At 39.1% G+C, this 72,089-nt stretch overlaps 2 protein-coding genes across 2 annotated transcripts; one reads left to right on the top strand and one right to left on the bottom strand.

The window, feature by feature from the left end:
* Positions 1-20,441: 20,441 nt before the first annotated feature.
* klf12b (Kruppel-like factor 12b) lies at positions 20,442-60,919 on the top strand. Its single transcript, XM_042001092.1, is given in 7 exon segments — positions 20,442-20,486; positions 20,488-20,551; positions 36,249-36,331; positions 43,258-43,804; positions 46,850-46,985; positions 54,823-54,980; positions 56,684-60,919. Coding segments are annotated over 7 exon segments (1,200 nt in total). The 5' UTR covers positions 20,442-20,456; the 3' UTR covers positions 56,866-60,919.
* Positions 60,920-62,679: 1,760 nt separating this feature from the next.
* Positions 62,680-66,946, bottom strand: klf5b (Kruppel-like factor 5b). The gene is made up of 4 exons (XM_042002750.1): positions 66,620-66,946; positions 65,049-65,946; positions 64,872-64,931; positions 62,680-64,508 (listed from the first exon to the last, which is right to left on the bottom strand). Exons 1-4 carry the CDS (start codon positions 66,797-66,799, stop codon positions 64,330-64,332), a joined length of 1,317 nt encoding a protein of 438 aa, XP_041858684.1. The 5' UTR covers positions 66,800-66,946; the 3' UTR covers positions 62,680-64,329.
* Between the last annotated feature and the right edge of the window lie 5,143 nt (positions 66,947-72,089).

Genomic DNA, 72,089 nt, shown 5'->3' with positions numbered 1-72,089 from the left:
TCTGCCAGACCTTTACTTTACCCTCCCACCTATTGCTCTCCTCCTCCCTGAAACCAGCTCCTTGGAAACCAGTCGCAGCGTCTCTCCAAGAAAGGTAGACAGTCTCTCTGTGGTGCCACAGCAACCTATTGCAACATCAGACACTGAGACATGCTACATTATTAAGCAGAAACAGCAAACAGGAGTTGTCGAGGAAGGAATAGTGGACAGGAGAAGAGAATGAGAGGGATTGGTTTGCAAATACTAAACTGCAGGTTGTTGCAGTGTAATCTTCGGAGAGAAAACTGCACTTCCAGCTTTGATTTTACCAGACATGCATGACCATACAGATTAGCAGAGAGTAAGACATAGGGCCTACAATATGCATGCAGAGTGAGCATGTAAGAGAGTGTGAGAGAAATTTTTGAGCGGTTACATTCAGCCAAATCCACGGGGGGATCAATAAGGAACATCTGGGTCTGGGGTGGACAGGGCGGCTTTTGTTTGCAGGCAGCATATTGGCCTGACACCTCACCCAGATTCTCACTGGGTTTCCACACTGGATGGATGGGGGTGGGGGGTGAGTTGGGGGTGGGGTGGTGGGTTGGGGGTGGGGGGGGTGGGGGGCTAAATTTGACTGTTCCATGGCCAATAATATATTACCAGGAGTGTTCCAACCATTGTATTTGTGAGTGAATAATTTGTATTTTTACACAGAAATAACCAACTTTATTTTCAAAGAAATTATATAAGCAGCCTTTCAAAAGTACCATTTGTTTCAAAACAACATGTTTAAGTTATCACATGTAAAATTAAATAATGTTTAATTTTAGTCAAAAAGTGAAAGGTTGTATGGGAGCCTGTGTGATTGTAACTGAGCATTTGATATAAGTAAAAAGTAACACCACTTGGTTAACAGTTTGTGCACATTCACTTAGCACAATGTCTGCAGATTGCCCTGCTTATGCCAGCCACACGAAACAAACTGAAATAGGTATGTTTTTTCACTTGTCTAAAACAAAGTAGTGTCTAGACCCAACTTTAGAAACTGATATGACATTTCCCAAGGCTGTTTGACGTGTTGTCCCAGTGACATGACATAAACCACAACCCACAAATAGCAAAACGCATAAAACTTAGCACTATAACTTATTTTACCTTTTAAGTATATTGTTTCCAATTCCAGTCCTATGTATTTTTTAACTGGCAACCTTAAACAAGAGAGAACAAAGTAGAAAAGGGAGGAATTATGAGTGAAAAAGAAAAATATTGTGTGAAATGGGTTTCAAAATGGGAGTTTGCAGACTTAACACTTCCAACCAACTCCCCTTCCTTTTACTGTGGCCAAAGTAACAGTAAAATGCAGTACGTGTGAAAACGGCTATACTGAACATGAACATGCACTATCATTTAAAAATACACAAAATGTTTCCAACATTAATGCAGTGAGGTAATATACATATATTGCAAAGTGAGATCTAAGTTATTTTGTAAGTTAGTATGGTAGAACAAAATCAATTTGACATGATTTGTAATTTTTTTTCCTTCTTTTTATTAAAACAGTATATCAAGGATGTCATAGGACACTATTGGCATACTTGTGATGATTGTTTATTGCATTGACATAAATACAATAGGTACTTGGACATATTTGTGGTATCAACAAATAAATGGGGAGAAACCTACAAACGAGTAGGAAAAAAGGGTACAAAGCAGCAAATGTCATTAGTATGCACACTTGCTCACCATGAATTCTCTGGACAGTTACCTGCTGTCCTCACACACTCTCATTCAGACATTGCCTGGAGTTTGAACAAGGAAGCTGACTGGGTAAACTCTCCACAAAGGCCAGTTTGTCTTATGGAAACATTGTTGTTCTCACACACAGCCCCTGAGGATAGTGGCTTGAAAATTTTAGAGCTGCAGTACGTGTGAAAACAGCTATACTGATGCTCGTCTGCTATGTTCCCAGGTTCATCATATGACTTTGGAGAGGCACCATGGAAACATTTTATGATTAACAGCTTAGACTAATAGAGATGTTATTTGTTGATATTTAGTTATAATCAGAAGTCCTTGACAAACAGAAATACTCTCTTCAAGAGAGATAGTGAAGGTGGGAGAGGCTCTTGGTGATAATGCAAAATGGAAAGTTAAAGGGTCACCAGAGGTTTTGCAGCTCTTCAAGGAAGGACTATGAATGGATGCACCAAAACTCCTGATAGTGTCCGGGTGTCAAGAAATTTTAGCTAAAACCCCACATCTGCACTGCCATACCACACCACACCATATCCCTTTCTTTATAAAGGAAATTCAAAACAGTAACAAGGCCAACCACAGCACAGTAAAAAGAAATGCCAAGAATCTAAAATAAATAAAATACCAAACTAAAAGCATTTATCATATATTTTCATACAAAACAAATCCATCATTTAAGATTCTACAATACTCACTGACCAGCTAAAACTTTAAAACCACAAGCCTGATCCCCCTCACAGTGTCATATGTTTAGGAATGGACTTCATAGATGTCTGATGGTTTCCTGTGACATCATGCATCAAGAGAGCAGATCTTTTTTAATCCATTAAGTTCTTTGTGGGGCTTCCATCAATGAGTTTTTTTTACACATTTTCAAAATATGAGAAATTTTAGTGCAAGTCAACATCCTGCATTCATTCTCATGCCCCTTTAATTGCTCCTGAAAAGTTTTCTGCCATTAGAGAATATTGTTACCATAAAGGAAGTGAAAGAGGTCTGCAACAGTAGATATTGTGTTAAAGTATCATTCCCACGAGTGCCAGTAACATGTTATGCTCACAGCATTACAGTGCCTGTGTCAACTTGCCTAGCTGCCATCTAAATCAAGGGTAAGTGAAGCCCTCATTTGTTCTACTTCTAATATGTCAAGCAGAAGAAATTTAATTTCATTTGCTACTAATGCTTTTTGACAATAACTATGAGAATGCCAATGTTATTTACGTCACCTGTTTATGAGTTTAAGGTTTGTCTTGTCTTTACAGTAATGGAAAAGGATCTGGCTGCACCACCATTGCATTCTGGTACAGAGTTCAAAAAGCACTCTGGCTTATTTGTATTTCTTTAAACCATGGTTGTGTTGGGTGACAATGAACCCTGGATGCAGCTACCTCTAATAGTGAAGGTGGGAATACAATTTGTTTGGTAAATGTAGTGGGTAAACATGCAAGAACGTCCATGCAGATGTGGTAAACAATTGCAATTCAATTCAAAAATTGCCCAGAAGACTAAGGTGCTCTACCTTATTGTAAAAGTAGTCTAATTTAATCCTAACAGTTCAATTATGACTGCTGGAGTTAAAAAATTAGTTTATAGTTGGATCATAGAAAAAAAGGGGGGAAAAAAGTAAAATTAGGCAAATATGCATTTCATGCTTAATTTTATTTTTAACCAAAAACAGGGGTGCACATTTCACTAATGGTCTGAACAAAAATAATAGAAATGCTGAGATTTATTTCCTGCATTAACAAGAAGATTCATACAGTATCATTGACTTTGACGAGCTATAAAGCTCTGGAGACTCAGTGACAAAAGGAAAAACCTCATCCATTCTTCATCCGGTGGCTGAGTCTCAGCTAAACCCACACCATGTTCCTGGAGATGAATACTCTCTCCTCAGACTGTTCAGCACTTTAAACAGCAAGAAAATACATAGATGTCAAAATTGAGAGAGAGTGAAGGAGCACAAATAAAGGCTGGGGACTGAGATTTGAAATGGAAAAAAGTGGAGGAGATGAGAGAGGCTGAAGTGGATAGAAAAAAACAGCTAGAGAAAGAGTTGAAGGAAGGTTTAGTCAGAGAGGGGGGGCCAGAGTGAAAGGGGAGAAGAGGAGAGGTAATGAGGCCAGTGACTGGCTTTACACCTCGTCTCTGTGGAAACTAATTGGGAGAGAGCTGGAGGGCACTAATTTGAGCACTCTGCTGGGTAAATGTAGTGCACCGAACTATGAAGGGTAAATCAATGTACTACCTCTCAACACACCTCGCTTTCTTTCTTTCTCCACCTTGTACCCCCTCACCCCTCCCACATTATTGTTTCCTAATAAAAATTCTATTGACTTCTACAGTGCTTGTGGGCATAAAGGCATTGACCTGGGTAGATATCATGCCTGCTGATGAGGTACAGCACACCAGAGAGGAGTTCAGCTAGATAGATGGGGGAAAAAATTACTGATTCATTAGGAGACCAATTTCTGTTCACTCCAACTAGTATCGTGTGGTGTCGACTTGCAGCGTTGTTCCTGCTAAGATTGACCTGAAGATACATTTTCCTTCTATGGTGGCTGAAAATCAGTGGGAGGCTTTGAACAAAATTTAGCACTGCTACTTGGAAAGTATTATTTGCAGCATGTGTGTGTTCTCTCCCAGGGAGGGATGGTTGCTGGTGGGAGAAAAGGAAACAGAATGTATAGTTACCCCCTGTAGTGAGTGCAAGGGTGGCTGAACAAGGGGACAGATTTGGGAGGTTTTAAGGGGAGTTATCCTCACCCTTAGGCTGTGGAATATTACAAACTTTTCAGCATGGCATAAGAGAAAAGCCCTTCGATGTAGGCGAAGCAATGTGCTTTATTAGATGTAGGAGTTTCCACGCTTGTGCCGTTATTTATGTTGCTTTGTTTATTGAAAATACAGAACCAAAAGGCCAAAAACAAGTTGCTGCTTTCGAGAGAGATTGTACAAAAGCAAATGATTAGGTTTTTGCCTGGCTCCACCTTTCACTGTGGAACTTGGAGGATGCTGATCTGCTCTGTTCAGCACCATCTGCCCCCCCCTCTCCGCGACAGTGCCTTGCAGCTCGGCCCCCTGGGAAATAGCTGTGGATAAGTTATTCAATTAGAGGGGCATTATTGGACCGCTCTCTCAGAGGACAGAGCTGATGATGCTGTGATTATACTGCTCTGCATTCCTTTATGGCTCGGCACCCTCTCTCTGTGTATGTGTGTTTGTGTGTACAGAGACCTCCATACACACTTCTGTGTTAGAGTTTCTCAGCATATGTGTGGCTGCAAATCAACAAATAATGTTTGTAGGGTGAATGGTTGTGGAGAGGAGGTGGGGGGGTTAAAAATAGGGAGTCTATCAGAGATGCTCGAGTGATTTCAAATGAGGCCATTTCGATTTGAATTGAAATATAGATACAGAGACATTCATACAACACACATGGGCTGACCATGGAGCATCTCAGAGAGGATGGAGACTAGTACTTTCTGGTAGACCAATCAGTGTCAGATTGAGTCAACTTTGACAGTTTTTCAACTATTGCACATGTACAGTAGTGTCTCCACACACCGACTTGCCAACATGAGCTATCATTACTATTTGAGAATGAGTTTTCAGTTTCATGCTGGACTCAGGTGACTTCTTTTGTCTTTAGAAAATGAAACAATTCTGCTTGAGACAAAGATATAGAAAGAGAGCCATCTCAGAGGCACACAGGCCAGCCCCACACCCAAGTCCAAACATGTTAACTCTCAGCAGACCAGTGAGGTGGTCTTTAAAGTGCTGCCATGATGGGTTTGCCCTATCTGTCCAGTGCAGACCCACAGATGCCCTCCCGAGGGGACAGGCTAGAGGGGAGCAGGGCAGTGGGCCTTGAGCCTCATCTGCTCTGCCCAGAATACAAATAGGTCAGTGTGTGGTTGGAGAGGAGGGCTACAGGGAGGAACACACACATGCTCACACATACACACTGACCATGAACAAGAAGGGGTCCTGCCAACTGAATTCCTTCATTGGCCATGATGGGAAGGGCCATCTGGTATCAATGTGGGGAAGTCAAGCAAGCCTGTGAATGTGCACACATTCGTATTCACAGCCACACACACACACACACACATCAGTCATGAGTTTGTTTTATCTACAGTAAATTCATGGCAGAACCTGAACATCATGTCAGCAACTTCTGAGTCACCAATACAAAATATTGAATACTGCAGTGGTCTCCCAACACTAACAGTAATGTGGACAGATACATTTAGCATGAAACTTTTTGTTGCTTTGATCATGCAGACCTCATTTCCTTGTCATGATGATGCAGTTTTTTTTCTGCAGCTTTACTTGTGTTTCTTTTTCAATAAGAAAATTGTAATAAATAAATAAATAACAAATATAACTATTTAAACATAAATAAATAGAATAAACAAATAACAGTAAAAAAGTCAAAATTGCAGCGTTTAGAGACAAAAACTAGTATTGCAAATAGGAACCATAACAGAAATGATATTTAAAGATATATTTTCTTGTTATTGTTAGTAAGTACTCTCTATCAATATGTTGAGACATTTTCCAATGAGAAAAACTCCCAAAGCACAAACCTGGAGCTAGTTTCCTTTACAAGGATTCTTAATCCCCAGAGATCTTATATCCAAACAACCCCAGAGAGTTTTTAATCCCTGATATGACCCTGTGTGTATGACTGCACTTTAATTAAATTTTCGCAGCCCTGTGCTCAATCTCTTCGATTTGTCCTGTTTAGGAAATTCCTGGAGGTAGGAAAAACTTTAGCCAGTTTAAAAATAGACATTGTTTAGCTGTGATGTAATCCCATGGCTGTATTCTGAAGTTTTTATTTCTGCTGTCGGTTCAGGCTCAACATATTGCCGAAAAGGGAAACTGATTTATTTTGGCTTAATATCAAAACTCTGGCCTGATGAGAGAAGTCTTGCACAGAGTAAATCAAGTAGAAAATAAGCAGGGTTGAATTATTTTCAAAAGCCAGAATGCTATTAAGCCAGAGCAGACCAGTGGCAACAGCTCATGAAAAGAAAACATTTCTGGGTTTTCCATCATACAAATTCTTGTTCTTAACATCAGCACCTCTTCCTAGGTACATAAACTTTTCAAAGAAAACCAACAGCTTTACGTTAGCCTGCTGCAGAATCCTTGTGCTTTACAATAAGTTCACACTTCCTGCAGTATAACGTATCAGCCAAAGGGTAATGGAGGTCTGGATAAACACAACTGCTCAAGTACTTGGTGCTGATTTTTCAGGCACAAAACTATAAGTTATAGAGATGGATCTGAAATGAATCTTCAAAATCGCAGCAAGCTTGGAACAAGGAATTGATTTGTCTGCCAGACATTTACATCCTCTCTTCAAGACGCTAGTGCTGAAACTATCACAACTTTTGCCCTCCTTCTTGCTCTTGCATTACATACATGAATTCTGTACCATGGCTCGCAAGTATCTCAAGCATCCTTGTCTCCACCTACCACAGTCTTATGTCTGGAAAAAAATTATCTGTCGTGTGGCAATCTGCCTCTTTTTGATTAACACCCCCATTCTATATCCTTAGCATGCCCCCGCCTCACCTCTCTTTCTTCTTCCTTCTCTCTTTATGCACATCCATCTCTATGATTATTTAAACGGGTGCCAGAAAAACACTGTGACCCGTCTAATTTGGGCTGTGAGAGAGCGCAGAGAGGAGAGAGGGGCCCTGCGATTCTCCACACTCCTTTTTACCGAGCGGGGAAGCGACGGGTGAGAGAGAAACTGTTGCCATGGCTACCTGCTGGCAGCTTCTGTCCTTGTGTTTGGAGAGCACTGGCTGTTCCCTCTCTACCGAACGCCTGGCAGGGAGAAGAGGGGAAGGAGGTAATGGGGAAAGAGGTGAGGGGAGTAAGGAGGTGAGGTGGGAGGGGTCCAGCTGCCAAAAGGGAACAACGCAAGGTCTCTCTGACACAAAACCAAAGGGCAGCTGGCTGGGAAAAGAGCAATAAAAGAGTCACTGAGGACTCTGGTGGCTGATCAGCCTCTGCTGCACACAAACACACATATACACGTATACACTAGGGTTGATGACAGGCTTGACAGCGGTGGGGGATGTGGGGGAGTGGCAGTGGATAATTGCTTTGGTCCTACCATACAATTCAGGTGTCTCCACTGCTGCATGAGGGGCCAAATCTCTTAAGAAACACATTAAAAATGAATCTGGGAGTCTCTTCAATTCAGAACAAACCAGGAGGCTGATACTGTCATCAACATACATTTACAGTTCTGATTCAAAGTTGATACTTGGGGAATTTGTTGACCAAATATATTTTGACTGCAACCTTAACATTTCTTGCTGAAAGTCTGGTGTGCACAGAAGTGAGTCAGCTTCAGCATTACAGGCCCCACCCTGGGTCCTAGCCACCCAGTAAGACGATCCAGGTAATGGATAGCAGTGGAATGGACATAATACGGAGCTAGCAGTTTGAAAACACACCAGTCTCCTTGTTACTTTCCTAGCTACTCTTTCATTCTCCTGTCCTCAGGAGGTAAAGTTACTTTGTCAATAATCCAAACTGTTTCTCTTTCTTTGCAGCTTTGCTTTTGACGTAAGTCTGCAGAGTGCGCGGCTGCGTACTAAAATCAACTACTCTAGTGTAGTGGTGTTAGAGTGCATTCTATGGGTGAATGTGTGTGAGAGCTTTGTGGTTGCTATTAGACACAGTGTGCTCAGGCCCCGGTGGCCATGCTGCTGAAGCGTCCCCCTCCCTGCCCTCCCCTCGTCCACCCCCCTCGCCACCTCCACCCCCACCCACCCACTGGCAGGCAGCTGACCTTGGCAGGGCCTGACAGAGAACTGGCCTGGAGGGGGATCCACGGAGCTCCACGCCAGCCCACTGAGCCAACCCACTCAGTCTGTGCAGGTGTACAAACGCCTGGACAAACACAGGCACACAAACAGCGATCACACACATGCATGCATGCATAACCAGCAGACCAGGAAAGGCCCCCGAGCTAGCAGATGTCCTAACACTCCATTTCTCTGTGTTCCTCTGGACTTCTTATAATTTTTCCTGTTTTATTGTCAATTAGATTTTTTTTTTCTATACTCATTTAATTTATCTATGGTAGCTCTGAGTCATAACAAACAGAACAACTAAACCCAAAAACCAACCAACATTACACTCACACTCAACATGTCACAGAACACTGCAGTAAACAGAAAACATGACAGGCCTTTTCTTTGAGGCAGGATTTGTGGCTTAGAGTGGTAACTTTAGATTTAACTTTGGGCTTTCAGTGCCATGAGGGTCGCTCTTTACCGGGGTACATCACCATGGTAACTTACGCTGCAAAGCTAACCAGATCCAGAGCAGGATGTGTTCAACATAACAAAACAAAACAAAAAAAAGTGGAAATATTCTCTTTCTCAAATCTCTGTTGAATTGGAGTCCGTATAACCCCCCTGGTCTTTCCCAACAAGTCTCTTTGCAGTTTGAAAAATATCACATTTTGAACAAATAGATAGAAAGATGCATGTAATATATTGCACAGGAATTTGCAAGCTCTTCTGACTCACTGGTGTAAACTGTTTTTATGTGATTGTGTGTTACAGTATATTAGCATAGTAAGACCATCAGCTGAAATAACAAATCAAAGACACTTGCTCAGGAAAACACCTGAAATGTATTAGTGAATACAGATCTGGTAATATAGTCAGCTCTACTTGATGTGTCAGTTATAGTGATGAGTTTAATTCCTTTAGTGGGTAATTATTTCTTTCCAGTCTTTGGCAGTAGCAAATGTGCTGCTTCCAGTCTATATACTTGTTAAAGTTGGTTCTTTGTGCCAAATACTACAGCTCCAAGCTTCAAATGCATGTTTGTGATTGGTCATCGTGTCCCAAAACTGCCTCTTTCACATGAACGTTTTCATAGTAAGAGCATTGATATGATGCTGCTTAGCGTGATCTTGATTCTTGATTGTTGTGCTTTTTTGAAGCAAAATAAACAAGAAATGCTGTTTTTCAACCTGCATTTTCTCACTGAGTTGTAAGTTTTTTTTGACACAGTGTGCCTTTCCCTTTGTTACTGTGTTGTTTTCCTGTTCTGTTGTGTTTGTACTTGTTTTGTTACTGTTTAGGAACTGTGTTCATTCATGAACACTGAAGAATCTACAGAATTTGGTGCTGGCTTCATTCATATTTGTTCAACATGTTCTGACAACTGGGTCAAGTTAGAACTCACAGAAAGCAACACATGAGCAGATGAGGTTCCCTCATCCTTATTATTTGTTTTTTTGTTAATATTAATACTGCAGTATCAATGGATATTGAAAGACAACACAGCCCCCTACAAGCATCTTCTCCACTTATGAATGTATGTGAAGTATTACACTCAAGTATTTGTAAGCACAAGATCAAATAGGATTTTTCTGCATGTTTTTTTTTTTCTGTCATTTCAGTGAACCAATCAGTGCTGCATTTCAGAAAGCAGTGCTTGGAAAAATTCATTACTCAATGGCAGATATACATGAATAAATAGATATATACATGCATGTATGAATTAATAACTTACACCTCATTCTTTATCAGTGTTAATTGTTTTGTCATTCATTCATGCTTTTAACCAATGCATCTGGGAGCTTGGAAAAACGTACAACATGTTACAACATGAACCCCCAGTCAGCCACACACAGAGGGTAATGTATGTCTTCCGGATCTATAAACAATGCATTCACTTTCATGTATTTGAAAGCTGTCGGTGTCATTCACAGAGGAAATTCAGCAATCTGTTGAAACAAATCAACAAAATTACATGGAATTATCTCAGAGACACAGAGGATTACATCATATGAGACAAGGCCCCTCATTACCAGCCCGAGATCATAACAAATATATTAGAGCACCAGGGCCATCCTTGATCTCTTAATTTAAGTCATGTGAGTTATATGTGCAATTTTCAGGGTGTAAAAAGAGAGGTTTACATTCTTTATCAATTACTGTATAGAGATAAAAGATTCCTGTTATATTTGCTTTGTAGGCAGTAAATTAATTAGCTGGCGAGGTCATAGAAAATCAGGATCAAATGGAAACAAGGCATACTTTAAAAAGTACATAAGGATTTAATTATTCAGTATGGTGCAAGAAACTAATGATCAATGTAGTGACATGAAACAACTGTGATGCATAATATTATCTGAGGCAATAAAAAGAAGGTGTTCACCACTGATTTGATCTATGATTTTACTCCCAGATGAAAAGCAGTCACTTTTTACAAACACACACACCCACAATTCACATGTATTCCACTTATTTTTCACCAAAACGTATCTGTTATTTTACACTCATATTACTTATGTTTACTATGGAGAGTCATGTGTGTACAGCTTATGCAGTACAATTCTATAACATCATAACTCATAATTTATTTGTAAATCATTTGAAATCAAATATGCAGCTATCGGTGTGATGCAGACTGTAAAAGCTTCTGTGCAAATTTTTTAATGAAAAATATTTACACGTGCCTAAAGTTGTTGTTTTTGTTCTCTCTGAAAGAAAAAGAAGAATAATAATGAAAAAAAAAAGAATTTTCAACCACCTATCTAGTACAAACATGCATATAACATGGATGATTTTTTTTTATACCTGATTATTCCCTTAGATGTGTGGATATTATTTTTCTATTACTGTAACAAATGTGAAGTGGTCATCTTTAACCTTTTAAATTGCAGTGGAGCCAAGAGTTGCCTCTGGCCATTCTTGAAGACCATTAACTGTTCCTCCGTTTTTCAGCTTTCGACACACAAAAAAGCACAAGGATATGCTAATCTAGACTGCCCTCTGCCTTAAAACAACCTTATGGTTAATTTTTTCCAAAACAATCCAAGTTAACATTAAAAAAAATATGCAACCTAGCGACTGTGAGAGCATTATAATGTAAAAACTTCAAATAGGATACGCAGAATATATTTTAGTCCCAAACATGATGTTTTTTAGCCTAATCAAGTAGATTGGTGGATAGATTTCTCTATACAAACTGATATTTAAAAAGAAAGAGTGTGTGGTCTTCAGATCATGCATAGATTTGTTTTGACACCAGCAAACAGTAACCTTGATATGAAGTGGAAATGAAAAAAGAGGCGTTAAACTTTAACATGAAAATACACAAGTCAGTATACGGTCCATGTTATACATGAATCTGTCTGCACATAAAGCAGGAGTTGCTCCACTGTAGTCATGATGTGTCAGCCAATGGATGTTTAGTCTTTGGTTTATAATCCCACCAAATCTTTTTTGTTGTTGTTTTTTTTTTTTTTTTTTTACCTCTGCAGGATCTTTTGATTTGACCTGAACTGAACAGAACTTGTTACTTTTTTAACTCTGTTTGTCTGTTTGTGATTCAAGAACTCAGACCAAGAACAACAGCAACAATAAAAACAGATTTCCTTGTTATTCTTTTTTTTTACATAAAAAAAGATAAAAGAAAACAGTTTTCTTTTTTTTTACTTGTTGAGTTAATTCATTTTATATTCACTATAACTACACGTTTTAGGTACTTTTGCTTTCATCATATCCATTTAGCTCTCTATGCAAATGTAAAATATCTGTATTACTATTTTCTAAATTCTCCCTTTTTGGTACTCACATTGTAATGTCCCATAACATCATCAATTGCACCCACAGAAGCACAGAAGCTTGAGCTTCTTGTTAAAGGAACTCAACAGCTCAGACACCTTATTAGAACTTCTCAAACACATCTTTAAAACATTCGCATATAGAAAATGTACAACGTTTGCCTCAGATCTGGGCCATTTGTTCAGACTTCCAGCAGTTGTCTGTGATCTTGTAAAATTGTCATTATGTTACTGTCAAAACCCAAACAGTGACAAAAGTGTTGCGTAAAGTTCTGTCATATTATTGACTGAATGACACCATGCAAGTAACATATAAAGTCTAAATTAGCATCCCATGGTTAAAAGAACTGCACATAACTGCATCATCCATCCCCTTCCTTCCTTCTTAAAAAGGACTTTGACGTTTGTCGAAACACCAATCAGTCGTATTTCTTTCTTGCCACCTTTAGGCAGGGTCATTTCTAAGATAACCCCATAGATCATGTTTAGGATATGAGCAAAGAACCACTTAAGAATTTTGATTTCAGGGCCTGTTGTGCTATTCACATAGACTACACTTTAAAAATGGCCAATTTTTTTGACATACTAATTTACTCAAAGAAAAATAGTGACATTAGTGACTTTTTTATTTTTTTACTGATTGAGCAAGTGCTGCAGGAAACATGACAGCACACTGAGAAACTACAAAGGATGTTTCTCTAAAAAACCATTGTGAAATGTGCAGTGTTAATATTGCCTTCAAAACTCCATAATTTGTAGTCTGCTATTCCCTGAACTTAAAAAAAATGTTTTATGCATGACAGGCTGAAAAAAGGACAAAAGTGCAGAGAAGACGCCATTGTACCACCCAGAATTCAGTGTGGGGTATAGAAAACTTTGACTTGTTATGCTGAGGAGAGTGTCTCATTTTGTGTTGACTTCATTTTTGTGTTGTGCATTCACAAAAATGACATAGTAAGTCTGTACGGTGGATAAAGAGAAGCTCCAGGGATGAGCACATTATTGCCTACAAGTCTGGGCTTTCTGACTAAATGAATATATATTTCTTTCTATCCCATTTTCAAGGTTTAATTCTTCTGTTTGAGTTTTCTCATGGCCTTGTTTTGTATGTCATTTTTTAATCACTTTTATTACTTTTTTTTCATATAATTTTCCTGAGAAATGTGTGAAAATGAATTATTTTACAACATGTGCTGTAATTCTAAAGGAAAATAAATGATAGAAAAGAAAAAGGAAAGCAAGAAATATAATGTATTTTTGGCCAGACTCACTAACTTAGCCTGCAATAACAGAATATCCTGTGTTTGTTGATCATTTTTTCTTCTCTCCTCCTTCTTTTTCCCTCGCTCTCTCTCCTGACTGAGCTGTAACAGGTTGTGTTTAGACTCTCTGATCCCTACTTCCTCATCAGGTGTGACTTTTCCAGGAGTCCAGAGTGTGAAGTTCAGTGTGAGACAACGGGAGGGAACATCACTCTCAGCTTTTCAAAATATGCGTGCAAATGTTTTTCAGCCCTCTGTTGCATGGTGAGATGCCCGCCCCCTCAGTGAGGACATTTTGTAGTGTGTGACTAAATGATGAATGGTGTTACAATAATTTGATGAGATTGGGTCAGATGATGCAAGGGAGAGGAGTGTTATGATAATGCTCTTCTTGATGTCTTACAGCTTATTATGCTGCTCCACAAACGATCCCCCAGACACCCACGCCTTCTTTGAACTGCTCCCACCCCAGGGTGGCACATTAGCAACCTGTCTGTGGCTGGCGTAGCCTTGGGAGATGTGCTTGTGTCTCAGGTGTTAAATAAGCCCTGCTGGGACTGAAGGATAGAGGTCTGACTGAAGCACCCAACCCCCGTTCAGATCCTTCCTTTTGCCGTACACCCGCTCCACCATGTCCCTCAGACATCTCCCATCACCCTCTTTCATACCCTCTTTTTCAGTCCACACTCCTCTCTCCTGCACCTCGTTCGAAGCGTTTGTTTGCACCCCATTCTGTGTGCCCTGCTTCAGCAAAAGCCAGGCTCCTGGGGCACCAGTTACGCAGCGAGGATTTCATGTGAAAGAACTCCTAAGGATGTCATTATAAGGATCATCACTGGGTCTTATGAATGTTAATGCATGTTCCATCACACAAACACACAGCCTTCAAAGCGACTAATATCCAAACAGCCCTCTCATCAAGGAAATCTAAATTTTTCCCAGAGATTGGTAATGTCACATTAATCTGTAAATGACCATTCTTTTATATCTGCTTTAACATGTAAAAACATGTCAGTCATTTGAAGTGCCTGTGTTTTAATACAGTTACATAGTCATTTATTCTCTACGGGTATAATGAGATGGGAATATGTCAAATTAGGCAGTGCAGAATAAAAACACATTCAGGGTGTTGCAACAATGTTTTTCATTTTTTTCTGATCTGATTTAAAGAGGCCTGAGTGTATTATGTGATTTTTTTTTTCTTGGATATTATGGTTGATGAAATAAAAGTAAAATTACCTTGATCTGCTTCATTATGAAAAAATAATGAAGCACTCCAATTTCATCCATATTCAATAAAAAAAAGGCGAAAATGACCTCTCACTTAAAATGACATTGTTATATAATTTTTAAAAAATCCATTCAAGCTGATACTAGAATAATATCTAAAATCACTGCCCTGATGAATCCCTTCATCAACGTGCTTAAAAACACCTTTAAAGCAACATCCACATCCCACACAGCTCAGCAGGTCCTTAGCACTTATGTACCATTGCAATTTACATTACAGATATTATATCTTTCTTTTATTCATCCTTCCATTCATTCAACCAACCTTTCTAGCCAATGAGCACCTTTAGCCCCTCCCAGCCAGGCAGCCATAATTTTCACCCTCAGACAATAACCTTGCCATCCCTTTAGCCACTCTATTCAGCCTTAATAATCTAGCCTTTTTATTCTCTCCATCCGTATCCTTCCATCCTCTCATCTCCACCCAGCCATATTATCCTCCATTGATTGCAAACAGAAGACTTACAGTATCTGAAGTGAAACAGAATGAATATTAAGTGGGTGGCAGTTGGACCAGGCTCACTGTACTATAGTATTGTAATCCTTCTCCTCTCTGTCCTCTCTTGCGCTCTCCATCATCTCTGGCTTTTTCAATCCACTCCACCATAACGCTGGCACCATGTAAAGTGGTACGAGCACCATCAGCCATGCAGATGAGTTTCCTTCCTTTACGTTAATTAGAGCTCCCAGGGGAGTGGGTCTGAGCTGCAAGAGTGTCAGCCCCTCATACCACACAGTTACCTTTCATTAAGCCTGGCAACACCAGGAGGAGAACTGCCATGACCACAGTGGCCCCAGAATTACACAGAGGACTATTTCAAAACTGTCATTATGTTTTCAAAAGCTGGGCAGTTATACAGCAGGTAGAAATGTGAGGAGCAGAAAGCACAGTTCCAAAGAGACGAAGGACTTTGTGTTCAAGCTGCTCTCACAAATGGGTCGTGTGATTTCTTACGAAAAATAATGCTCAGATATTCATACACATCCTACAAAATCTTGAGCCCATTAGGGCAATGATGAATCAATGGTGACGCTCTGATGTGTTGTCTGTCAAAGTTTTCTCGTTCTGAAACAACAAAACAGGCAGAAAATGCAGAAAAATGTGTTTAATATGCATATAATAATTTGACAGATTTAACTATGGTACACTATTAAAGTTTTGCTCTCTAATAATGGAATTTTTTTTGTGTGTTAAGGTTGTGGGGGATTTTTAATGTCATCAGATCACTGACCACTGACTCTTGGATTGTTTCATTTATGTCATTTTATTCTCCTATTAGCAATACACCACTGATATTGCAACCTAATGTATGTATTATCCTGTTCTTAGAATAATATTTATTTGTGTCGCTCTTATCAGTTCTTATTGTTTATAAGTTTATTTAATCTTGTTTTTACTTTTTAACTCCAGTGTTTTTCTCCTGGGGATCCTCCAAACCGGTAGCTCTACATGCTCTGTCTGTGGGGTTGTTGCCATGGTGACTACATTTGTCTGGGTGGCTGGGGGTCCTGCACTGCAGCCCTGTGGCTGTGGTGTGGACTCCTGCCTGCCCAGACCTGGGTGGTTCCTGTGGTGACGTCCTCTGCGGTCATGAGTGGGCTGGCTTCTGCTGTGATGGGGTGGGGGTGTACATGTGCTTTGTATATGTGTGTGTGTGCGATTGTGTGTAAAAGAGACTACTATGGGGTGTGTTTTAATTTTTCTGTTATATACTCTAGTGTGTGTAGGCTCTTAAATTTTGTTTTTAAATTATTTTGAATGTTATGCACAACATTATGTGCATTTGCTACGTATTTCCAGCAACACGAGTGATCACACCTGTGCAGCACATTCTGTTCTAGAGCATGAAGGTTGTGAGAAAAAAAGTTACAATTTCTTGGTAATCTTTAAAAGTTTTGCTATTTAATAGCATAATTTTTTGTGTGTGTATGTCATTTCACCACTAATATCCATCATTCCACCCATTATCTTTCGCTTATCCTGGGACTTATCCTGGGAATAGCAGCCAAAACAAAGGAGCACAGACTTTCTCCAGCCACTTCTTCCAGCTTGTCCAGGGGTATCCTGAGTCATCTGAGAAACATAGCCCCTCCAGCTTGTCCAAAGTCTTCCCTGGACCCTCCTCTTAGTGGGATGTGCCCGGAACATCTTATCAGGGAAGTATCCAGAAGGCATACTTATTCGATGTTGCCACCCTTGCCCTCCAACACTAAAGTATGTTTAAAAACCTTTACAGTCATAATCAGTAAGACACATTATGCCACATTGGGATTTACATGAAAGTTTCCCTGCTCCAGGCTCTTCTGGGAGATTTTTTTTCTTTCTCCTCTTCCTATTGGCTGCTTTTGGTGTAATTCGAGGTGTCATGTGAAAGCTGTAATACATTTGGGGGATTTGGTTTGTCTAGCTGTCTGTTGGTTGCCAACACAACTCAGAGTTATGGACAGATTTCAATGAAATTTTCAGGAAATCTCAGAAATAGAATAAGGAACAAATGATCACCACATCGATCCAGGAGGTTTTTAGAGGATTCTTTAAAGAGATGAAGATAATTTTGCAATTAGAGCTCCTAACTCAAAAATAATGCCCACATTCATTGGCAAAACAATTGGCACATATATTATCTAGAAGTGGTATAATCACTAGCTTGGTTTTATTAGGTATTTAATTTACGTAAAAGATATATCATTTTGTAACACCGTTTTTCGAGCGAGTTCTGAAAAACAGTAGAACTACAATCATGGTGCCAACTTGTTTTCAGCTGCATGTTGCTACTATAAGGAATTGTAGTTTTTGCATCAAATTTAAGGTTGTAAATATTGAATTTACAACACCTGGGATGGGGGTTAAAGGGACGGTGAAAACAATTATGGATTCAGATCTTAATAATCTAATTGTTAAATGGGGGATAATGTATTTTATCCATATATGAAAGCAACCCCAGTTGGTGGGAAGACACATAAATTTTTTTTTTTTATTACAGCTCAGGTCAAGAGCTCTCTAAAACAGTTGGTTCAATGTCTTTAGCCCCTTTTGTTGTTATATAAGCTTTCAGATATTTCAAAGATTTGCAATGAGGTCAAGGTTCAAAAGTCACTTTTTTAAAGAAGCCATGTAGAGCATCCATGCTGACATATGTTATTCTCCAGATGAGGACCTTCCCAGTGATGTATTTGGTTAAGTAAATGCCAAAGTTTTTAATTTTCTAATTTCATTAACAGAAACCTTCAACGGCTTTGTTTCAGAGAGCACTTGCAAGACTTAGTATAAAAATTTGGCTTTTTTTTCCTTCAATGTTTTGAGAAGTATATTTCAAAATGAGTCACCTTTAGAGTTATATTATTATTCACAATCTAGGACATATATATAAGCTTGAAAGAATCTATGAAATGCTGTATTTAGGGCCAACATGCAGTTTATGGGTCAGAGTCAGGGTTGCACCACAAAAATTTAAATACATGCATAGGCTATCTTTTCAATAAGCATTGAGAAATAACGTGGGGAAAAAAAAGAAAAAAAGGAAAAAGAAATGACAAAGTTTTGTTTTTATTTGAAATTTGAATTTAAAAATGATTTACTGAAGACAATAGCATATAGTTTTTTAACTGGACCTAATACCGTTTCAGTATTTACTTCTGCATTAGTAATGAAATAATACACAGAGGATCATGACATCTGGTTAGATTCCTCCTGGACACCTTCCTGATAAGGTGTTATGGCAAGTCCCACTAGGGTCCAGGGCCTCAGGATACCCCGTATGAGCTGGAAGAAGTGGCCAGGGAAAGGAAAAGTCTGGGCTGCTGCGCCCATGACCCGACCCCCAGTAAGTGCAAGAAAATGGATGGTCATTAGCGGTGAATTGATCCACATGCACAAAATTTACCAAGAAACTGTAACTTTTTTCTATTAACCTGATTGAATGCACTGCACAGGCGCACTGATTTCTCATGTTATGTAGCAAATGCACAAAATATTTTGCATAACTTCTGGTGCAATATTCTACAAACATGTAATGAGAATGTGTTGTTGTCCTACAACAATCCTATACAGCACATACACATATTTGGTGAAAATTAATATATTCACCCAATTAAAGCAGAACAATAAGATACAGTAAACTATTGAATAAACAGGCAGAATTGATCTTTTAGTTTGAATACACAATTAATTGTTTGGATTTTCTACAAATCCTCAAAATAACGGCTTCCACCGATATTCATTTTATTTTCAGGCTGTCAGAAAATGACTGTATTTTGCCTTTAGTCTGACAATATTGTGTAGCCTATACAAGATACCTATTCTGTACACTGCTTTGAGACTGTACGAGCAGATCAAAACGATAAAGTCATTGGAAAGGACATCCTACAGGGCTTTTCAACTTCATGGCAGAGAAAGAGATCTGCACATGCGTCATTGAACAGTTTCAGTGAGCAGTGAGTTTTTGTAAATATTATCTTTCAAAAATCTACATCAAGAAGGCTGGCTCACTGTGCTGGAGACTGATTGTCCAGAGAATGTTGCATGACACAGTGAAGATACAACAGAGTGTGTTCAGTCAGAGGCTTCTTCATGTATGCTGAAAGACAGAAAGATACAGGTAGTCAGTCCTACTAAAAACCATTGTGCTCCAAAACAATATAATTGAAAACTAATTATTTATTTTAAATAACTTCAACTTACCACAATATATTATATTTCCACTGAGGGGATTAATAAAGGATCTTTCATTTCAATCAGAAAAAATATGCAGAAACCTCAAAAGCTGTGGTATTTCCCTATATTTAATAGTGTCAGCTAATCATATTAATCAAGCAAATGAATAAAACTATATATCATTGTAAGAGTTAAAGAACTTATCAGGATAAGTTGCTGCTTTCTCTCATAATATATAAGTATAATGTTCTCTAGTGTTGTTGAAATTTGTTAAAATGTGTAAAAATATTTTAAAGCTTATTTATTTTATTTTTGAATGTAAAACAGATTTAAACCTGACTTATTTAAATTATGGTTTGCGGTAAAGATGCATTTTCAAAATGAATTTATTATAATATTACTTATTCATTAATCTGCTAATTGGCTTACTGAATGTCTTTCAGTAAATTGGAAAGCAATGGAAAATTAGCTGATTTCAACAAACTGCTATAAAAATTATTCTAAGATGTGGCATATGACAAACATTTAAAAGCTTTTTAATTTTTAAAGATTTTTTTAGTTGCTAACATTTCTTTTACGCACGTACACCTGCGTACTCTTAAGAAAAAATAAATAAATAAACAGCAACAAACTGACAAAAAAACTAACTCTGCAGTCAGTTTTCTTGAATTTGTCATGGGGCCAGCTAATATGTTGTACATTAAGCAAGTTGAGCTAACTTACTGCTTCCCTTTCCTCTCTGTCCCCTTTAAACGGGAGGTGCTGCGCGGTGCTCAGCCTGCGCCCGGGGCACTCCGCCGCGCTCCGGGAGGGGCAGAGAGGGAGTTTGGGCTAGTTGAGAACGGACGCGTCGGAAACCTCCCCGGAGGGGCCCCATGTAATTCGATGCATGCTGTTAAAGCTTAGAGTATATTGTCTTTCCTTTTGCTTATGAAGCCTCCACCCACCGGCCCACCCTACATTTAGTGGATCATGTGACTCGGGGTAAGTCATTTGCAAGTACAACAGTTCTCTGTGCGCTCCCATTCATTTCCTGAGAACTGCCTGAGCTGAGCAGCTGAGAGGCAGAAGGGGAGGGAGCTTCTCGCTCAGATACCCTCGCGCGCGCACACACATTATCACACACACAAACACTCGTACATTCACGCAGACTGAGAGAAGAGGAGACGGAGAGGAGGAGACGAGACATAGAGGACTGTAGAAAGGAAAGCAGTCTCCTAGTCTCCACGGCTCTGCAGCTTCTGACAAGGTCTGTGCGTTTTTCTTGTCCTGTTCCCGTGCTTGCTGCCGCTATGTGTGCTTCATTTGTCACGTTTGTTTGGCTTTGTGCTTGTGTTCAGTGCGCTTCGTTCAGCTGTCATTGCGCTGTCAAAGCAGATGACAACTCAGATCACCTATAGTATTGTGTTTGGTGTCCGTCAGCAGGGGGGAAACAAGCGACCCTGCGTGGTGCTGACTGGACATATAACATCTTATCTTAGTGTGAATCCATAAGCTGTCATGAGAAGTGACCAAAAAAAAAAAAAAAAAAAAAAAAAAAAGTGAATATGCTCAGAGTGAGCATGAATAGCATCTGGACTTTACAACACCGGCACTGGTTGTGTCTGGTTGTGTTTCAAATCTCTTGCCTCTCGGAAGTCTAAAGCAACTTCAAAACGAATAAGCTCAACTGTGAAGAAGTCTTGTACAGTAACACTGACTGAATGTCTTGATTGTGGGGGTTGGGGGGGATCAGCACTCTCTCGCTCAGCTTTCCTAAGGGGGGGAAAAAGTTTGCTGCTTGTCAAAATTTTGGTGATGCCTATAGAGAGTTGTTTATGTGTGTCTGTGTGTGTGTGTGTGTGTGCACAAATTGTAATGTGTAAGGGAGACCGGCTTGTTTGCCTGCTATAGCAGCTTAGATACAGAGAGACGAGGCTGTTAGCAACGGGTTAAACATTAGGAGGCTCGGGTAGCGGAGGAAGGACACTGGTGTGTGTGAGTGGGAGTGTTGCAGGGGTGGTGTCTTGGATGTCATCGGCAGCGCTCTCACTTCCAGGGTAATAGTCATTGGTATTGATGGGTGGCTGTCACTGAGGCAGAGAACCACCAGGCAGGGGAGAGTGACCGGGGGCTGGCCCTTGGCTGTTATTTTCAATTACAGGGGACCAGGGCAGAGCTGACAGCAAAGGCATTTGTACATCCAGTGAGGGAGGAGGAGGAGTAGGGTGTGAGTTGTGTGTCTGTGTGTGTGCGGAGGGGGTCAGTGGGCAGAGTGAGAGAGAAGGAGAGAGAAAGGTAGGAGGGGGGGAGATGAGACTCTGGCCTCTGCTCCTGGGTTTGATGTGGAAACTAAGCACTGACCTCTGTGACTGTACCCTAGCGATGTGGAAAGGCGCAGCCTTGTCTTTATCTCTGTTTCAGCTGTAGGGTGTGCATGTTTATCTGCGGTTAAATCAATAAAAAGTCACATTATATATATAGATATATATATGTGTGTGTGTGTGTGTGTGTGTGTGTGTGTGTGTGTGTGTGTGTGTGTGTGTGTCTATAGGGGCTCCCCACATTCTGTGCCCCCAAGTGTTGACAGGTCTATCCGAGAGTCAGAGTTAAATTTCCCCATGGGGTTAATAAGCGATACCATCTATCTCTACAGCAGGGGGTGGGGTTGTATATGTGAGTGTGTGTGCTTGTGTGGATGAGACCCCCTGCAGTTCTTGGATGTTCGGTGAGGCGGATTAGTGCCCATTTAAAGTCTCACTTAAATCCATTCACAAAGGGGCCTTCTTCACATGCGTGAATAGGCAGGCTGATTTTATCACATGGGTAGAGTCTCTACATTGTACATCAACAGTGAAGATTTACTCTATTTTGGATTTCTGCAAGTGGTGCACCACTGAAATATTTTTAGTTGCTGGTGATTGAATCAAATAATGATTTCAAAATATTAACTTGACTGTTGACTATTTGTTGTTACAGTAACTATATTATGACAAAATTTCAAATATACTGTAAGGTTAAGTATCATAACATTGAACTGTGTCTGCAGTGTGCATGTCATAGTCAACACTGGATTGTGTAGCTTCAATTGATGCTATTAATTATATTTAAGCAGCTCTTTAATTCAGAACTGACTAAGCTGAACAATCATTAGTACTGAAGGCATCTCTGACAGCTCAGCTGTTGCAAAGCATACACAGCTTCCTCATTAAAAACTTGTATTAAAAACAGTGTGAGAAACAGTCCTTCTAGAAATAGTTCTACCACAGGCTGCTTATTTATTATATTACAGTATCTGTAGTAGCATAATTTTTTAATTGACTCAAATGGGAACCACTTGAAACATCCATCCATCATCTATGCCCGCTTATTCCATTGTAGGATTGCAGGATGCTGGAACCTATCCCAGCAGCTACAGCTCACATTTTAAAAAGCCAGAATTGTTCACATGTATGTCCACATATCAGCATATAGTCAATTTCAATGATGAGGCCTTTATTAGATTTATTAACAAGTAAAGAAATGAAAAAGTCCACAACAGCAAATGTTTCGAATGAGCTCAGCAAAGGAATCCCAATGATTAATATGACTTTTAAACTTTGTTCTTTTAGTATTTTCATAGTATAGTTATAAGACATCAATGTCAAATGTTGGCATCTTGACCGAAGTTAAAAAGTTGATTTCACTGGTAAACTTGACCATGCCAATGTCATAGTGATATATAGTGATAGCCAGAGATATAAAATATACATTCATTGAGTTATTTTTAGTGATTTTATAACCTGCTCTGGTTTTAAGCTATATGAAAGCTGGATTTATTCTCGCATGGCATCTGTGCATGAAAAGGCCGGCGTAGCTGACGCTGGCGCAATGCACTCTCACGTTCGAGTTTATCTTACTCGAGTTGTATCTTATGGATATGTTGCTATGACAACAACTCCAGCAACTTATGCAAATAAACAGGAAATTTGGGATCAGCTCAAATTAACATTTTCCACCCATAATAATAATAAGTATGCATGTATCAGGCATTATGTCAAAGATAAAAGCAGTAAATACTGTGTAGCCTGTAAATAAACATACGCACCACTATTAATTTACTTGTATTGTCATTATACAATATGATGCCTTACACATTTTGTTTCCCCCACAGCTGCATCAAGCTGCTGCTGCCACTCTGATACCTGCAGCGACTTAACCCCCACCCCTAAACACGGTCCAAGGGCTCATGATAGAGATCAGTACAGATGTGTGTGTGGGGGGGGAACTCAATTAAAAAGCCAATCACCAACAGATAGATTCTATCTGTCCATCAACACTGCTCTGCTCGGGATGTTTAATTGGTCTCCAAGATTCTCCCTTACTAAAGGCATCCTCTGTCGGTCACACAAATTGGGCTCATGCTCTTTCAGGAAGAAATGCTGTTCTCTGGTTTGTTCATTCTAACAATATGTGGGCTCTGATTCTTTTTCGGGGAGCTGGAATTCCCTGCATTACCCCCTAATCACTTGGGTTAACTGCTGGCATATTGAGTGACTGCTCATTGATCCAAGTGGGTGTTATGGAGTGTATCAGCATTGATTGCAGATAGACTGCAATGCACTACAGTATATGGCTGGATTCATGAGGGCCCCTAACTGTAAACCAAGGCCAAAGAAGAGAGAGGAGAATGAGAGCCTGTGGGTCCTGATTATAAAGCTGGCCTTGCAGCTCTAGCAGTAAAAAAAAAAGATAACTTTATATACTGGTAGATGTAGGAGTCATACTGTTGTTTCACTCTGAGTGGTAAGGCATGCAGTGGAAGTTGTTTTGAACTTGCTAAGGGTGAAGTAAAACATAATATTTGTAGGTGATGCCTGCAAACTGAAGTCCTTATGCTGTAATTTCATCATGTCAGAGGATGACAAAATGTTCCTTCCCTGTGCGATTTCTGTTGTGGATACAACCTTTGACCCAGGTCTCCAGCCCACGTTTGTTTACCAAATTGAGTTAAGGCTGCACAAAGAGTGCTAGAGCATGTGTGTTTAGTGATTGAGAGAAAGAGAGACAGAGCATGAGAAGTATTGTGCAATTGTCAGTGACTCTACAATTGATAGTGTAAATAATGAAAAAAACAAAACAAAAAGAATGACAAAATAACAAGAGTGATCACTGCTTGTGAAACATCAATGTAAGTATTTAGAAATGTTTTTGTTGCATTGTTCTGTTTAAGACGTAGAGCATGCTTCTATTGTTAAAACCACTGCACAGTGAGCAAGCTTTTTATATATTTTGATGATCAGAAAAAGCTCATCAAAAAGCAAACTTACTCAAGAGCAGGCAGGTTTTTCAACAATGTCTGACCAGCACATTGATCTTTTTTTGTCTTGTGTTTTTCTTTCTTTTTTTTTTTTTTAGTAATGACACCTCCTCCAGAAATGCACACTCAGTACTTACAGTAAGTGATTCAGTTTGCAAAGAGCCTGCCCGCAGACTCTGATTTAAAGTTGCTTGACATATTTCCATGGCTAGGATAGAAAAGTGTGCCAGCAGAAGGACTTTCTATCTTTGATGACGTCTCCTCTTTCTATCCAGTGTGTAATTTACTTATGACAAATTTGGAAGGTTGACAGAAGGAAGGAGAAAAGGAGGAAAGCCAAGTAAAGAAGATGGAAGAGCATTTGAAATAGACATTTAGAGAGTGTTTTGGACCATTTCTGTGCTGTTTTTCAGAAATACTGTTTTCCCTTTACCAAATCTCTCGGGAGCTGCCTTTTTTCTGTGTGCAGATGGCTTCTGCAGACCTGTGTGTGGATGCAGCACGGATTGCTGTGAACTTTGTTTCCAGTTCCAGTGTAGGTCAACTGTTCAGAGAGGAAGTTATGCGAACAGCATGTGGAATCCATTTTGGGAGGCTGAGCCTCTCCTCTTGCTCTTTCACGTGAATACAGCCTAATGTAAATATATGCCACAGGCCATATCTTCTATTACCTGCCCCAGCTAGATATCAACTTGGAAGAGCATCAGCTTACAAAGAGTGGAAAAATAATGAAAGTGAAGGCGTGAGTACATGAGTAATAGAAGTAAACACAGCTGCTGGCTTTTATCGAGTGGTTTTGGAGAGCTAGAATGGGTCGAACCAAGAGAAAAAAACTCGGTGAGCAAAAATAACCATGCATGTAATAAGTGTCAGTGTATTAGAATGTTTTGATTGGTCAGTTATTGTGTATTTCCAAGTGCAGCATGTTGGAGTAGACTTGGTTGTGTCAGCACAAAGTAAGATTAGACAAGGTACGTACTTTGTGATGCTGCACCAAGAGGACTCTTCAGCGCTGTTAAACTAAATTGCCTGTAGGCTTACTGCAGGTTTTGCCGTTTGTGTTACAAGTAATAAAAAAGGTAAAGAAAGAGGAGTAAAAAAAAAAAAAAATAAAGTGAAAATGTTTGAACTGATATTTCTACATGAGTTGCTCACAGGAGATACTGTAGATGAGTCAGTATGTTGGTGCCTGCGCATGCCTGCATTGTACAGTTAATGTAGAACATCTAGGTCGATCTTGGAGAGTCCATGTGAGTGCACATGTGCTGTGATGCATTTAGACGACAAGCTATTGTGAGTAGTATGTACACAGTGCGTATGTTGGGGGAAGGGGGATTGCATCCAGGCATATATGTTAGAACACAAGAGCACACACATGCACTATCAGAGCCTAGGGGGATAAAAGGCAGAAGCCTACTCAAAGATTTCACCATTAGGGCATTAGGAGTGTACTGTCACTCCTTGGGGTGGGGGAGTGTGTGGGTGGTTGGTGGTGTGAATGATGCAGGTTATTGTGAACATGTTAATCCAGCAGGAAAGGAGAGCACTATATATAAAAAGTGGTTATAGCCTCAGTATGAGAGAAATGGATGTTGTGATTTGCTTGAATTGCAACGTGCTCGCTTGATGTCTTGTGACAGACTGACAGCATTTGATTTCACTTTGTTTTTGGGGTCTCTCTCTATTGCTAATTAAGTATTCATATGAATATCTTAAACAGTTATCCCATTTTTGTGGTTATGGTGAATTGTGTTCAGAATTATGCCCACAATGTAACTCTGTCAGTTTGAGATGCTTAAGTACTGCAGTGCGGTCACCTCAACCAAGGACCTGTGGACTTAGAGTAAATAAGAGACTGGAACAGAGTCACTGAGTGCATTTTCTATTGATCCAGTGGAGCTAACCTTTTTCTCTCCATCTCCCACTCTCGCATTCACACTTTAGCCTTGTGGTCTGTCAGCGTCAACACATGGATGCAGAGTATTGCAATATCTCCTAGAAAGGATTCACTAAGTACCCAACATGTGTATTACCTTCATATGACCACAGGACTTGGTGTATATGAGGAATATGCAGAGACCCTATACAGCGTGTTCATCCTGGTTTGCTTGCTGACTCCCCCCCCCCCCCCACCTCCTTTGGTACAAGTGCGGTTTTTGTGTCAGAGGCTATTTTAAATGCACGGCCACTGACCCTACTGCTTTTACAGAGGTGAGTGTGTGTGTGGTGTTCCTATGAGGTCACCAGATTAAGTTGAAGCCAGAGGATCTCACTGAAAACTGGCTCTCTAGGAGCTGTTTTGAGGTGTCTGATTGTGATTTTCTCTCTGTTGAACTTCATCCAGCTCTCATGTTGAACATTCAGGTTATTCTTTCTTATGATTACATCAAAATTGTCTTCAAATGGACATGAATAGTCTAGAATGGTGTCACAAATTGCTTTGACTTGGAAGTCAAAGCTCACTTGAGTAATGCCACCTCACTTTAAGAGCTGTCACAGTCACAGCTTGTTTGGTTGCTTCTCTGCTGCATTTCAGGCACATGATGCAAGAGGATGTCAGACTCTTCTGTTTACCTCTTTGGAGCACTGTGGAGGAGTGTGTACATGTGTGTTTGCTTGGTTTGTGTGAGCACACTGTAGGTGTGTGTGGGTGGCTGTTCATGTTGAATGGGCATCCATATTCCTCTTTCATGGGCAGAGCTATAATGCTGAGAGATTTGTGTTTTTTAGTGTCTAACAGAATCTAACAGCAATATGGTTTGTTGTGGGTGCAGACAGAGGTCACGAGGTGTGTGTGCGTGTGTGTTAGCCAGATTGTAGAACAGAGCAGCAGTGCAGGAAGTCAGCCTTATGAGAAGTGCAGTTGACACACAGACAGAGACAGACAAACCAGACAGCGACCAACTCTTCTTTTCGCTTTGAATGTTTCCTCTCAGAATAAACAGCTTCTTCATTTCCCACAGTTTCACAAGAGACATGTAGGTGGTAACAGTGGAGGTGGGGATCTTTTACAATGACAAAAAGTCACAGGAAAGAAAATAAAAATGGCTAAATATTTCCGTTTTGTGGAATTGAAAACAAATTCAATATTATGGGAGAAATTTGTTATTTAATCATTTGTCATATTTAACCAGAACAACTTGATATGTATGAGGTTACCTTGTTGTACAGATGTTTTCCTCTTTGTAAATGAACTGTACTTTTATAGTACTTTTCTAGTCATGTTGACCACTTAAAGCGCTTTTACGCAACATGTCACATTCACACATGCACACACACACTCATCCAGCACTTTTGTTCTTACATAGTGCTTTCTATTATCACTTTCTTCGTCAGGTCACTCTTAAAAAAAAGGGATTTCTAATCTCAATGAGGTTTTTCTCTGGTTAAATAAAGGGCAAATAAATATTATCACACACATTCATACCCCAGTAGATATATCGGGAGGCAACAAGGGGTTCAGTGTGTTGCCTAAAGACACTTCAGCATGTAGTCAGGGGAAGCCTGAAATCAATTCACCCACTTTCAGGTTGGCAGAAGACTGCTCTTCCTCCTGAGCTACAGCCGCTACATCTGCTTTGTCTGCAGCTTCAGTTTCTTTTGGCTGATTCCAGCGTGTTACAAGGTTTTCTGTCTTTATGGCCACCGTTTGAGCACATTTTTATCAAAAACTAGTGTTGTGCAAATAAATTCTCTTTATCGATGTATTGTCCCTTCAGCAGACAAACAAATTCTAAATACAAATAATTTCCATGTGATTGTGCCCATGCATATGCATGTGCTGGTGAAAGCAGTGGACCTGAGCTGCATCCGGCGACCTCATCCCCCTCATCCTGACAGGATTACTGACACAGGATCCCCCTGCCTCTGGCAGAAATAGCAAGGACCCAAGGGCAATCCACCAGAATATGGGAACTTCCGTGGGCAACTTAGTGCTCAAATGTGTCCTGTGTGTGTGTGTTGTGTGCTGTGTATTAACATGACTATCAGCTCTATAATTGGAGCTGGTTTCCTCTCAGGTGCTGAGCTCCCCGGCTCATGTAAGCAAGAACAACATGCACTCTCTCTTGTCTCTTGTCTCTCCCTCTCTCTGTGTTATTCACTAACATGGTCGTGTTTCTATCACTTCAGAGGACATTATGCTGACTTACATTCATCTCATGGAACTTAGCCATGTCTTTGCAAGATAAACACTACTGAGTCTTGCTTTTTGTCCTCAGAAGGCAATGAGCACCCACAATATGACCATATGAACAGATTTATGTCCCCACACCATGAAGAATACAAGAACACACACACACACGTATTATAGCTTATGTTTTCTGACTCTTCATTCATAGGTACTACTGTAAAGAGAATTTCTAATTAACTGTAAACTGCATATAAAGAGACTTTTTGGAACAGATGTATACAGGAAATTTCATAATCAAGTCATTGTGGGTGGATTACAAAAAAAAAAAAAAAAAAAGAAAAAGTTGGCATGCGACATTGTTGCTGAGCCAATGTGCTCATCAGACACTGTATCAAACCCTATGAACTGGGATTTCTTTAACCTTAAATTATACCAGTCCTATATTGCATAAGATGCTCTATTTAACTGAAAAAATTTGCATGTTGTATCATATTATAGTAACTTGATGCTTTTTACACATGTGAGAAGTCATCCATGGCAAAAATTTCAAAAAGGGCAAATACAGTTACAAAAAACTATTAGTCATGAACTTCCACCACTTGCATTGATGAAACAAAATCAGTTATATGAGCCAACTAGTTTATTAAACCCTTGCCAATGCCAGTCAAAAGATGTAAAAGAAAATCTTCTTAACCAATGAAAGCATTCAGTGTTGTAGTTGGCTCATTTTGAAAGAAAGAAAAACGCTCCAAATCTTGTATAACCAATGTTTTAGGAGCATCTACACCAACCTCTTAAAGAGCTGCAGTTGTTGACTTTTGTCACCCCTACAAGTACCTGCAAGCATATGATGCTGATTGGTCCAAAACAACTGTATCTTGACCACAAATGCAAAGGGAGATGCGTTGTCTTATAAATGTGCATTGCAGCGTAACTATCACAGAGCAAACTATGTGAAACTACAGACAAATATAATATTTATTTGTGATGTTTAAGTAACATGATGTTTATGTGTCTTCTCTTCTAAGCAGTGCTACATATTTACATTAGTTTGAGGTTTTTTTAAGCTGGATTTGATCATTGTGAAACTTGACGTGCATACTGACACAACAATCGATGAAATCAATACTTAGACTGCAGCCATTGAAGCTGTCTCAGTCTATTGTGGACAGTGTCTTTGGTTTAGCAAATTCTTACTTTTTTCTGGTAAATGGCTTTTTTATTTGTTTTTTTATTTGTTTTTTAAAGCATTTTGTCAATAATGTTCTTTAAGCGTGGTCACAGTGGGGCTATCTGATAAATGATAAGCAAGACCCTCAGTGACAATATTTTGTAACCAGATTCAGTCAAGACTGCATATGAAGATTAATGGTCAAACCAATAACCACTTTTAATGATTTTTCCTTTTTTGTTCATTGTATTGTGCCATTTGTTTTAAATGTGTGGCACAAGCACTTTCAACCAACCTTTTTATTTTTTCCTACTAGTCTAATAAATTGTGTGTTTCAAGTTATTTCCTATTTGGATCTAAAGCAGAATTCACCCAAAGCAGTGCCATGACGTTGGACTCTGTAACTGAACTCATGACATTAATTTCAACAGATACTTACTTAAATACAGCGTGACAAATGTTAGAAGTCAAACATAGTTAGTGGCATTAAGACACAACAAAGGAAAGGGTGTAAATGGTAAAAAACAACACAAAAAGTTTGTTTCATCTAGTTGTATTTATATATGCTCAAATAATACTATCAGATCACTTATGACATGCCAAGTTTTCACATGTTCCATTTAACGTCTGAAACATTTATGTTATGAATGACACTGAATTTCCTTTTGAACTGTTGAAAGCTTATAAGATTTCCAAGTTTAGCTGTATTTCCCAGAGATTAAATTATCCAACACATGATGAGTGTGTTCAGTCTATTAATAGCCACGCTCATGTTGAAAGTTTGGTTTCCCTCTGTGGAACAGATGTACTCTCTGAGTATAGGGCAGTGTTATAGGTAAAAGCATCAGCTGAGTGCATCTTTAAGGGAACTTTTTTTCTTCTACTTTTTTTTTTTAAATACATGATAGTGCCCATAAACTGCTATCTGATGCCATTGTGCAGGTCAGCAGTTAGAGAAGTCCAGGCTTTTATGAGCAGAGAGGTAGCAGCAATCCCCTCTCTTGAGCCCTGTTTAAAGTTGTCCCAGAAGCATCCAAAAGACTTGCTCTTGCCAGGTAAAATACGGCTTATGAAATGGAAATTCTGAGACCATTCACAGAGTGCCAGGAATGATAAAAAAATAATAATAATAGTAATAAAAAAGACTGTCCATGTCAGAACATCCAGGAATGAATGCCAATGGAAAGCATACATTCTCAGCTTGCTCACAGAGACACATGCATGACAGGGAGAATCATCTCTGTTTACCTGGTATGTGTGCTTTTTTTGGGGGGGATGGGAAACCATAAAAGGGAAACTCCACCAGTTTTACATGAAGGTCATTTAAGTCATCATGGGGAGTACAACTGTTCTCAGCATGCAAAAACAAATGTTATGCGCCTTCTGTGGCTCTGGAGGAAAGTTTATCATGTCTGGCATCATAAGCCTTGCAATGTTTTTCAAAGCTCGGAGGCAAGTTTCTAACATAACATCTTCACAAACTGGTGGAAGCAACATGTAGAAATGTCAACACTGAGCATGCAGAGAGGGTATGTAAAAGAAATATTGGTTGCATCTTAGCAAATTTGTGCTCTGATGTTTTTGGAGTTTGGCTCAAATAGTAAGGACTTAAAGTGAAGGTGAGTTTTTTATTTTTATTTTAAGGTACTCTAAAAGTTAGTTTTACAAGAGAAAGAACACAGTCTTCCTCCTCCTATGGTGTACCTCCTCATTAAACCTTGTGAAAAAGCATCACAACAGTAATGGCAAAGTGGCTGTTTAAATCCTGCTTCTTGTACTGTCTGAGACCCTTAAACTTCGTGCCATTAGATGAAGATTGTCTCCCCCTGTGCTTGGACTATATATACCTATGTTTGTAGCGGCACTGCTTTATTATTTATGTGGTATAACAAAGTCTTTGGCTTGCAGCACTGAGTGGGTTGAAGATAGAAGTCTGCTGAACCTTTGACCAAACACAGTGCCATTATTTGCTCTACAGTTACTCTTTAAGTATTAACTCTGCTGGGAGCTACAGTATTTGAATGGCTCTCAAGCAGAATTAGGCCAACTAGATGAGGTCATGAGCAGACACAACTCAATATGTATTAGGCTAAGATTTTAAACCAACTGTGATTTAGCTGAGACTCTGTTGTGTCTACACATTAGGAAACAAAATCAATATGAATTCATCTATTAAACCTTTATTCCTCAACATAAAAATGTCACTCAGTAAAATATCTATGACAAGTGTCTTATTTGTTATCCTTGTAAAAATAATGCAGTCATGAATGTGCTTAGCTTTTACAGTTTATCAAAAAGTTCCTGCTCTCAGTGACTCAAGAGAGAGGAAGTTGAATAGTGTGCTGGTGAGCTAGCAGTTGTAGGCGGGTTATCAGGCCAATGTGTCACATTGGGGTGTCCAGAGGCACAGAAGAGGGAACTGAGCTGCAGCAAAGAGGCCAGTGGCAGACAGTGCAAACACAGGAAGTGCTCATCTCACATCACCAAACACCTCAGTCCTTACTTTGCATTTACATATATAGCTTTTTCAGTCATTTGTTTCTCATTTGTTATATCTTAAAAATGTGTTTCTTTGGAGCTTACCTCCACTCCTCTCCCTTGTTCTTTTTCCTATGTATTTGGTACAGGGCTTGAGAGGTGGGGTGGGGTGTGTGTGTGTGTGTGTGTGTGTGGTGGTGGTGGTGGGGGGGGGGGGGGGGGGGGGGGGGGGGGGGGGGTCTGTTGGCATTCTTGCACCGTGTGCTTTGCGCTCGACCGGGCCTTGGCTTTGGTCCATATCCCCTCTCTACCCTCTCTCGCTTCTTTGACTCCTGCCCCTCCTCCTACCCCTCCACTAAACTACACCCCTCCTACAACCCCCTTGATTACTCCCCTAATCATTGCTTTAGCCAGCAACTCTTTGAGAGGCCCCCACCCTCACTAACTTCTTCTGCTATCACCTTTCTTAATCCTTCCTCATGTATCACCCAGATTTCATTGCACCCCACCCTTTTTTCATCCCTCCTCCGTCCCAGCCTGTGGCAGCAGGTCCGGCCTCTGTGACACAGATGCACGCAGTTGCTGTGGGCGCTCGACATGGGAACAAAGCAACGGCGGGGCCCTTCTGTTGCAATGTGTGTTTGTGCAAGTATGTTCACATAAGAGAAAGAGATGAGTGAGAAAGTAGAGATGGCACACACAGCTAGTAAATCTGGTTTCATGAGGCTGTTTAAGTTTAATTTAAGTTTAGTTTAATTGTTTTATTTCTTTGGTAGTGAACAACCAGAAATCTTCTCTCACACAAGTTAATGGATATTAACCACCCATAGCATCAGCATATACCCTTAAAGAGTTTTCTGCCTGTTTTATGGTAATATTAAACCAAACCGGGTGCTCACATAAATACAATTGAATTTTAACTACGTTATACATGTGTGAACAGTGTCAAACTGTATTAAAATGCTATGATTTATGAAGTATTATCACAATAGCTGCTTTATAGGTGGTTTGTGGTGTTGTTTGGATTTTTATAGTACTCTCTTATGTGTGTATAATTGATAATGCCATTATCATTTGCTGTCAGAAGGTCAGAGGTGTTTGTCTCATCTATACAGTTATGTTTATCTACCCAGTCCACCTAGTTTCTTTTGCCTCAGTTACTACAGAGTCTAGACCTGAGGTCAAAGATGTGACTATTGTGAAGTATAGTGGGACTGACAGTTCTTGTTTTAAAATGCATTAACAGAAAAACAAAGAGAATGGAAGATATAATATGGGTGTTGGAAGTATATTTTTCACCTAAAGATGGCTTCAATCTTCACCTGCTGCCTTTAGGTATTTTTTGTGGGGGAGAGGAAGAGATTCTTTGAGGGGGAAATGAGATTCCTCAATGCCTCAACACTCCACTGCCCTCCTCTCTCCACCGACTCCCCCACACACCTGGGATGGCCATTTCATTTCAGAGTGCAGCAAATGGAAAGGTGATCTTAATCTACCCCGTTTCCTTCTAGCCCTCCCTTCCCGCTCCCTCTATCTCCCACACACAGAGCCTCACAATGCTGATGGACAGCACTCTGGTGGTTGCTTGATCCTGCCACCAGCAGACCAAATTTAGTGATAGAGAACAGTACACACTAGTTTATCATTTCCTACAAAATGATCTTCATTTCTGACTCAATCCTTCTTATTTTTTAATCTTTGTATTTTGTGATCTTCAGCTGGCAGAGATGATCCTGCTTTCAAGCAAAGGCAGTTGACCTTAAAGTTTTTTCCAGCATGACCTCAATAAGCAGCGCTTCTATGTTAGCTCATTACACAGTGTTAGCTTTTCTCACTGCTGTTAGCTCTTTGGTCACTGCACTCACAAGCAAAGCTGTGCAGTTGCCATTGATTTCCTTTGAATGGCTCTCTGCAGGCCAGTTCATTAGAAAGGTGCACACTAACTGCTGGATTAACTGGACTTCAGGCACAAGCTTGAGGGGTGTTGCTGCCAGGAAATGTGCAGTTTGTGATTTGGCATGGCAGGTTCACATTTGGGGACAAATAAGTATGTAAAAGAAAAAACTTTTTTAAGACTCAAAAACACAACTTTTTGACAGGCTACCCAACAGGGGAGAAAGCAGTACTTTATGTGAAATGTATCTTCTGGAAAATGTACACTTTTACATGAAGGAGCAGAAAATGTTTTTGTAAGAATGGCGGTCATCCGGAGGAAAACAAATCTCACCTTCTGCCTGACTGTACACTCCCCTCCCTCTTCTTCTCAACACTTGGCTTGAAGCTGGACTGAGGCTACAGCTCCACCCGCCAACTGTTACTATGGCAACGCTATCTGGGCCTACCAAGACCTGAAGCCGAAGGACATCCTGGACAACAATACAATAGCAGCACAGCCAGGGTACCTGAGGGACTTAGACCTGAGAGGCGAGATCTGGGGGGTTGCAGATTGAGGGAGTAAATCCTCCCTCTTTCTCTACCTCCTCTCACACACAACACAGTCAAGGATTATCCTTCAGCTTGAGAATTTGAGAGGAAAAGGGACAATATGTGGCAATAGATGATTTTGCTGTAACAGTTATTGAAGAAATGTTTTTTTTTTTGATAGGTGTTTTAAGGAAGAGCAAATAAATACACAAAAATATTACAAATTCGACAGGCCACATGAATGTTGTGTAAAATGTGTGCTGTTTGGAGTAATAAGATGTTCAGGTATCAGCTACTTAAAGAAAACACACATCATTCATCAGTGGCTGACTTTTTTTCCTCAGAATAAAAGTGGTTACAATGGCCTCTTCGCTGCTGACTGCAAAGATTGGGCCACAAACCCTGCTGCTGGTGCCAACAGCCGAGAGTAAAAGAGATGTTTAGAGTCTTTTCGCCTTGCTTGCATTCCTCCATGTAGTGCTGCTAAAATAATAAGAGGGAGGGTTACCTCAGGTCGGCCCGAGTTGAGGGATACGGAACATGCATTGTTGTCATTGGCTTCATCTGAGTATCCCTCTTAAAGCCACAGCACGCAGCTGAAGAGGCAGGTACCCTTGCCCATTTTAACAAACCCCAGAGAGGCTAAATGTATGTAAAATAAGTTGATTTTAAAATATCCTATGCCAGTCATTGGTTTTGACACACCCACTCATTAAAAGTAAATGAATTGGTGTGACCAAACTTTTGAACCAGTTCTAAATCATGGATAAGAAGAATTTCAAGTTGACAAGTTTCATCCGTGAACACAATATAGTTAGTGGATAAAGAGAAAACCGTTGTTCTGATGCCATGCTGTTGAGTAACTATATCAAAGCATATGTTTGTATTACACTGTAGTCTTAAGAGGATTGCATTTAGTGTTATTAAGAGAGCTTCATAGCAGCCCACCGGGATATTGAAAATCGTTATTATTACCAGGGAGTCTTGCTGTACCCCGAGTTTCCACAGTTTTTGGGCATCTTTTGTCTGTCATCCTTTGATGATTGCAAAACGTGAATTTGTGTGTATTTTAAATGTGTCTATTTGTCAGCAGTTGCAAGCACAACATTGTAGATGCCCATGTGTGAATAACTGAGTGTGGGACCTGCTTAGTCATGCTAAAACACCCGTCTCACACCTCCTCTGTGTTCCTTCACAGGCAGCCTAAGAAACAGGATGTTAATGCTTGACGGAATGCCTGCAGTCCGAGTCAAAGCTGAGCCCCTGGAATCGGAACAAGGGGTAAGAGAGCAGTTGTTTTCCAGACAATTCCCTTCTTTTTTTCCCCTGCTTTCTTTTCCTTCTTTCCTCCTCCCAGCCATGGGCTGATAATCACTCCCAGGCCTTAGCAAGTGAGTGACTGTGAGAGTGAGTACGGGGGCTAAGAGGAGTGGTTGGAGAGCATGGTAGTAAGCAGAAAGAAGAGAAGAACCACGAAGAGGAGGACAGCCACAGCTGGAGGAGGAATGCGATGGGGTCTTTTGGGGGAGGCCAGTAGAGTCCATGCTGGCTGGGGGTGATTGCACAGATGTAGTCACTGCTCTAGGGAGGAGGGGTTGCATGGGAAACTAAATCTAATCTGTCTCTGTCTGTTCCTGCTTCTTTACGTCTCTCAGTTTTCCTTCATCCTCACTTGCCAGCCTCCCTGACAAATGCATATGTGCACACATACCTATATGCATGCAAACAAAATCACATTGTACTCTTCCTCTCTGAACAATATCACAGCTTTATTGCATGCTTTACTGTCTATGTCACCTCGGACAGGTCAGGCCTTTGACTCAAAACATTAATTTTAGGGTTTTTTAAACCTTTTTCCATAGAGGTTTTTGTCTCGCTAAATGACCCACTTGATATAAAGATTACATTCGCAAACAAATGCGCTGGGGTTTTTCTTCAGAATATATTTGTAGACTTTGGAATTAGTCTGTCCTGACATATATGTTGCTGAACAGGCCCAAACCATGATACCATCCCCATTTTTCAAAGACTGGATAACTTTCTTGTGGTGAACTGCAGTTTTGTCCTTAATGTTATGCGTCTTGTTTCCACCAAAAAGTTATGTTATCTGTCCACAGAAAAACTTTTCAGCAGCCCTCTGGTGAAAATTGTTGATGGGTAGTAATACACTTTTCAAGGAGCATTGGCTTTCTCCTTGCAGCCCTTTTATGTATGTCATTGTTGTTCAGGGTATTCCAGACAGTGGTCGTAATATTAACATTAGCAACTTGTAAAACTGACACTTTGGAAGATCCCTATTATTTTAATCATAAACTTGACTCTTTCTTATACTTGATTGTTATGCTACTAATTGAAAAACATCAACCTTTAATTTAACCTCATAATTAACAACTAATTCCAGCAGTTTGCATACTTTTGCCACTTGTGACATGTAATATTGGATCATTCTGCTCAATAAATGAATGACTAATTTGGATATTTTTGTCCAGTTTAATTGATTAGAAATCTGGAGGAAATAAGAAAACAATGAAGTGAGGTATTATTGTACATTTCAGAATTTTGATTTCAAAGTTGATTCAAACTATGTGTATTGGCCACAATAGGTGTAATAAAGAACCTTGTGCAAGGTTTTTATGGCTCATATACAGTATCAGTGCTCTCTGGTCTGACGTACCAAGAAATGAAGTGGTCTTGTTATGGTGAAGCTGTTGCTAGGTTACAGGGGCTGTGTGGCTCTGTGTTGTCGTGTGCAGTGGGCACAGGCCACTTAATACTTGTAGTCATGATGAATTGGTGTTCAGTTATTATCGATTTCCATTCATAATATATCAATGATATTTTTAATCCCAATTTATCACTGGGAGCATTTTGTGCTTGAACAGCTTAGTAGTTTCCATTGAGATTAACCCGAGAGCATTAACCTGTGATGGATGATAAAAACACCAGCTGTTGATAACCCATAAGGTTATCTTCATTCTTGAAGAGGATTGTTTGGCATTGGATGTGATTTGTGTTGATAAAAATTGAAAATATGTCTTAGCACATCTAAGAACTAAGCAAAGAGGGAGCAGGTGGGTTACTTTCTGGGTGTCCTGTCTTCAGCCGTGGCTTAAGAGCTTGAGAACTACGCTCTTGTGCTGCTACCTAATACCTGGGGTTTGAAATCCTTCCCCATGTAGTGATGTCAGTCACAGACAGGATGTGAGTGCTGCAGCCCACACAGCTTTGAAGTGCACTGAGATCCAATCTTGCCCTAACAGACTGAGCTTCCCTTTAGATGGCAGACACAGACATACAGTTTAGACTGCAGCAGAAATGTGGTCTTCATTTGGGTGGCGTGGGGCCAAGGGTTTGCTGGAAATGGTCCGCCTTGTTAGACAATTCGCCTGCAAGGGGCTGGAAAATCTGCCCTGCTAACCAGTATCCCCTAATAAAGACAATGCATGAGGACAGAGGCAGGCGCGTCAAGCCTATCTTTATGTGTGTGTCAGCGTGTGTGAGTGTGTGTAGGATTGAGCACATACATGTGTTTGTATCTGTCAAAACAAGAGTGGAGGTGGCTTAAGTTTCCATTTCTGCTGGTTGAGAGAGTTGTTTAGAGCATGACCCCAAAATACAGTTTTTGGTTTGCATTTTTGTGTAGTGCTAGTTTTTTGTTGCTTTGATTTTCCACACAGTTTTACACAAGAGCCAGAGACTGGCAAGTTTTAACATCTTAGTAAATAACTGTTTTTCAAGCTTTCATGGTCGTAATGGTAACCTTAAGCTGTCTTATTTTAAAAGAAATTATTATTCATTGACAAAAAAAAAAAAAAAAAAAATCACCAATTATATCATGTATTCCTTGGATACCTGATGTTAAACCCCTATGGAGTTGACACCTCAGGACACCTGAGATGTCACTTTTTCATAGAATCAGGTTGAATTTTAAGTCTAATGTTATTTTCTTGAATTCACTCCAACAGAACTTGTGTCAGTGACACAAAGCTAAAATGGATGTTTTTGTACTTCCATGGCTCATTTTGGTAGGCAAAGATAGCAATCAGACTTATCTTGTGCTTAATGTTTCCATTAATGTTTTATTTCAGAAAGGGCAATTTGGCATGCAGTAGGTTAAGGACACCAGTTGAGCTAATCATTACAAATCATCTTTTTTCCTTAATCAAATTATTATAATTTTGTATCTTAAAAAGTAAACAAACAAACAAGGCACTTCTTTAGTAGTTTAATGCATCCACAGGACATAGCATAGACATTAAATTTTTAGACATTAAGCATTTGTTTATTTGGATACTGAACAGTTTTAGGTAAAGTGTTGTTAGCATCTCTAAAAACCAATGGATAAGTTAAGCTAATGCTACCTTGTAGATATGGCTGTTATTCTGGTGCAATAGTCTCACTTTACTACCGTAGAATAGATTTAAAATTTTTGGGCATTAAACATTTATTTCTTTGGCCTGATGTTGGTACTTATTCTGGACAGTTTTAAGGAAAACGCTAACATCTCTTCAAACCAGTGGATAAAGTAAGCTAATGCTAGCTTGCAGATACTGTTAACCACGTAAAATTGGGTCAGTTTGCAAACAGCTTTCTTTTGTAATATTTAATCAAAGTACAGAAACAAATTTGATTAAATGTGGCACTTTACCAATGCAATGTCATATGATTCATTCAGTCTTACCAGAAAACAATGCAATTTTGACACTTTCTGTATCACAGTTTTTTTTATTGGTTATTTATAGTTTACCTTAATAATCAGTTAAGATATTAGTTTGAACCTTCTTTTGAGTGGCAGGAAACATTAGGGAAAAAAGTAGGGAGACATAATCTAGTAAATGAGCAGCATGAAGTGAAAACTTGCTGAAAAGGACATAATCATGTACCCTAACTATGAAGCCACTGGGTAGCCCCTGTTGTTTGTTTAATTAATACTCATTATACAAAAAATATATGACTTACATGTGCAAGAAAAATATCATGGTTTCTCTGAAAGGAAGCCCTGACTGGAATTTTTTGTAAGTAGCAGAAGTCTTACTTAGAAGGGAAGTTATGTGAGCAAACAAAATAAGTTGAGACAAAAATCCAAATAACAGCTCAGGGTCAAACATCACACAAGAAAACTAACAAGGAAACTAGGAGGTACAAAAAACAAAATTCTCAAGAAATGCCAGAAATGCAAACAAAACGCAGCAAGAAAGCTTGATAACAGGAAGTGTAAAGATGATCTCACCAGGAACAAATCAAAGTGGGGAGATTCAATGGTGAGTAATGAGCTGATAGAACACAGGTGTTCAGTTAGTAATGAGCTGATTGAACACAGGTGGGAAGTTTAAACAAGTCAGGAAATAATACAGATTGGTATACAGAAAGGCAAAATAAAATAGGAAGAAGGATGTAGACCCTCAAAAACACAAGAAAAAACATAATAAGTGTGTATTTGCAAAAAAATATTAACATTAATGAACCAGTCTAGACTTTTTTTTTAAATCACTCACCATCAAATTGTACAGGCTACATAACTTAATTAGTTAACAATACTTACTTACTGCATAAGACAAAATTTCAAAAACATTAATATTAGCCTTAGTGGATCTAATGGCTTCAAAGCCTTCAGGCAGTATAGCTCCAGGCAGACTGTGACACACACTTGCTATACAGAAAATGCAAACACAGAGAGATCATGTGCAAATGCAGCTAGAGCCTGAGGCTCTCTTTACTACTTCTACAGAATACTATCAGAAGTATATGCAAGCAATGCAGAGAAAGCATTTCATTTCAAAAACATATATCTTATTAAATACTATATGTATTTTTTTAATGGAAAAGCTTAATATAGCCCTTAGACATGTGACAAACAATCATACACACTATCCAAAGAGAATTAGGATAGATTAGGTTAACCAGAGATTTTGATTAATTAAAAGGAAATATTAATTATAGCAATGCATTAGTGAGCAGGTTTCTTGTGAGTATCTTTACTCCCGAGTTTTTGTCCTGAGGCTGTATGATAATATACTTTATGTGCAGTTTTCAGTTGTTCTCACATGATGATTACATATTAGTAATAGTAAATGTCTCAAAATTTACATAATCTTTGTGTGCATGGTTTTCCTTAAAATCTGTTTCGTTTTGCCTGCCAATAAGGGGTTCTACTGCTTCTTATGATGCGTCTGTTTGAACGGAAAAAAATACCCCAAAAAAGCTATTTTCCCAAACACTTTGTTTATTCAGGCACAGCATAAAAAATATCAGCTGATACAAATCAGCTGCTTCATTCATGCTTTGCATTCAGTGGCTCATTCATTAGCTGCTTGGCTGCCAGCTGACTATTCTAAAATCCAATCATAATGTAGAAGCTGACCTTTTGACCTGATTTCTATTGCTGTTACTCTGCTTCCATTTTCCATTCCCAGTGCTTGCAAACTCCTCCCATTAAAGCTTTTGCTTTTGTCTTTAGTTGATTGAATTACTATGTATGTCTTTTTGAAGGAGGTTTACTTCTCCCAGTAGAATCTGCACTGTTGTTCAGATTCTCTGAGAGAAACCTCTAAAAGGAAGAGTCTCCTCTGCTCATTATAATGTAATAACTATTGGCTATAAATGGTCAATCCCTTCAGGGAAGCATGTGAACTCAAACTGCACTGCTAGAAAGAAAAAAAAAAAGTTTCTTCATCACAGGGGGAAAAAACGTCATCAATTTGTCTAAAAAAAGACTTGGATTTTTAAATATGTATGCATTTTTATGTTGTGCTCTGCATAAAAAAACTTTAGTTACAACTTCTTTTAAAAGAATATTCATATACATAAAGTGCTATAGACCTGTACTGAAAACACATGGTGGGTGGTAAATATGAACCAGACCATAATGTACTGTGAATCTTGACCTGACACCAATGGCCCCGAGCTGAACCCCATCAAGGTCCAGAGGCCATAAGAGGGCATATTTCACAGGGCAGGGTTTGTTTTCTTACTGAGGAGGAGTTCTGCAGTGAGAGTATTTTTTTTTTCCTAATTCATGAGGTCGTAGCATTTCCTGTAGGCTGAAAGCAAATGTACAAAATAGTAAAAAATAGTAAGCTACTGCATTAAACAACGCTCACACACTGAGAAATTTGTAATTCACCACAGATCAAGTCTCTGCATTACATAATGAGATGTAAGTCTAAAAACCAAAGTGTGGATAAAAATCCAGAGTGCAGAACACTTTTCATTTGTCTTGCAGCTGCCACTGGAAAGTTCGAACTTTAATGAGCTTTTTTTCTGGTTCTTCCTCCCTGATGGCTTTAACTGTGACTCAGCCTCTGAAAGTCTCCACTGTGAGGATCAACACCACTCTAACACCCCTCCCTCACCGAACAGAGCGAGGCCAGATCAGCTACATCACATGTAACTTGGGAGATTTGACATTATACTAAACTGTGATATCAAAGAGGGGCTGAAGTTTGGGAGTCTATAAAAACAAATAGTAGCAGGCTGAGCGATACTTTTCTTTTAGTGGGTCGTCTCTATTATCTCTTCCGAATAAACAGGTCCGTGAAACTTGCAGACAGATGGAGCGGTTGTGTTACAGTCTGCTTGGTGTTAAGTGAAAGATGTGTAGAGGGATACTCTGAGCCACCAGCGTTGGCCTTAGGAGGCCCATCGCTAAGAGACAGAGGGAGACGGTCAGGAAATTGAGCCCATATGATGTTTTTCCACCATCACAAAGGAGATTTAGGAGAGATACACAAGGAGCCAAGAAAGCTGCGTTTGAGTGGGAGTCATGGAAAACAGGAGGGAAAGGGAGAGAGTGTAGCCCATGCCAAGAGAAAAGAAAGAAAAAGTGAACGAAATGAGTGTGAGAGACACTATCTTTACTCCTGCATTTCATATGGCATCAATCTAACAGAAGGAGTGACACAGGAAGAGCTGAAGGCTTGAATGAATGTGAAGAAAGTAGCTGCTCCTTACTAAATTAATGTCACCACACATACCTTTCTGACATCTCTGCCATGTAGCATAATTATTTTTGAAGGTGAATTTCTACAAAAACAATTATCCTTGACTTTTTTGGCCTTAGTGCTGAGTGAGAGATAAAAATTCTGCTACTTTTATGCATGTGGTTTTAAGTGTTTGTTTTCTTCTTTCTGTGTGTGTCACGGGTTAATGCATTTTTATGGTGTTAAAAAAACAAAACTCTAAACTCAGTGCTTCTTCTACTCCCACAGTCACCTAAAGTGCGCCCTTATTCTGCGATGGACAGCGTCCCCTTCTTCCTCAGCAGAGTCAAACCAGAGCCGCCAGAAGACCTGCTTGCTCATGACCTGCACTTCCACACACAGACCGAGCCCGTCGACCTGTCGATCAACAAACCCCGACCCTCCTCTTTATCTACCACCACCGCCATAACCTCATCATCATCATCATCCCCCCTCAGATCAGCCTTTTCCCCATCTTCATTATCGTCGTCATCTTCCTCCTCCTCTCCATCGGTTATCACCTCAGCCTCATCGGTGCTCACACCAGGCCCTCTGGTAGCCCCTGTAAGCGGGGTGAGAGGTCAGCCGTATTTGCACATCCTGCAGTCTGTGCCGCCGCCTCCATCCAGCCCTCTGAGCCTGCAAGGGGCAGGGAAGCTGGCCAGTCATGTTCACCGCATCCCGGTCGTGGTACAGTCACTGCCCCTCATGTACACCACTGCCGTCAGATCACCCTCCAGCCTCAACAATGCTATCATGCTACCTCTGCTGGAAGAGGCCAAAAGCCAGGTCAAAGGTGAGACCAGTATTTACTACATATTCATAAGGCTGACTTTGTTCTTTTCCAACTTCTTTCATAATTTTCACTAAGGAAAAACTATCATTTTATTGGTTCTACAGCAGTTGTTGGTCACCCCCTAAAAAAGGAATAAATAAAAGAAAATGACGCTGATTCAGATTCTTGCTTCTAAGTCAGGATTATAATTATAAAAGTGTGCATAAAAATTTTTGATAATTCTCATGGCAATTTTTTAAATATCAGTTATTAATCCGATACCTGATATTAAATAATTACCCACACTTAAACAGGTTATTATGGAATAAACCCTTCAAAACATGAAATGCCACCAAATTTTCATTTGTATCAATTGTACAAGCTGTACTTTTTGAGTATCAAAATCAAGGGATGACACACAACTATGTTGTATTCTGTTTTAGATGTAGCTCTACAGCTATATAGCGCTGTAAAGACTAGCATGCTTTCAGAATGGCCCTTGCATGCATAAACCGTTGTGCCTTCAGAAGTACAGATAAACTTTACGGTTGAATGCCTTTCCCATCTTTAATTGCCTGCAATGCAATTTCCTTTCCTTCTATCAAGGAATAAATATCTTGAATAGTTAGAGCATTAAACTTCTATGGCATTGCCTAGAGTGTGTTATTGGTTTTCTCTCTGGGTGTGGTTTTACTGCCAACCGCTGGAGGAGAGCCTACAGTAGGTGTTTCTGTCCAAGTCTGAGCTGTACACAGGGCAACTGTTGGTTGTAAAAGAGGTTGCTTCTTGTGACTCCCTACAGAACGGATAGACGCATTTAGACTTGGGCTCACACCCATGTATGTACTGTACGTACAAGCAAACAACAAAGACGTGTAATTAGAGCATGTGCTCAGACAGACACTTGGCCGGCTGGGTGTGGTGGTCCTCAGAGATGGGCGTTTTAAATGCTGGATATCTGCTCCCAAGGAGAGGAAAGAAGGAAGGATAGGAAAAACAAAACTTGCATAAGAGGGTGGAGCTGGATATTGAAGATGGGTGGCACTGAAATAAACACATGCATGGATAGATATATATGGTCCAGCTTCAGCTCTGCCCAGCTCTGATGGCACCGGTCACAAAGGAAACAGGGTGCATAATGGTTGTTTGTTGGGTGTGGTGGATGCAGTTACTGATAATGGGAGACCAACGAGCATACAGACAGAACATTTAGTTTATTTATTTATTTGCATTCTTTGTGATATTTAAGGAAAAATTCTGTTGATTCTAACAAAATATTAAATATCACTATCTTTAACTGTTTTTGGTCCGGTTCTTGGGTCCTTATTGGTTGGTAGTTAAACAAATAATGTGTTCAGGCAAATTACAAACTAAAAATCTTCTTTCACTGAAAAGTTTATTTTTATTATTATCTCCTTAACAGAGATATATCCACACATGCTCACATCCTCTGTCACACATGAACCCACACACACACAAACAGGTTGGCCATCCTCTTAAAGAGAGGGTGGGTACCCTTTCTTTCAATGCTGTCTCCGGCAGGAGGTTACCATGGAAACAGGGCTTGACTGGAAACAACAGGAGAGAAAGAAAGAAATCCGGTGCTCTGCCCACCTCTCTACCACTCCTCCTTTGTGTCCCTTGTTCAAAATACCCTTTTTTTTTCCAACACATGATTTATTTCTTACTAATTACAGGTTTTCCACGCGGCTGCTGACCAGTCTGCCTGTCTTCGTCTATGACAACAGTAAAAACCTTTAAAAGCAAAAGTCCAGCTGAGTTAGAGCATTATTTCTGTGCTTCCCCCCTCCCTTCAATAATAACACCATGTCTGCTCCAAACTCAAGACCATTATTATGGACCATTATGGCCACAGTCTCAGCTGAGAGGGCAGAGGAGGTGACGTCCTGATAGCTTATGAAAGCAGCAGGCTTACAGTAGATGTGGATGCTGCAGATTTCAGTGGAGAGCACCATATATCTCCATATATTATGTGTCTGATGATTTCATCTTCAGAAATAAGCAGTCATGATAAAATCTTTGCCATGTTCTTTTATTGTAGTTTTTCTGTTCTAAAATAGTTTGTCTTTTAATTGTTAAATTGTTCAAATGATGATTATGCTGTCAAATTTAGAACCTTTTTCCAGACAAGTGCTCGCTAGCAGGCTTTTTTTTTTTTTCTTTTTTGGTCAATCTTTGCTTTCTGTTCTTCATGTGTCCATGGAGACAGTAAGGACAGAATGACTGCAGGCTTTGGCAGTGTATCCAATGAATTGTCCAAGAAAGGGACAAGTTCACACCTTGTGTAATGGATGTAACTTTCTTGAGTAACTCAAGCAATATAACCAACTGGCTCAGAGGGGTATGGGTCAATGCTATGCATAACAGTCAAACAATCGGCATGTGCAAAAGAAAACACTCAGGTAGAGAACAAATTGTACTTGCATATTCTCAAAATTCTCTCAGCACCTAATAGATAAATTGTGTGAAGGCTTGTCTTTATTTTAAATATCATTCACTGTCAGTCGCACTCATAAGGGAACAGGTGCTTAGCAGAGCAGTGCTCATGCATGCATATGTGCGTTCAAGTTGCACATATTCAGTATTCAAAGAAACACTCAGCAAGAAATCACTTAATGTTTCCACAACTGCAGTGCTCCACCCAGCTTCTTATCTGTGTAGCTGGAGGCTGATATAGATTGTTTGTGCATGTGTGTGTCCTTTTGCATGCTCCCTTTTTGCTCTATAAGTATGCAGCTACTAGGTTCAGTGACATGGTTGAGTGCTCTCTCCTCGGCTTGAGCATTGCATTTGTTTGACAGAGCCTGACTGAAGGTACCTGTACTGAGGACATTTAAACACACTACAAACCTTAACAAACACGAATATATGTTAAATGATGTCAAACCTAGACAACAAAAATATCTTTGTTGGATAGTTGGATTAAATGGAGATTACTTATTTACAATTAGAGACACTTTCCAGCACACACAATGTGATATGCCTTATAAGTTTACAGCTCCAGTGTCATGCTTCTGACTCTTGTATTGTTTCCCATCCTCACAGCACACACAGACCACAACGGCCTGTCGCCAAGGCAGATCAAAAGTGACACCGATGACGATGACCTGCCAAATGTGACCCTGGACAGTGTTAATGAGACTGGCTCCACAGCGCTGTCTATAGCCCGTGCCGTACAAGAGTGAGTATCTAAATATTGACATATATGAGCAAAATCTCCAAAGACACCTTTCCCCTTCTAATTAATCTTAAAACTTTCAAAGAAAGCATATCTTTTTCTTGAGCTGTTGGGAGCTTTAAAGAGAATAAAAGGCATGGTAGCACACACGCAGAACAGTATCATGAGCTCTGATAGAGATAGTAAGGACTCCAGCAGAAATTTCCCCAGATATGCCTTTTACCCACACTTTCTTAGTTGTGGACATTTGAAACTCATCCACCAACTGAAGACTCTTCAATGCCACTGCAAGGCCAGTGGAGGTGGAAAAGGGTTGGGCATGCACCTTGCAGTTGCTCAGCAACCAAACTGAAACAGAGAAAGAAAAAAAAAAATAAAAGAAGAATGACTGCATACAGTTAAAGTGCAGTTTCTAAAGTGTGTAATTAACACAAATGCAATTTTTAATGATAATCTTCTGCCATACTAATATGTAACATATCTGTATTTGAAGGTTTTATGTATTTTAAAGGCTGTAAAAGCTCTAATTCGCTTGACTGGATTAGTTTTAGTCAGTTTATCTAGGTTCCTAACAGACTCACATGACCTGGAAGTATGTAGGTAGTAGCTATGATAACAATTGGTCGGGTGTTCTGAAAACTGCATTACAGGCACTCTGAAGGTTTCTTTTTTATCTCCTTTAACAATGTATACACAAGGGCATCATTTGCAAATGGAAACAAGATAGTAGCGTCAGATTTAAAGAAGTATATGGCCGTTCAACTCATATCTGTTTAAAATTACATTACAGTCATTTAGTCTACGCTTTTCTCCAAAGCGACTTACAGTGGCAGGTGGTCTTGCCCTATGGACCCAACAGGAAGGTGTTATGCTCGTCCCTTGTGGGATTCAAGCTCTGTTCTCCCACAGGGGAGACAGGTGCCCAGCCAACTGAGCTAACCAGCTCAACTAAATAAACGTAACAGTAATTTTTAGGATGGTTGGATGCATATGAGCAACTAACCTCAGTGTGAAAACTGTTTAATTTCACTTGTGACTTATAAAATATGTAGACAATTATTATATTTAAGGAATATATACATCGTTTTTTTTCCTGCAGGAAACAACCTTGTACAGTTAAAAATTAATGGGCAGGTATCTCAGATCTGCATATTTTAGACCATCTTTTGACTTCTGTTTCACCTTTACTAACTCACATCAACAACATTGATGGTTGCACAGTGATTGTATTGCATCATAGTTGTATTTTCCTTATAAATTCATATCACTTTCCTTGACCTCATGACTTTGTCCAATGAGCACAAGCAAAACATTTTAGAAAAAGCTATGTGACATCATTCTGTTTACTATTTGAGTGTAAGTCTTGTGCATATAATAACTCTATCAACCAAACTGTCACAAACAAATATTTTGGAAAAAACTTACATAGTATAATTGTCTATTTTTTCCTCTTGAGCTGGATAAGAGCCGAATTCTCCAACCTAATGTAAAGCTTAGCTTTGTGCACTACTGTGATTTTATGACAGCTATTCCACATTTAAATGCATCTGTGTGGGTGTGCATCTATATGCCTGTATGCATATGGCTCAGACATACTTTATGCCCTGTTCGGCCTGCAGACACCAGTTCCTGTAGTGCCAGTCCATCTGTGTTGAAATGAAAAGGCTTCCTTTCCAGTGGATGACAGCTTATAGTATTCTGATTTGTCTCAACCCTCTTCTGCTGCTGTCCATAAACAGTCAAATTATCAAACTGGTCAGACTCACCTCAACACTCATGAGACTTTTATGCAGACTAACTATATGGAAAGCATTGCAGGAGTGTGTGAGAATCCTGCTAATGATGCAGCATTAGTGAAGCTGAAAGTAGCTCAGACCTAGCTCGATAGATTTTGGTACAAATACTTCAATTTACAAGGTCGACATTATGTACAAGGCATTTTATCATTTGTTTGTCCACTACTGTCTGTGAACATCTATGCTAATTAAACTTAATAGGTTATTATAGTGGCACTAGATGACACATTATAGTTACAAAATGGCATAACCCTTTTTCTTTTTTTTCTTATTCATTGGGACAAGTAGAGGTTGCAGTGTATTGCACCCACACACTCACTGGAGGATTCAGGTTTCAGTGCAGGTTATTGAAAGGGACAGGCTTTGCCCTGAGTGCTATACGTGGGCATCGGGTGGTCAGAGGAGAACAGAGGTTGGCAGGACCCAACCTTTCATTGCCCAAGCTTTCACTATGGAGATAAATCACCAGCCAGGTTTAGCAATGCCCTGCCAGGGCCTGCCCACACACTCACTTCTGTGTGTGCAAAGTGCAGACTGAGCTGTGTGCTCCTGTGTGCACCCGAAAAAAGTATGCATGCGCATTTATAACTATTAAGGCTCTGGTTAATGTGGGTTTCGTACTGTATACATGCACGTGTTTCTGCGCAGTGGACAGAACAGCTGGTTCCAGGAGGAGGTCAGCCATTGTCAACAGGAACACAGACTTGCATGTTTGTCTGTGAAAAACAAAGCAGTCTGTAGTCTTCTTGAGTTACATGCTGGCTTGGCGATAGAGAGAAAGAATGTGTGTGCTGTATTGACACACCACATGCACACTATGGACATCTGCACTGCAACAGAAGCTGACATATCACTCCGTTGTGTCGCTATATTTCTTTTCTTTTGTACTCTGTGTACATTGTGACTGTAGAAAGAATAGCTTCATATAATTTGGCACCACATTTACAAAAGCAGTCATCCAAAGCGCATCAGTGAGGAGAAGTGCAAGGGTGGAGGATGGGAGTGCCTGCAGCCTCCAATCCAGGTATCCATATATAAATAAATGAGTGAAAGGAGAGAGTTAGGGTGTGTGTGTGAGTGTATCATGTGCTTCTTGGGCAGCCTCCTCCATATTCATGTGTTTCCCTGGGGACGGGTGGATAGGCTATTGTGGGAGAGTGTTGGTGAAAGAGAGGAAGACAGAGAGAGAGAGAGAGAGAGAGAGGTGTGTGTATATGTAGGGGGCAGGGGCTTGTGTTGGAAGGGTTTTCTCTGCTGAAGTCTGGCTGGTCCCCAAGGACCCAGGGGCCATGAAGCAGAGCAGGTGAAGGGGTGAGTTGTGGGGTAGTATCCTTAGACAGGTACAGGAATGCCCAGTGGGCAGTCTTCCAGTGTATACACAGAGTCACAGGCTCCCTTTCCTGTTTTCTTGATAATTCTGCACTTCTGTTTGAGAAGCAGACTGTGCTGTTGCTGAGTTGAAGCCAGTGTTGTGACCCCGCCGCCCGTGAGAAGTCAGAAAAAATTAGTGTTGTGTTTGCATTGTGAGAAAACCCGGATACAGGTGACATATTCACTTCCACTGCTCTCAGTGTTTCTGTTGTGCCTGTGAAGAGATGAGGGGGGGTGTGGGGACTGGGGAAGCAAATGAATTAAAACGGAGGTCAGCTCTCTTTGAAATCATTCTCAGCTGTACTTCCTATTTCACTTTGCTACTTTAAGAGACACAAACAGACACATTCATACATCAATAATGCTACGCTGACATGGTTTCAAGCAGAAAGATTTTGCCTCTGGGTAATCATGAGAAAATACAACAAATTAATTGTTTTTGGCAACTATAATATAGACAGTGTATTTTATGAAAATCCTCAAGAAATAGTGTTTGTGTTATTTTCTAAAGACCCCCATCTAAATTTTATACTGTATTTCCAAAATATAAATACTACTTAGAACCAATTGATCTTAAGGTGATTATTGATTTTTATAAGTCTGTAATCCCAGCTGCAAAGACTGGGCATAGAGTTCACATTTGAAATAAGAGATTGAAAAGCTTGCAGTGGTGAAGGTGTCCGTTTTATTGAATTAATTACAGCTTATAATTTAAACCTGCTTCATACTTTAATGGTTATAATTCACTTTTTTTTAAAGGCAGTTCTGTTATTTAATTTTGTGACTTCATTTCTCCAATGTGCTGAATAATTTATCCTCTGAGTGGCCCTATTTAAAAAAAAAATAATAAAAAATAACAAATACCCAAATTGCTTGGAAAATTCTCAATCTGTTCAACCAGAACTCAATCATGTGAGATTATGTAATGGAGGAGTGAGGACGACCGAATTTGAATCAGCAATGCAAAGCTGCTGCTCGTTCTGTGTTTTCGAAGTCATTGTAGTCAGACCTTCCTAAATTATATCATAATCATGAAGTCACTTCGTGGATGAAGTCAGAATGTAAACATCCTCCTCATCTGCTCGATGTCAGAGCTCAAAGTGTTTCCATTGTAAATCCTGGCTCTTCACTTCACTTCACTTTCCTAAACTTACAAACACACACACACACACACACACACACACACTCAGACACACACTCAGAGACTTGCGGTGCTCCATGCTCCAGATGCTTGTCTACATTTCTCTGTCAGATTAGTAGATGGTTCGTGAATAATTTTATGAATACACCTCTTTGTCTTAATGTTCAATTTTGACATCACGTTGCGATGCTATTTGTGAGCTTAGAGAAAAAAGGAGAGGGAACTTAGAGTTCACTTCATATCTGACCCATGTGATCATTTCCTGTACAGCTTCAGGTTGGCTGTAAACCAGGAGTAACAGGTGATTTGTATGTATGCATGTGTAAATTTTTTTCTGTATTTCTGTGTATTTGTTTAGCCGTGTAGCTGTGTCTCTTTGAATGTAAGCGTGTGCTATATCTGAGTCTGCTTTTGACAGATTATGCTTTGGTGAAAGAGAGAGGCAGGAAGTGGGTTGTGTGTGGTGGAGACAGTTCACTAGAGGGCCTGTCTGGGAGCCCCTGCTCCTCTTTTAAATCCTTTCAACATGATCATAGCTGTGTTTCCTTCTTCCCCTTTCCTCCCCTTCTCACCCCCTTACCTGTTTCTCAGTAACCGACCGCAGCACAGACTCCACCATGGCTCAGAGAGCCCTGTTAAATATATTCCACAGATATTACTCCTCCCCTTAAGTAAACAGAGATGTTCTTGTTTTCTCTCTCTACCGTATCTCCCTTTTCTTGCCAATTCTCTGGGTGTGTGCTGCAGTCATGTGTTTATCGTTGTGTAAAAGGTGCTCACTGTTCTGCAGTCAACAATCATGGGTGAGACATGGACCACTCACCATGTATCACAGCCTCTTTATTTACTCATTTTTTAATAGCCATTGATGTGATATGTGGGAAAATTTAGATATAGTGTAGGTTTAAAGCTGCTCTGCACACTCACAAAAACATGGCTTCTCTTGTGCAGTTTAAAACAAATAACACAGTCATTGAGATCTTTTAAGAGAGGAAATGTCATGCTAAATTACATTGATGATGGAGGTAACTTATTTCTTAGCCTCACTAAAGAGGACTGAGAAATGAAACTTTATTCTTCCAGTCTGAATCAATTAAATATTTGAGCCACAAGACTTTTTTCCTCAACTTGTTACTGATACGTACTCTAGTGCAGAGTTGCAATGCCACCTGCTGGCAAAGCTTCTGTACTGCAAGTCCGTACCCAAGAATCAGCTAATGTCTACACTATTTACAGTAACTATGTCTATTAGAAATAACAATAGTAAAAACTATTTAAACAAGATTAAATAATTTAGCATATGTAAATTTAGAAATTAGCTTAAACTTTTTAATTACTCCTATATTATTCTTTCTTCCTATTATTATGCACTCAGTGTCATTAGTGTTCCTTTTATCAAGTAATTTTACACATATAATAATAATATGCGTTTTGCCCCAATAAAACTTTTACACAACTTAAAAACTCCCAACAGTCAGTGTTATTTTTGTCATGCATAAATATTATTAAGTATATTCTATTTTATTAGTTTAATTTTAGGCAATCAACACATGATAAGGCAGATTATTTGTATTGCACAGTTCATACACACAAAGCAATTCAAAGTGCCTTATAAAGGCATAAAGATAAAATAAAATACATTAAACATTTAAGAACAAATTAAAGCATACCGTGATAAAAGTAAGCAGCAATGTTTTTAGCCCTGATTTAAATGATTTACATTAAAAATGATATATACATCAGGTGTGCAGGGAGTTTGTTCTACAGGCAGGGAGCATATACACTAAATGGTGCTTTACCTTGCTGGGTTCTGATCCTGGGACTAATGAATAAACCTGCCCCTGGTGACCTGAGGGATTTAGATGCTTCATATCCAACAAGCAAGACTGAAATGTGGACCGAGACTATTCAGCACCTTGAAGACCGTTAACAGGATTATAAAGTCTATCATTTTACACACAGGGAGCCAGTGCAGTGATTAAAGTACTGGTATTATATGGTATGTTTTCCTGGTGTTGGTTAGGACTCAAAAAGTAGAATTTTGGATGAGCAGCAACGATTGAATTATTTTTTAATAAAGACCTGTAAAGACACCATTACAACAATTTAACATATTGAATTTAAATGCCAGCAGGAGTGTATCTATTTCTTGCTGTGATAAAAAACAAAAAAAGGGAAAAGCTATGCTTCTTGCTATGTTTTTAAGGCGCAATAGGCTAAGTTATGATCTTCATGTGACTGCTAAATTTCAAAACAAAATGAACACATACAGTCAGGTCCATATATATGTAGACTTTGACACAGGTTTTGTTGTTTTAGCTGTTTACCAAATTATATTAAAGATACAACTATCAAATCAATATGGGCTTAAAGTACATACTCTCTGCTTTAATTTGAGGGTATTCACATCCAAATTGGAGGAAAGAGGAAGTACCTGACTCGTTTTCAAGAGATCAAAAGTAATCGGACAGTTAACTCTAAAGTTATTTCATGGGCTTCATGGGCTGTTCCCTCATGCATCCATCATCACTAAAGTAGGTAAAAGGTGTGGAGCTGATCTAGGTGTTGCACTTCATTTGTAATCTGTTGCTGTGAACCTACAACATGCATTCAAAGGAGCTCTCAATGGATGTGAAACAGAACATCCTTTATCAGAGATAAGAGACATGTTAGGAGTGACTAAAACAGCAGTTTGATACATTCTGAGAGAAAGAGCACACAGGTAAGCTTGGGAACTGAAAAAGGCCTGGATGTCTATGGAAGACAACAGAGGTGGATGTTTGCAGGATCCTTTCTATAGTGATGAAAATCCACCCACAAGAAGAACACTCTCCAGGAAGCAGGTGCATCAGTGTCTTAGTCTACCATGAAGAGAAGACAAATACAGAGGGTTCACCACAAGGTGCAAACCATTAATCGGCCTCAATAGAAAGTCCACATTAGAGTGGACTCATGAAATAGCTGGCCAACAGATAAAACTTAAGATCAACCTGTACCAGAATGAAAAGAAGAAGAAAGTATGGGGAAGGGTTGAAATGGCTCATAATTCAAAGTACACCTTCTTACTGGTGTTTATTGATGATGTGGCAGCAGACAGAAACAGCTGGATGACATGTATAGTTATCGGCATTTACTTTCTGCTCAGATTCAGCAAAGTTAATTGTTGGATATCACGTCATAGTAAAGATGAACAATGACCCAAAACATACTGCAAAAGCAACCCAGAAGTTTTTTAAGGCAAAGAAGTGGAATATTCTGCCATAGCTGAGTCCGTCATCTTTTTATTTTATTTAATTTTATTTTATTTTATTATTAAGTTACAACCCATCCTTAAATTAGCAAAAAGGCTATTCATATATGCATATTAAGAATTCTTGCCTAAATTATGTGACTGCTAAGCAATTAGAACAGAAATTGCAATAAGCTTAAAGTTGCTTTCCAGGGAGACTTTGGAAAATGGTGATGTGGGATGTGAAGCCACTGTCACAATCTAATTGTACTTTTATCTTGCTCTTTATTGTCCTTCCTGCAGCTCCATGTCCCCGTTCAGTATTGACAGTATACGTCGCCCCCGGAGGTCAGAGTCACCAGAATCCAAAAAGAGAAGAATCCACAGATGTGACTTTGAGGGCTGCAATAAAGTGTACACCAAAAGCTCACATTTAAAAGCACACCGGAGGACGCACACAGGTCAGTGAGTCTGTGTATGTGTGTTCATATATATGCTGAAATTCTGTTTTGCTTCAGCATGATATTTATTCAAGTCTGAATGGGTGACATTTACACTCCCAGAAAGTCTCATTTATGTGACCCAGCAAACATGTAACTCCAGTAATATTGTGCTCAGGCCACTCTGAAAAATACGTAATGACTTACTTTGAAGGCCCTGTAACCTTAAATTTTATTCAGTCTGATTGCCAGAGACTGCAACTGGTGGAAAGTCAATAAAAAAAAACCAACAAAAGCAAAACAAAGAACGAGACAAACTGGTGGGTACAATTTAAATGCATGAATATATGTTTAAAAATCAGCACAAGCATGCTGTGCACGCTGTACTTTTTTCAGCAAACAAATCAAATAAAATCCTTGAGTTGTCTAATATAAGCTTATACAATTGAATATATCTTTACATACCCATTTTAACTTGACAAAATGTCAATGAATTGACAGACTTTTAGAAATCCTGAGTGAAATACTGGTATTAATCTTTCAGTATTAACTTCAAAAGACCAAAACAATTCCTGTGAGAACTTGCTATGTGAGAATAACTGATATTTCTCTTAAATGTAGGCTTAAAACTCGACCTAGTGCAGTCATGATTCAGTCATTAAAGACTGCTGACTTACTGCTACACAAAGTTGTGACTAAGTTATGATATCTTTTTCTCCATGTTTTCCTTTGCACAAACTCAGACACACGTAAACATTAAGAGGATATTTTGATGTCGTTTTAATAAGGCTGTCATGGATTGAAACCTTCCGATAGCTAACTGTCTGCTTAACAAAAAATGTGAAAACTGACAGTGAAGAAGTTGAAGAAGTTATTTGTGTGACTTGGGTTGAAGAGGAGTCTCTAAATTGGAGAATTCACAAATAATTACCTCTAGGAGCTTTTTGATCAGGCAGTCAACTCACAGGCAAATAATATTTGGACTGACAGCCCCCATGTTTATATATATATATATATATATATATATATGTGTGTGTGTGTGTGTGTGTGTGTGTGTGTGTGTGTGTGTGTGTGTGTGTGCGTTTGTGTGTATGTGTGTGTATGTGCAGGGAGTTTTCCAGCCTCTTGGAGCTGTCTTTTATCCTTGTTGCTACTTTTCTACCTTTTAGCAAATCATCTTGAAAAACCAGTAGTTAAGATCATTTCCAACACACATTTATGGTCCACACATACACTGAAGCATTTAGCATGAATTTCTTTAAATGACTTTATAATGTCCTTCCCACACACACTGATGGCGGTGCACCTGCCATCAAGTGCATCAATTCCTTGTAAAATGATACTTTGACATTCGGAATGTCATGCACCTGAACAACCAACTCCATCATTGAAAGCTTGCATATCAGTACATATGCAGTTTAATAGAATTATTACATGTAAACTGATTCTAAAAAACATCTTGGAATTGTATAAAGTGTCATTCTTACTTAACAAAGACGGTGTAAATGCAAACTTCAAAAATTTGATCTACACATGAGCTTCATTAATATTTAATATTAATTCAGTGTTGACAAAGTCAGTTAATGTGGCGCCTGAGAATGCATTCAAAAAAAGAAAAGACTCTAAATTATGAGTTCAAGGAGCAATGAAAAATGATGACAACATCAGTGGCAGTTCTAAAGATGTGACAGAGTGTGCGCTATGCTTCTTGTCTTCCTCTCCAGGGGAAAAGCCATACAAATGCACCTGGGACGGTTGCACCTGGAAGTTCGCCCGCTCTGATGAGCTGACGAGGCATTACAGAAAACACACAGGGGTGAAACCCTTCAAGTGTGCAGACTGTGACCGCAGCTTTTCCAGATCCGACCACTTGGCACTCCACCGACGGAGACACATGCTGGTGTGAACCAGATGCTGAGCAACTGAAAGAGAGGTCAATGGAACAGACACACACATTCAGACACACACGCGCAGGCAGCCAAGGGAGCGGGATCTCCTTTTGAATGTTTTTCAGCTGGCCTGGATGCCCACAGTCACACTCAGATGCACACATAGACACACACTCATCCTTTAGGAGGAGTGGAGATGGAGATGGAGAACATCGATGGATGAAGGTGCACAGAGCTTGCGGAGCACAACACAGGGTCACTTCTGGATCCTCTTAGGGTTGGAAGGACGAAACATCAGGATCTTTTATCATCATTGCTTGATATGGAGCTTGATAGGGAACTGTCTTTAACAGCACTGTTTGTTAATGTTTCACTTTGATTTGGAAAATGATATCGCACTCTTTGTTTGGACAAAAATAGCTATATATATATATATATATATATATATATATATATATATAATTCAACAGCAGAGGTTTCTTTTTGGTATCTTTCTTTTCATTATTGTTCAAACAACTGCTTCTTTCAGCATTCATAATGTGAAAGACCCCATTGTATTGAATGGATTTCCTGTGAGTTCAGGAAGAAATTAGACCTGAAATGGATTACGGGAAAGAACTTGGGCGTAGTTGGAATTACAGGCAGTATTGTCTCATGTTGCCTCAACAAGAGTTTCATATGTGACCAGAAGAGGGCAGCATAGAATCATTAATGGTTTCCCACTTGAAGTCTGCCAGTCATCCCATACAGGAGAAAAAGAGGGCTGAAGTACACCTTTCCCACAGCCAGCAAATGGTAAAGAATAACAACTCAAATGGCCACTCTTTCAGTCATTGGTTGCTTTCTTTTAAAAGATGGAAAAACTGGACATGCATATCATCGCACCAGCAAGGAAACACACCATTTTACTATCCACTCACATGGATGCCGGACAAACCCATATTTCATCAGTGCTATTCTTTATGTTGAGCCTCTTGAAAGCATTTTCTTGGAAAAAAAAAGAATCTTTTGTGGATTTTGAGCTGTGATTAGCAATCAGTAAAGTGCAATCTTAAAGGTTAAATATACTTTCAGTATGAAAATGTTTTGTTTATTGAATCTTACCTTTTTTTTTTATGCCTGCTTATTGCTTATGTTTGACTCTGAAAAATATGACCCCTCATGTACAGTGAACTTTGAAACAATCAGAGGAGATTTCCAGTATGTGATGAAAATTAAAAAAACAAACAAAACAAACAAAAAAAACAGAGGCACCTTAGAGACTTCCAATCTATCCCTAATTTATCTGTGTGTATCATTCAACTCAGATTTCTCTGCTGCATTTAATAGAAAAAGGAATTTGTGTTGTTGTTTTTGCACAGCACAGCAGCACTTGGCCATAAGCTGACATTGATACCAGCTGATGTGTTACAGAGATAATTTTGTGTACAGTACAGAAGAGCAATACATTTGAAGGAACATCAGACTTCTCTTTGTTCTGTTTGTTGATGTCAGAATCTGAGGAGGAGCCTCCAGCTTGGTCTCACTCAACAATTCCCTCTGTTACTGTCTCGTCTGTAGGTCCAGTTCAAGCTCTGATGTGTCTCAGCTGGTGATTTGCTCTATATAATCTTACATTTTATGTTATTTTACAAATGCAGAAAATCACTTGAAATGCTTTTGCCTCAGTCCAAATGGATATAAGGTTTATTACCTGAGATTTGGTGATATAACATGCTGAAAAATGCAGGAATTGCACACATGCATACATACATACATAGCACAGATAAATAATAATACATGCACATGTACTTACAAGAATATGTTATATATACACATAAAGGATGCAGGTACTGGCAGAAAAAAACTTGGAGAACATCAGTTTACCTAATCAGGGAATTCAATTAAAAGTATATTTTTATAGTCCTAATAACAGACACTTTTGCAAGTATTTCTGGTGCTCTTTATGCTGTGTAAAAGCTTCAAACATAAACTCCACCTATCAGGCCAACCAATGTTATTTGATAGCGCTGCCAAATGCATTTATTGGACCGAAGCCAGCAACAAGTAATGGTAACCTTTTTTGATTATAATATCTTGAAATCCATACGCTCATACACTAATGCACACATACACACACCTGCACACTTCAGCAGCCTCACTTTTAGTGAAGAAGCTAAATCCAGGAAGTAATTTCACACATGCATGCAAGGTGTGTGTGTATGGGTGAGAGAGAGAGAGAAGAGTTACCCTTATGTTATCATTATTTATGTAAAATGTTTGTGCACATGTCATAATGCCCAACTGTATTATCATTTTGGCAAAAGCATATCAGCACCTTGTTTGTTTTTTAGTATGATTTTTTTTTTTCAAATAATTTTATTTCAGATGTCAATTTATAAACAAATAATCATCATCATATTTTATCCATCCATATAATGTATTAGGACATTTAATGTATGAGGGGGCCCTTTGTGATTAATTATAATTCTTTCTTCTCTGTAAAAAGGATTTTTTGAAATGTTGTAATATATGTGATAGTGAAGATGAAACCTATTACAAAGTTCTACAGCCTGTATATACATTGGAAAAATAGGGCTTTTGATTAGTAGATGCAGGAAATACATTTGTACATGTAAAGTCTTTTCAGAGACTGTAATTTATCTAATTTGATACACAGTGAAAAGGGGCTAATGGTATTCATCATGTAAATTATCATATGTGATGTTATATAACAGCTTTTTATTGTTTCGGGTTGTTAAACAAGTTCATGATCAAATTATTATTATTTTTTCTTTTTTTTTTTTCTTTTATAAGGCTAAACCAGTGTTTGCTATAATCAACAAATTATTTATATCCATCCACCATATTAAGGTACTCGATTTCCTGTGTTGCTATTTTGCTATACCCGGACAAGAAATTACACAGATCAAGCACATATCAACAACACATGTACTTTTGTATTCAGTATATGATGTTGCATGCCTTAATACACCAGTGTTTGAAGAATTTAATTAGACTTGAAGATGGTGTCTCCACAGGACAGGGTGTATTGTATTTCCCTCCCGCATCTCTTTCCTCATTTTAAAGCATAATTTTGTTACGGCAACCAGGGTCAAAGTTATGCAATAATGATGAATAGTGCCTCATATCACAAACTTGTAATATCACCTGCTCTGTGCAGAATTTTCAATTTCAACCTGCGTGCTTCGGTTACTACAAATGAGGAAAAACCGGGAATTTTGGAGAAAAAATAAATAAACAAAAAAAAGCACAGACAACAATATGCAAGTTGGACCTTTAACGTTGAACTATTCTTTTCGCACTGAGCCTTATACCATTGTGTCAAATGCAGCATCTTCTCATAACACTTTAACAGGCTGTTGATAGCACATACCATTACTTTGCTTGCAATAAGTCACTTCCTTGATGGGGAACGGAGCTGTGTGACAAAGGCCTCTGGAGGTTTTAGCTTTGGCGCATCCGTTCAATGCAGTGACTCCATGGAAGGTAAAGAGGAATCCAGTGGTCAGGATTCCAGCAGTAGATTGACACATTTGTTAATAAATACTGATGTTAGACTTTTTATCAGTTAAATTAATATTTTACTTTCTGTGTAACATCTGCTTTTGATTTTTCTGGTTTTGAAAATTTAAGTAGTGAAGCCAATGCCTATGTTTCAAGTTTGCTGATATTACGTACAGTAATCGTTGTTCCTGTATTTATGTAAAGTGAGTGTAGTGTAAATATATTCAGATCTTTTCATTCTTACCGTAAAAAAAAAAAAAAAATGTGATATTTGCTTCAGCGTTGCTTCAAAAGGGAGATTCTTCACATGGAATTCCACATATGTAAAAACATTTTTAATCCTAATATTTTTCAAAACTTCAAGAACAGGTGTCTGTTTTTTCCCGTTTCTTTTTTGTTACACTTTTTTCTTTCCTCCAAGAGTTGTATCAAGTCAGTGTTTTGCCTTTTTCTCTGTATTTTTCATATGGATGGAGCTGTGAAATTAAAATGAGTTCAAACATATACATGTATATTAATATGAATGGAGGCATGAAGGTTAATAAAGTTGCATTTTGTATGTAACAGACTGGGATGGAGCTTGTTGCTATCTATGACTGGATGGTATGTAGCTTAAATGTCACTTAAGACATTTGAGTACTGTTCCCACATTCATTGGCATTCAGAAACCTAATCTTGTTATAAGAAAAGACATTTTAAATTATTGCTAATATACAGTACAGCAGTGTATACTCAAAGTACATCTGATTATTACAGTAAAAGAAGCAAATACAAATACTATAATTCATCTACTTATTTAGTTTATTTACATGTAAAAATAAGTACTTGACTTGAATTTTCTTGCTCAGACATAATTAAATAAACATCCATGTAAAATAACATAGTTCTCATAGTAACTGGTTTTGCTGCTGTTCTCTAATACCTACAGAGTGGTATTTTAACACTTGGTATGATGTAACAGCATGAAGTGAATGTGGTTTCTGAGAATGGGTTACACTTTAGAGGAAACACCATGCACATTATGTGCAGTGTTAAAACTGGATCTGGGTGAATGTTTGTGCTATGCACAAAAGGATTCAGATGATTACAATCAGTCCCTCCACTAAGCTCCACTAAGTATTCTGAGCATGCAATATGTCACCTATGGGATTTTTAGCTTACGAGAGTTGATATGTAAAGAACAGCAACAACAGTGCAAATAGTAGTTCCTGACAGGTAACTTTCTTTGCACTCCGTACAAGCTCAGGCAGCTTCTGTGGTTTGTGTGGATTCTCTTTTGTTGGCACTTTTGGTCTAAACAGTGTTACCAGCACTTTATGCAAATTGATGAGAACATCGTTTTGATTTCATAGAATTGCTATAGAAGTGATTCTAATAGCGTGCTTCTGACTGATTTTGAAAACACCAAAGAACTTGGCACAAGAGTCAAAAAAATTATTTGAATTTTAAGACTGTGGCTTTGAAATATAGAAATCTCAATAATGGGCCCTTAGGCCCAGTGTGGAGATGCCTTTTTTATCCTCTCCAGCTACATCTTACTCCCCTAATGTTACCTTTCACCTATATCTAAGATAAGGAGCGCTGTAGAAACGGCTGCTCCGTCAGTCTGCCTGTTCCTGTTGTGTCATATGTTGTTTTGTCTAGTCTTGGATGGGTTGTACTGAAAACATGAATTTCCCTGCAAGGGATTAATAAAGTATTTCTGATTCTGAATATTCCATTTTAGTACCAGCTCTGATCTCAATTTCTCTTTTCAGATAGTGGTGAAAATATAAAGATCTGGCATCCTTGTCTGTCTTTGACATTTTCATTATAATTTAATCATTTGTAAAGCAAAAATTATAAACAATATGAAACCTAGTTGCTTCTAATCCACAGCTTTGGTTTCACCTTAAATTAAGCTGGAGTGTAAAGATGCACACAGGAATAATTAGAATGGATTGGATTTATACAGCACCAAAAGCGCTTTACATTATTCGTTCACTCTACATTCACACACTTGGTAACCACAGACTGATGGAAACATGTCTGCCAATCTGTGCCAAGAGCTTCTCCAACCACCACCAAACTTTCATTCACATTAATACAGTTTTGGAATGTGGGAAAAGTGTCTTGTCCAAGGGCAAAACAGTACAATGACTGGGATAAAATGGGAGTTTCAACCGTCAAACCTGCAGTTACCTAATGACCTGCTCTACCGCCTGATCCACAGCTGCCCCAGGCCAACAACAATGTAATAATGTAAAAAATCTAATATGGAAGGAAGAAACTGTTTTTTTTTCCTTTCTATATTATTACATATACATACAGACAATTGTGTTAAATAAAAACAAACACAAACACTTTTATTTGCACTTTGAGGGTCATATGGGTCAATTTAACATTTAATCAGTTTTGGTTACATGTTTGTTTCACTTTGACACAAAATATTGCAATATGTGTGTATATATACTGACATTTAATCCACTGAGCTGTTTTCTTTGCTGGATAAAGTGATACTGTATTCTGCTACATTAACAGTTTAATCTTTGTGGCCTCTGCCAAAGAAAATTATTCAAATGAAAAAAAATAAAAATTAATTGAAATCTTTTTGCACCCAAAAACAATAAATTGATTTTATTATTAAATAGTAGTAACAAAATATATACATCTTAAAATGAAAGAAACTTTAAAAATTAATTTTGTTCAACCATATTCAAATTCTAAAATTTGGTCATGGTAAAGAGATTGGCCAATGCCCTATGTTGCAACTTAACAAAAAAAGCTATTCAAATCTAGGAAGTTATCTACTTTTCTCCCTGTGTATTAAGTAGTTGTTGCAATATTGGTGACAAACAGACAAATAAAGAGCAGACAAACAGAAGCCAAAGAGGAAGAGCCTACATTGGAGTAGAGTACCTGTCCCACTTGAGCTTTTACCCCCCCCCCCATCCAGGAAAGCAGTAGAAGGCACATGTGGAAAGTTGTAAAAAAAAATCCACTAATTTTAATGCAAAAAAATCTGAGATCTTAATCGTCATCAGCAACCATAAAAAAAAAAAGTTTTGCAAATCTGTGTTTATTGATTCATGACAATAAAAAGAAGTTTTCAACGTTTTAAATAATACCTGAAGACTTGTTGCAATATTGCTGGGAAGCTGCAGTTAACATGAAAAGAGGGGAAAAAAATCAATAAGTTAAGCCTTTTTGTACAAAATGTAAAATAAAAATAAAAATGCACCATTTAGATTTATGTCCTGCACTCTCTGCGATGACTGGAAATTACAAATGTAGCGGAACGGGTAGGACATTCATTGTGCTGTCCAAATGATCACCATTAACATCTCATACCCAACCTATTCCTTTTATTTCAGTGAGATGAATAAAAATAGATCTTCTTTGGAGTAAGATTCCCTTGTAGCAAAGTATCCCATAAATCTGGCAGTGTTAAAGTCATGCTGTGGGCACTGTGCTCACCGCATGGCTCTCAAACAGCACTGATTCAATATTCATAACACCTGCTGGCAGGAAATCTACGACCACGACTTGTTCACACACAACTTTTACTAACTGCCGTTACTCTCTACATTACACTTGCACAATTTGACCTGCTATAGCTAAAAAACATACTTTTCCTTCCAGTCCGTAGCATACATAGACTTTGCTGTTTAAGTATATCAAATAAATGTTTGTATGACGTGATCTTTACAATCAAAAACCTATGTATGAAATTCATGGCTGGTGGTTTTTGACTGAAACATTTACAAATACCCCCAAATAATGAGGCATTTGTGTGGAAATTAAATAAGGCAACAATAATAATTTAATATTTTTACTTTATAAGAGACTATTAGTGGTGGACGAGTGCCCCTCAGTGTGTCTCCACTTGAGGATAAGCGGACTACACCATCGTTTTTAATTAGTGCCATAATTCTGTCCATGTGCACTCAACAACAAAAAGACTGACTTGATATGTTTTAGGGAGGGGAGCATTTCTAGCTCTGGTGCCTCTTCATGTGTAGGGCCAGGTGGTCGGAGCGGGAGAAACAGCGGCTGCACACTCCACACTGGAAAGGCTTTGACCCAGTGTGTTTCCTGAAATGGCGTGTCAGCTCATCAGAACGAGCAAAGCGCCATTCACATCCCTCCCAGGAGCACTGGTACGGCTTCTCACCTTCAGCAAGGAGAAATTACAAAGTACACTATGTATTATATGTATATATACACAGTTTAAACTTTTTGGATATATTTTTTCCCAATTACTAACATCATTTAAGGAATTGCAGAAAAGTCTTTCATGCTACACTTCTAAATGAGAGGTTTTAATAATGAAAAAACTGATACTGCTGCTCCTCTGTGAGCCATAAATCACAGCATGTCCCGTCTTTCTTCCTGCCCCCTTTACGAGAGTTGCAGGGTTATGTGATTTGACAGCAGTGGGCCTGGTCTGTCAGCAGACAGAATGCATCTGCATGCCAACTACACTTTTCTGCCTGGCAACATCCTCATTTTCAAGTGCAAACTCCAAACATTTTACCTGTGTGAGTCCGCAGATGGGCTTTTAAATGAGAGGACTTTGTGTACACTTTCTTGCAGCCTGAAAAAGATAAAGCTCATTATTATTTGCAAGTTTTATCTAAAAAAAGACACATTTCAGTCTTAATATTGCTGTAACTCTCAACTTTACTGTTGTTAGACAGGCCTGAAGTCTCACCTGGCATATCACAGTGGTGAATCCTCCGTCTTTCCAGATCAGGATTAGTCCTCCGATTGTACTTAGCCGGAGCCGACTGGGCCAACACTGGGGACAATGGGCCAATACCTGTTGTCATACTTGTATGCTGGACTGGTCCAGCACTTGGGCTTTTGACAAATCCAGCAGTGTAATTTTGGTCTTGATTTGCGCTTGGTGCCATGTTGTAAGTCTGTCCAGGATCAATGGAACTGGGGGCCTGAAAAGTTAACTTAGAGGCAATGCTGGCTTCATAGGAGGGAGGCGGGGAGAGATTGTGAAGGAGCTCTTTGCCCCTGTCTGGACTTGGGGGCTCAGAGTTTGGTGGAGATGGTGGGAAACAGGTGGATCTGAGCTGATGACCTAAGTGGTGAGTAAAATGAAAACATTCATTCTGCAGGCTGTTTGGAGGTGTGGGAGAATTCTGCAATGCATTCCCCAGTGGAAGACTTAATGGAGCTATGGAGATGGAGTTCATCTGAGATCCATGAGCAAGCTGCTCCAAATCAGAGTTCAAAAGTTGAAACAGGGGAACGTCCTGGAAATCTGGCGCTTCCTGTTTTATGATAAAACCACTGCTAGCACTGTCAGCTGCTCTAAAAACGCCTGGGTATTCTGGGAGAGTTGTTGGTACTCCATTACCTTGGCAGGTGGGAGGGATCAGGGGGTGCGAAGACTCTGTTTTGATGGGTTTCATTGCCCTGCAGAGGCCAGGATGCAGGTATGTGACTTCAGGAAGGAACAAGTTCATGTTGACACTATAAGGGGATGCAAAGTCTTCGCTGAAAGATGGCTCCAGTGCGATAACGCTGTCTCTACACAACGTTTTGGAATTTACTGTATCCTGTGGACACAAGTAGCTGTCCATCTCTGATTTACCCTGGAAGACAGAGCAGATTATCAGTAGGTCATACAGGCAATAAGTCTAAAGCTAAGCTGTTTTGCCCTCCATGCTTAAGTATAGCATTTCTGTCTGACTTTTTATGAATGATATAGGATCAAAGACCAACTATTAAATGAAGAACATAAGCATAGCAACACACCATTGTCCAAAAACTAAAGAATACATTAAGCTGACAGGACAAAAATTGTGCAACATAAATTAGAAGATGCATCCAGGGCCTGTACTTGTGCAAGCTTCTCACAGTAATATTAAATACTCCTCCCTTTCTCTTTTACAAGCAGCTCCACTGAAACAGCCCAAGCTGTTTCAAAATACATGGCTGAAATTAGAACATCCAGTTGCTCTGCAGTGCTATGCAACCTCTTTACAAGTTTCGAGAACGGGTGCTCATCTCTACCGTGCCTTGCTTGCCATTCACCCTACAATCAACGAATGTCAGCATCAACAGAGATTTTCAAGCTCACGTTTTCAGTCAGTAATCACAGGCCTGCCTTCACGATTAGGATCGCACCTTCAAATGGAAGTAGCCTGTTCTGCTTTGATCAGCAAAATCAAATATTCCTACGTCAAATATACGGACATCATAAGGCTACAAACTGAAATGAGATAGATGCAAAAAATAAATGAATAAAAAAACACGGCAGCCTACCAAATTATAATCCTGAAAGGACGACGTTCCCGGGATAGCATCCCTCGTGTTACAGAGCTCTTGTCCATGATCTTCACCTCTCCGACCGTCAGCTGGCAGTGGTGCGGTGGGTGTGTGGTGGAACTGCGCGTCCTGCTGCCCCGGAGCAACCCAAACATTATTCCTCACGGCAGCGGCCATAAAAGCGATACAGTCTATCTATCCGAAATCTTTGACAAATAAATTTAGCATATGTATTATTCTGTTTCGAAACAATCTGTACGAGCAGCTGTCAAACGCTCATTCTCTCCTATTCAAATTACGCAACTGCGTGATATCAGCGCGTCTGCAGGGCGGGGCGGAACATGTGCAAAATAAACAGGGCACATCATGTATGAATGCTGTGGTTTCTATGATACAAAAAATGATTAAGGATTAAGGTAAAAGTAAACACGTGGCGATAAAGAGTCAACTCAATGAACGAGGTTTCGATGGTTGCGTCCAGTTTTTTTCCTTATAATAAATTAAGGTTTTTGGGTCAGTGTGTGCAGTGTTTCTCAGGGTCGTGTTGGGCAGGTTTTGAGGCTTCTTTAGTTGTCAACAAGACGTGTTGTGTCTTAAAACTGAACAAAGAATTTAAGTCTTTTTGTTTTTATAACCTGGTGTAAAAGATGTCCAAGAACAAATCAAACTGATCAGTTCTATGCCTCTTACAAATCTATTTAGTACATTTTCCTTTATTTTATTTATTTCTTTATTTTTTATTTATTTAATGCTTCAGATAATCCAGCGAGCTCGGATCCTGGTGTGGCATGTTAAAACCGCCTCGGTGCAGCTGTCTGTCAGGACTGCATACTTGATGCCAACATTCCTGAGCCAGCAACGACGCCTGCTCACACACAGTAAAGTGCCAGTAGATGCTTCCATCAAAACACTTCAGCATTTCAGAGAATTGCAGCGTGTTGTAGAGTTGCATACCAGTTAATATCTTCTTTTTTCATTACTTTCACCTATCATAAATAACACAAAACTGCAATTTCTGATTCCATGTTAGCTTGATTTTGCAGGAACTTTCACATATTGCATTTGGCTCACTAGTAAAAAAGTAACAGTAATCCAAAGTCTATCCCTCTTGAAATCACAGTGGCAGGAGCTTTGTACCTCAGCTTAACAAAACAGAATTGACTTGTCAAAGTCATGATTTTTTCCCCCTCACAGGTGTATGAATGATTACCTCATCCCAGTGCAACATGCTGGAACTGGGACTGTGTGCCCCAATGTTGGCACTGACAGAAACAAAGCCAGGCGATATTTCATTACATAGTGTTTGCATAAAGTCAGCCATTGTAAGATTTGTTTTTATGTGACATTTATGCTGCCACTCCCATCCACACGTTCCTTCAGGCAGTTCATGTCCTCTCATTAAAATGGTGTAACTGCAGCCACTGCAAGCTTGACTGAACCTGTTTTGTGTGTCACATGTGTTATATAGGGTCATGTGTGAACATCTTATTTTTTCATATTACTCTTACATTTGTTTAGATTGTCAACTTGTTTAAACTCTAAATTTCTAATTCATTTATTATTTATAGGACCTACTTCTGTATTGTTTTCAAGACTGTACAATTTATTATGGGAAGCATTTATTAACTTTATTGCCCAGATTGCTAATTTTTGTCACTCCTATATCTTTTAAACTAAATGTGATTAGAATAATTCTGTTACATCTCAAAAATTAATTAAAACATTCAACTATTGAGCAACAATAAAATCCAAGATTTTCAAACAGAAACATAAAAAAAGTCCAAACAAATGGGACAATAAATTGCTTACATGCTAATAAGCTATCTGGTAGCAGAGCATTTGGCAATACTGGCCTTTAAACATTTCCCATGGCTATTTAGCATTGGCTCTCCCCCACTGCTGTGTTTAAAGCTTAAAGCTCTTCAAAGCTTGCAGAACTTCTTCCTGACATGATTTAAAATGGGATTTAAGTCTGGATCAAACAGTTTAAAACAACTTTCTGATTCATTTTCTTTGTGTGTGTGTATATATCGTTGTTTGCTATTGGTTACTGTCCTGAAAAACCAAAGATATTCTCCTTAAATGAAGCTTCATGATATGAGGTAAACCATTTTGCTCTAAAATACCTTCATAATATTTTGATTTAAACTTTTCTTTCATACAGTCAGTCTAGTAAGAGACAGCAAAGCAGGCTCACAGCATGAAAGAACCTCCATCATGTTTTACTGGATTTCTTTTTTTACTTCCTTGTTGGTTTAATTTTGTCAATCATACACCAGACTGGTGCTTGACAATCCCAAAATGATTCGTTATTAGTTCCCTTTGTCATTAGAATATGATTTGAAACAGACTACAAAAGCCTTTTTTTCAGACTCCCCTTTTTGTGCTTTAATTTCAACAATGGTCTTTGCCAATAGAACCCTATCAAGCTTTGTGTGCAGCACATGTCAGAGATTAAAAGCAGCGCTCCACCTTACTCCTTTTCAGCCTGAAGCTCTTTAGATTTCTTTTGTGATGTTTTTTTTCACAGTCAGCACCAGCCTTTTCAATGCTTTTTCTCACACATTTCTTGGAGGCACATCCCTGAAACATCTTAACAGTTTTATGACTGCGAGCTGGTCAAACAGGGATTTCAAGATCATTGGCCTACATAACATCCTTGTAGGTTTGTTAGTTTTTCAATGCATATGTGACAGTCATTGTTTGCACTTTTGTCATCAAGAGTACAAAAGAAAATTTGTACAATTTATTAGTTTGTTATGATGTGAAATCTAACAGTTAAGCGCTTTGTTTTGATTTTATTTTACTTGGGGGTCTAATTTAATTCAATAAAGTCATTGAATGCATCAGGATTACACTTTGTATTCAGATTCAGATTGAGAAAACTTTACGGGCAATTCATTTGCAGCTTACCACAGACAATAGTCAGCATTCAGTGCTTGAATGCTTGTTGAAATATGTTAATACATATATATTTCTTTATCTATATTATGATTTAACTTGGGACATTTTATTTAAAAATATATTATTTTACAGCCGTTTTAATCACAGTTACTGTTTTTCATAAAACACATAAATTCAGGGCCACACACACAAAAAAAGTTCCAGTGTACACTTTCTATATGTTGCAGTACCAGAAAACTTGAAATATATCCCCATAACTGCTGATCCATTTGGGAGCTGACCGATTGCCTGTCATGTGCTGACCTTTCGAAGTGCAATTTAAATCCATGGATGTCTCAACTCCAAGAGGAGCAACTGTCATTCTTGGCTGTAGCTCTTCCTGTACACCAAATGTGAGTCGAGCCCTTCTCCATATCCCCTCGCATTAAAACCTCACAATATGCCCAACAACTGCACAGCGGAGGAGAGAGAATGTGTGGTATGTGCTTACAGCATCACAACTCATCTCTCCTCTCACATGGACTAATATGGCCGGGCCGAGAGGGGATTGAACAACAAACGCATACACCAAACTCATACTGTGTTTTTTTTCTTTCTTCTTTCTCTGAAATGGTGAAATAGCTTCAAGAGGATTCATTTACTTGCTTTGCTTCATTTGTAAAATGAATATAGGAGAGAGTGTGTTGTGCATTCTTGATACTGTGCAGGCCTGCTCCTAACGAGCTTAAAAGTTATGACATCTGTAACACAAGTAATACAAATGAATCTTATGGGCTCTATATTTAGCAGACTATAAGCAGGTGCTTGCCACTCCCACCAGAGGGCAATGGTCAGCTACAGATGAAGTTATTTCTCCATCTGTGCCATAAAACATACTGAAGCTGTTGTGTTTGCCTTACAGTTTTATAATGTGGATTGTGATCATAAATAGTTCTGGGGCTGCTTTTCCATGAAACTGCTTGCCACTTGTATGAGACTTCAATCCAAACAAGTTTTTATAACCTTGATGTCCTTTTGATGACACAAACAAATTATTTTTACAAGACTCATTTTCCTAAATATATTTAAATGGAGAGTTTTCTAAAGTAATTCAAGGTCAGTTATGCCTTGAAAGCTGCTTAATGCTCATTTTGTATGACTGTCTGTATTCTCTTTAAAACATCAAGTAGGCACTCAGCATAATAATTAATTTGATGTCAGTTTTACAAAGCCTGCCCTTGAAAAAATGCAATCAATAATTCTTCCTTGGCTTTATTGTTTTGTCTCAAGTTTGGCTGTGTTACAAGCTGGGCTTGATGACTCTGCACAGCATTTATCTGATCTGACACAGTTTCATTAGGCATTAGTAATCATTTCCATAGCACAAAACATTAGAGTACTCCTGTTTGTAAAACAGCAGATGAGGCTAATGCCGTTCTCTTGGGAGAAATTCAATATAATTTGTTAATTAAATGGAATAATTTAATTATAGTAACTTAGAAAGCATTCATCAATATAATTGTTTCTGGAGCTACCATTATAATTGAGGTTTAAGTGAAAACAAGTCCGTTTCTAATGTTGGTAATGTGCTGACATAGTTCTCCCACCCTCCATTTGTTCCTCTCTCTGATCTTCCACCATGCCGTTTCTCCACAGTGTTTTCGTTTGATAGCCAGCCATACCACATCAGCAAGACCAAAACATTTATTACAGCCATTTAATTTAACCTCTCTACAGGCACAGACAAGAAGACAGAGATGATAGCAGGGCCGCGCTGAAAGACTCTCGCTGTTCAGCTTCTAATCTGATCCTCTCTGTTGCCCTTTCATAAAGACACCAGAGTATTACCCCGACTCCAAACATACCTCTGCCATTTAAACTGTCTTAGATTTCACCGCAAAGACGGCTAAATAGAGTGCAATTCATTCTTCAGGGCCTAAATAATAAAACATAATTTTAGTCTAATCTGCCCAAAGAATGTCCTCTGTTTGAAGTTGACAGTGCTCTATCTTCTAGGAGGAATAATTGCCTTTTGAGTACAGCATGAGAGGCCACTAAGGTAAGCCTGGTGAGGGCCTGCACCTTACAGGTGTGTCCTTGGACAGACAACCTCTCCGTTGTTCTAGAGAAAGGGAGCGAGGGGGGAACCAGACTGAAAGAATTCATTGCAGTTGAAACTTTACAAGACACCGGCACAGCAGCACAGCTCTTCCCTCTCAGATCACTGTGTGGCCTGAGTGAAATGAACAAAGGGACACTGATAACCGGTAATTCCTCCTGTCTTATTCAGCTGACAAAATTCTTGTCAGTAAAGTTTTATCATTTTGCTGGACTGGTTTGTGGGATTGACCTGCTTGTAATCTGTTAAATTTTGATGACTGCAAAGTGACAAAGTTACTGACAGTTATTGTCCAGAAATGTAAACGTCACCCTCTGCATAGTGCAGGCTTTGTCTGCTTCCACAGGCTAAATTTCAATACATCCCCTCAGTTTACTGGCATTGCAATCGAAATCCTGTGTAGCCATTGATTATGAAGTTAAACATTAATTTCCCAATCATTTTGGTTAAAGTGTAGCTATTTAT

The sequence above is a fragment of the Melanotaenia boesemani genome, chromosome 12, assembly GCF_017639745.1.
Source record: "Melanotaenia boesemani isolate fMelBoe1 chromosome 12, fMelBoe1.pri, whole genome shotgun sequence".
NCBI lineage: Eukaryota > Metazoa > Chordata > Actinopteri > Atheriniformes > Melanotaeniidae > Melanotaenia > Melanotaenia boesemani.
Note: the sequence above shows the minus strand (reverse complement) of the source record. Positions and strands in the feature narration are given on the sequence as shown.

Bases quoted from the DNA above. Each gene is read 5' to 3' on its own strand.
- klf5b (XM_042002750.1), bottom strand. From the start codon at position 66,799: ATGGCCGCTGCCGTGAGGAATAATGTTTGGGTTGCTCCGGGGCAGCAG. The intron at 64,932-65,048 runs GTGAGACTTCAG...TATCTTTTTCAG, and splicing joins TCACCACTGTGATATGCCAG to GCTGCAAGAAAGTGTACACA. The intron at 64,509-64,871 runs GTAAAATGTTTG...TCCTTGCTGAAG, and splicing joins CCATCTGCGGACTCACACAG to GTGAGAAGCCGTACCAGTGC.